The 72,089-nt window shown below is 37.0% G+C and overlaps 1 protein-coding gene, 1 long non-coding RNA gene and 2 other non-coding genes across 4 annotated transcripts; 3 read left to right on the top strand and 1 right to left on the bottom strand.

Moving 5' to 3' along the window:
- Positions 1–7,686: 7,686 nt before the first annotated feature.
- On the top strand, positions 7,687–7,794 carry LOC112716646 (small nucleolar RNA R71). The gene has a single exon (XR_003160430.1). It is a non-coding gene; the product is annotated as a small nucleolar RNA R71 (small nucleolar RNA).
- A 35,367-nt stretch (positions 7,795–43,161) lies between these two features.
- LOC112714968 (small nucleolar RNA R71) lies at positions 43,162–43,265 on the top strand. The gene has a single exon (XR_003159421.1). It is a non-coding gene; the product is annotated as a small nucleolar RNA R71 (small nucleolar RNA).
- A 5,607-nt stretch (positions 43,266–48,872) lies between these two features.
- LOC140174490 (uncharacterized) lies at positions 48,873–52,166 on the top strand. Its single transcript, XR_011864017.1, has 3 exons — positions 48,873–49,505; positions 49,901–51,652; positions 51,728–52,166. It is a non-coding gene; the product is annotated as an uncharacterized lncRNA (long non-coding RNA).
- Positions 52,167–59,172: 7,006 nt separating this feature from the next.
- LOC112695986 (uncharacterized) lies at positions 59,173–61,981 on the bottom strand. The gene is made up of 6 exons (XM_025748541.3): positions 61,075–61,981; positions 60,780–60,831; positions 60,292–60,375; positions 59,835–59,899; positions 59,572–59,727; positions 59,173–59,497 (listed from the first exon to the last, which is right to left on the bottom strand). The coding sequence occupies exons 1-6, from the start codon at positions 61,747–61,749 to the stop codon at positions 59,447–59,449; spliced, it is 1,083 nt and encodes a 360-aa protein (XP_025604326.1). The 5' UTR covers positions 61,750–61,981; the 3' UTR covers positions 59,173–59,446.
- Between the last annotated feature and the right edge of the window lie 10,108 nt (positions 61,982–72,089).

The raw sequence follows: 72,089 nt of genomic DNA, 5'->3' as shown, positions 1-72,089 counted from the left end.
CTTCTGAGTGCTCTTTTCGGGTGTGTCCTTTTTGTTCATGATAATGAGAGTGAAAGGGTAGGAAATGAAAGAGTGAATGAAATCGAACTGTGTGAGAGAGGATGGATGGAATAAATGTTGAGTGAAAGGAGAATATGAGATAGTTAATGCACAAGGTGGGTGATTAATGACCAGGGTGGTTTCCAAGAGTTTGAAAAGATGGTTTCCTTAAATCAAGGGATTAGTTGAAAAAGAAGGATTTGATTTGACCTATGCTTCTTCCATAAGATATGATAAGACAACCAAGAGATTTGGTGGGGCCCATAAAATTTTGAATTCTGCGTTGCCTCCCCCTTGACCACAGCTCTTCCATTATGCCATTATTTTTCATCTCGTCCAAACCTACGAGCAAAACTGAACAAAGTCACATATTCAGAGATTTTCAATGAAACTTAAATCAAACATTCCCAAACTTTTTTTTCAATGTACAGAATCTGTCTTCACAGAGAGGTTTTGTAAAAATATCAACAATTTGGTCTTCAGATTTTACAAATTGAATATCAATAGTACCCTTTTGCACATGTTCCCTAATAAAATGATATTTTATCTCAACGTGCTTAGTTCTTGAGTGCAGAACAGGATTTTTTGAAATGTTTATAGCACTCATATTATCACAAAATAAGGGTATACTATTGATTTTTAATTTGTAATCTTCCAATTGGGTTTTTAACCAAATTAATTGTGAGCAACATGCAGATGCGGAAACATATTCGGCTTTAGCAGTGGATAGAGCCACTGTGGCTTGTTTCTTGCTTGACCACATGTTGAGTGAGCTTCCAAGGAAGCAACACATGCCTGAGGTGCTCCTCCTATCTACTCGATATCCCGCATAATCTGCATCACAAAAACCTACTGCACAAAAGTCATCAGATTTAGGATACCATAATCCATAATTACAAGTTCCCTTAATGTATCTAATGATGCGTTTAACAGCCGTAAGGTGGGATTCTTTTGGATGTGATTGAAACCTTGAACATACACCCAAACTTTGGACTATATCCGGTCTAGAGGAGGTAAGGTACATGAGTGAACCTATCATTCCTCTATACCTTGTTTCATCCACATCTTGGCCATCATCATCCTTTTCAAGTTTAGTATTGGGATGCATAGGAATGCCCATTGATTTGGAATTTTCTAGGCCAAACTTTTTGATAAGTTCTTTTGCATACTTCCCTTGGTGAATAAAAGTACCACTAGGAGTTTGCTTAATTTGGAGGCCAAGAAAGAAAGTAAGCTCTCCCATTAAACTCATCTCAAACTCACTAGTCATGAGTTTTCCAAACTCTTCACACAAGGAAACATTGGCCAAACCAAATACAATGTCATCAACATAAACTTGAACAAGGAGCATATCATCATTAGATGCTTTAATAAATAAAGTAGTGTCGGTGGTTGGTGCACGAAATTGTGATCACTACAACTCAAATAATTTCCGGTGATGAACCCAAAAACTTGGTGTTCAATACCATGGCATAAACACAACTTCACACAACTAACCAGCAAGTGTACTGGGTCGTCCAAGTAATAAACCTTACGCGAGTAAGGGTCGATCCCACAGAGATTGTTGGTATGAAGCAAGCTATGGTCACCTTGTAAATCTTAGTCAGGCAAACTCAAATGGTTATGAATGATGAATAAAACATAAAGATAAAGATAAAGATACTTATGTAATTCATTGGTGGGAATTTCAGATAAGCGTATGAAGATGCTTGGTCCCTTCCATCTCTCTGCTTTCCTACTGTCTTCATTCAATCCTTCTTACTCCTTTCCATGGCAAGCTGTATGTAGGGTTTCACCGTTGTCAGTGGCTACCTCCCATCCTCTCAGTGAAAATGTTCAACGCACCCTGTCACGGCATGGCTAATCATCTGTCGATTCTCAATCAGGTTGGAATAGAATCCAGTGATTCTTTTGCGTCTGTCACTAACGCCCAACCTTCAGGAGTTTGAAGCTCGTCACAGTCATTCAATCATTGAATCCTACTCAGAATACCACAGACAAGGTTTAGACCTTCCGGATTCTCTTGAATGCCGCCATCAATTCTAGCTTATACCACGAAGATTCCGGTTAAAGAATCCAAGAGACATCCACCCAATCTAAGGTAGAACGGAGGTGGTTGTCAGGCACACGTTCATAGGTGAGAATGATGATGAGTGTCACGGATCATCACATTCATCAAGTTGAAGAACAAGTGATATCTTAGAACAAGAACAAGCTGAATTGAATAGAAGAACGATAGTAATTGCATTAATACTCGAGGTACAGCAGAGCTCCACACCTTAATCTATGGTGTGTAGAAACTCCACCGTTGAAAATACATAAGAACAAGGTCTAGGCATGGCCGAGAGGCCAGCCTCCAAACGTGATCAAAAGATCTAAAAATGATCCAAAGATGGTCAAAAGATCCAAAGATCCAAAGATCTAAAGATGAAAATACAATAGCAAAAGGTCCTACTTATAGAGAACTAGTAGCCTAGGGTTTACAAATATGAGTAAATGACATAAAAATCCACCTCCGGGCCCACTTGGTGTGTGCTTGGGCTGAGCATTGAAGCATTTTTCGTGTAGAGACTCTTCTTGGAGTTAAACGCCAACTTTTATGCCAGTTTGGGCGTTTAACTCCCATTCTTGTGCCAGTTCCGGCGTTTAACGCTGGGAATTCTAATGGTGACTTTGAACGCCGGTTTGGGCCATCAAATCTTAGGCAAAGTATGGACTATCATATATTTCTGGAAAGCCCAGGATGTCTACTTTCCAACGCCGTTGAGAGCGCGTCAATTGGGCTTCTGTAGCTCCAGAAAATCCACTTCGAGTGCAGGGAGGTCAGAATCCAACAGCATCTGCAGTCCTTTTTAGTCTCTGAATCAGATTTTTGCTCAGGTCCCTCAATTTTAGCCAGAAAATACCTGAAATCACAGAAAAACACACAAACTCATAGTAAAGTCCAGAAAAGTGAATTTTAACTAAAAACTAATAAAAATATACTAAAAACTAACTAGAACATACTAAAAACATACTAAAAACAATGCCAAAAAGCGTACAAATTATCCGCTCATCACAACACCAAACTTAAAGTGTTGCTTGTCCTCAAGCAACTGAAAATCAAATAAGATAAAAAGAAGAGAATATGCAATGAATTCCAAAAACATCTCTGAAGATCAGTATTAATTAGATGAGCGGGGCTTTTAGCTTTTTGCCTCTGAACAGTTTTGGCATCTCACTCTATCCTTTGAAATTGAGAATGATTGGCTTCTTTAGGAACTCAGAATCCAGATAGTGTTATTGATTCTCCTAGTTAAGTATGATGATTCTTGAATACAGCTACTTATTGAGTCTTGGCCGTGGCCCAAAGCACTCTGTCTTCCAGTATTACCACCGGAGACATACATGCCACAGACACATAATTGGGTGAACCTTTTCAGATTGTGACTCAGCTTTGCTAGAGTCCCCAATTAGAGGTGTCCAGGGTTCTTAAGTACACTCTTTTTGCCTTGGATCACAACTTTATTTCTTTCTTTTTCTTTCTCTTTTTTTTCATTTTTTTTCTTTCTTTTTTTTTTGTTTTTTCTCCTTCTCTTTTTTTTTTTGTATTCACTGCTTTTTCTTGCTTCAAGAATCATTTTTATGATTTTTCAGATCCTCAGTAACATGTCTCCTTTTTCATCATTCTTTCAAGAGCCAACATTCATGAACCACAAATTCAAAAGACATATGCACTGTTTAAGCATACATTCAGAAAATAAAAATATTGCTACCACATCAAAATAATTAAACTGTTATAAAATTCAAAATTCATGCAATTCTTCTCTTTTTCAATTAAGAACATTTTTCATTTAAGAGAGGTGATGGATTCATAGGACATTCATAACTTTAAAGCATAGACACTAAGACACTAATGATCACAAGACACAAACATAGATAAACATAAGCATGATTTTTTCGAAAAACAGAAAATAAAGAACAAGGAAATTAAAGAACGGGTCCACCTTAGTGATGGCGGCTTGTTCTTCCTCTTGAAGATCCTATGGAGTGCTTGAGCTCCTCAATGTCTCTTCCTTGTCTTTGTTGCTCCTCTCTCATGATTCTTTGATCTTCTCTAATTTCATGGAGGAGAATGGAATGTTCTTGGTGCTCCACCCTTAGTTGTCCCATGTTGGAACTCAATTCTCCTAGGGAGGTGTTTAGTTGCTCCCAATAGTTTTGTGGAGGAAAGTGCATCCCTTGAGGCATCTCAGTGATTTGATGATGAGAGAGATCTCTTGTTTGCTCCATCCTCTTCTTAGTAATGGGCTTGTCCTCATCAATGGGGATGTCTCCCTCTATGTCAACTCCAACTGAATAACAGAGGTGACAAATGAGATGAGGAAAGGCTAACCTTGCCAAGGTAGAGGACTTGTCCGCCACCTTATAAAGTTCTTGGGATATCACCTCATGAACTTCTAATTCTTCAACAATCATGATGCTATGAATCATGATAGCCCGGTCTATAGTAACTTCGGACCGGTTGCTAGTGAGAATGATTGAGCGTTGGATAAACTCCAACCATCCCCTAGCCACAGGCTTGATGTCATGCCTTCTCAGTTGAACCGACTTCCCTCTTGAATCTCTCTTCCATTGGGCGCCCTCTTCACAAATGACTGTGAGGACTTGGTCCAACCTTTGATCAAAGTTGACCCTTCTAGTGTAAGGGTGTTCATCTCCTTGCATCATGGGCAAGTTGAATGCCAACCTTACATTTTCCGGACTAAAATTCAAGTATTTCCCCCGAACCATAGTAAGCCAATTCTTTGGGTCTGGGTTCACACTTTGGTCATGGTTCTTAGTGATCCATGCATTAGCATAGAACTCTTGAACCATTAAGATTCCGACTTGTTGAATGGGGTTGGTAAGAACTTCCCAACCTCTTCTTCGGATCTCATGTCGGATCTCCGGATATTTACTCTTTTTGAGTTTAAAAGGGACCTCGGGGATCACCTTCTTCAAGGCCACAATTTCATAGAAGTGGTCTTGATGCACCCTTGAGATGAATCTCTCCATCTCCCATGACTCGGAGGTGGAAGCTTTTGCCTTCCCTTTCCTCTTTCTAGAGGTTTCTCCGGCCTTGGATGCCATAAATGGTTATGGAAAAACAAAAAGCAATGCTTTTACCACACCAAACTTAAAAGGTTGCTCGTCCTCGAGCAAAAGAAGAAAGAAGAGAGTATAAGAAGAAGAAATGAAGGAGATGGAGATGGCTTTGTGGTTTGGCTAAAAGGGGAGAAGTAGTGTTTAGGTTGTGTGAAAATGAAGGAGTGAAGATGGGTTTATATAGGAGTGGAGAGAGGGGTAGGTTTCGGTTATGTGAGGGTGGGTTTGGGAGGGAAAGTGGTTTGAATTTGAATGGTGAGGTAGGTGGGGTTTTATGAAGGATGGATGTGAGTGGTGAAGAGAAAGATGGGATTTGATAGGTGAGGGGTTTTTGGGGAAGAGAAGAGAGAGTGGTGGGGTAGGTGGGGATCCTGTGGGGTCCACAGATCCTGAGGTGTCAAGGAAAAGTCATCCCTGCACCAATTGGCGAGCAAAATTGTTCTTTGTGCCAATTCTGGCGTTAAACGCCGGGCTGGTGCCCATTTCTGGCGTTTAACGCCAAGTTCTTGCCCTTTACTGGCGTTTAACGCCAGTCTGGTGCCTCTTTCTGGCGTTAAACGTCCAGAATGGTGCCAGACTGGGTGTTAAACGCCCATCTGCTAGCCTTACTGGCGTTTAAATGCCAGCAAGATCTTCCTCCAGGGTGTGCTATTTTTCTTTCTGTTTTTCATTCTGTTTTTGCTTTTTCAATTGATTTTGTGACTTCTCATGATCATCAACCTACAGAAAATATAAAATAACAAAGGAAAATAGATAAAATATAACATTGGGTTGCCTCCCAACAAGCGCTTCTTTAATGTCAGTAGCTTGACAGAGGGCTCTCATGGAGCCTCACAGATGCTCAGAGCAATGTTGGAACCTCCCAACACCAAACTTAGAGTTTGAATGTGGGGGTTCAACACCAAACTTAGAGGTTGGTTGTGGCCTCCCAACACCAAACTTAGAGTTTGACTGTGGGGGCTCTGTTTGGCTTTGTTTTGAGAGGAGCTCTTCATGCTTCCTCTCCATTGTGACAGAGGGATATCCTTGAGCCTTAAACACAAAGGATTCTTCATTCACTTGAATGATCAATTCTCCTCTATCAACATCAATCACAGCCTTTGCTGTGGCTAGGAAGGGTCTGCCAAGGATGATGGATTCATCCATGCACTTCCCAGTCTCCAGGACTATGAAATCAGCAGGGATGTAATGGTCTTCAACTTTTACCAAAACATCATCTACAAGTCCATAAGCTTGTTTTCTTGAGTTGTCTGCCATCTCTAGTGAGATTTTTGCAGCTTGCACCTCAAAGATCCCTAGCTTCTCCATTACAGAGAGAGGCATGAGGTTTACACTTGACCCTAGGTCACACAAGGCCTTCTTGAAGGTCATGGTGCCTATGGTACAAGGTATTGAGAACTTCCCAGGATCTTGTCTCTTTTGAGGTAGTTCCTGCCTAGACAAGTCATCCAGTTCTTTGGTGAGCAAAGGGGGTTCATCCTCCCAAGTCTCATTACCAAATAACTTGTCATTTAGCTTCATAATTGCTCCAAGGTATTTAGCAACTTGCTCTTCAGTGACATACTCATCCTCTTCAGAGGAAGAATACTCATCAGAGCTCATGAATGGCAGGAGTAAATCCAATGGAATCTCTATGGTCTCAGTGGGAGCCTCAGATTCCCATGGTTCCTCATTAGGGAACTCATTGGAGGCCAGTGGACGTCCATTGAGGTCTTCCTCAGTGGCGTTCACTGCCTCTTCCTCCTCTCCAAATTCGGCCATGTTGATGGCCTTGCACTCTCCTTTTGGATTTTCTTCTGTATTGCTTGGAAGAGTACTAGGAGGAAGTTCAGTAATTTTCTTGCTCAGCTGACCCACTTGTGCCTCCAAATTTCTAATGGAGGACCTTGTTTCAGTCATGAAACTATGAGTGGTTTTGATTAGATCAGAGACCATGGTTGCTAAGTCAGAGGTGTTCTGCTTAGAACTCTCTGTCTGTTGCTGAGAAGATGATGGAAAAGGCTTGCCATTGCTAAACCTGTTTCTTCCACCATTATTGTTGTTGAAACCTTGTTGAGGTCTCTGTTGATCCTTCCATGAGAGATTTGAATGATTTCTCCATGAAGGATTATAGGTGTTTCCATAGGGTTCTCCCATGTAATTCACCTCTTCCATTGAAGGGTTCTCAGGATCATAAGCTTCTTCTTCAGATGAAGCTTCCTTAGTACTACCTGGTGCATTTTGCATTCCAGACAGACTTTGAGAAATCATATTGACTTGCTGAGTCAATATTTTGTTCTGAGCCAATATGGCATTCAGAGTGTCAATCTCAAGAACTTCTTTCTTCTGATTTATCCCATTGTTCACAGGATTTCTTTCAGAAGTGTACATGAATTGGTTATTTGCAACCATTTCAATTAGTTTTTGAGCTTCTGTAGGCGTCTTCTTCAGATGAAGAGATCCTCCAGCAGAGCTATCCAAAGACATCTTGGATAGTTCAGAGAGACCATCATAGAAAATACCTATGATGCTCCATTCAGAAAGCATATCAGAAGGACACTTTCTGATCAATTGTTTGTATCTTTCCCAAGCTTCATAGAGGGATTCTCCTTCCTTCTGTCTGAAGGTTTGGACTTCCACTCTAAGCTTACTCAATTTTTGAGGTGGAAAGAACTTTGCCAAGAAGGCATTGACTAGTTTTTCCCAAGAGTTCAGGCTTTCTTTAGGTTGTGAGTCCAACCATATTCTAGCTCTGTCTCTTACAGCAAAAGGGAATAGCATAAGTCTGTAGACCTCATGGTCAACCCCATTAGTCTTGACAGTGTCACAGATTTGCAAGAATTCAGCTAAAAACTGATGAGGATCTTCCAATGGAAGTCCATGGAACTTGCAATTCTGTTGCATTAGAGAAACTAATTGAGGCTTAAGCTCAAAGTTGTTTGCTCCAATGGCAGGGATAGAGATGCTTCTCCCACAGAAGTCGGGAGTAGGTGCAGTAAAGTCACCCAGCACCTTCCTTGCATTGTTGGCATTGTTGTTGTTTTCGGCTGCCATGGTTTCTTCTCCTTTGAAGATTTCTGTTAGGTCCTCTACAGAGAATTGTGCCTTAGCTTCTCTTAGCTTTCGCTTCAAGGTCCTTTCAGGTTCAGGGTCAGCCTCAACAAGAATGCTTTTGTCTTTGCTCCTGCTCATATGAAAGTGAAGAGAACAAGAAAATATGGAATCCTCTATGTCACAGTATAGAGATTCCTTGAGGTGTCAGAGGAAAAGAAAAATAGAAGGCAGAAGTAGAAGATTCGAACTTATCAAAGAAGATGGAGTTCGAATTGTGCATTAAGGAGTAGTGTTAGTTCATAAACAGAAGGATGTGAGAAGAAGGGAAGTAATTTTCGAAAATATTAAAAAGATTTTAAAAACATTTTGAAAAATTTTCGAAAATAAGAGTGGAAAAGAAATCAAGTGATTTTTGAAAAAGATTTTGAAATTAGAAATTAAAAAAAGATATGATTGAAAACTATTTTGAAAAAGATGTGATTGAGAAGATATGATTTGAAAAACATTTTAAAAAGATTTGATTTAAAAAAATTATAACTTGGCTAACAAGAAAAGATATGATTCAAACATTAAACCTTTCTCAACAGAAAAGGCAACATAATTGAAATGTTGAATCAAATCACTAATTGTTAGCAAGTATCTTTGAAAATGGAAAGAAATTGATTTTGAAAAAGATTTGATTGAAAAGATATGATTTGAAAAAGATTTGATTTTGAAAAGATTTTGAAAACTAAAAAAAAAATTTGAATTGAAAACAAAATCTTCCCTCTTGTGCCATCCTGGCGTTAAACGCCTAGAATGGTGCACATTCTGGCATTTAACGCCCAAACCACTACCCTTTTGGGCGTTAAACGCCCAGCCAGGCACCCTGGCTGGCGTTTAAACGCCAGTTTGCCTTCCTTACTGGGCGTTTTGAACGCCCAGCTTTTTCTGTGTAATTCCTCTGCTGAATGTTCTGAATCTTCAATCCTCTGTACTATTGACTTGAAAAGACACAAATTAAAAATATTTTTGGATTTTCAATAATGAGGAATAATCAAAATGCAACTAGAATCAAATAACAATGCATGCAAGACACCAAACTTAGAAGTTTGTATACTACTGACACTAATAAAATGAAAATGCATATGAGAAACACAAAACACTCAAGTCAAGAGAATTTAAAGATCAGAGTAATGAAATCATCAAGAACATCTTGAAGATCACTTAAGACACATGAAAAATGAATGCAAGAAGAACAGAAACATGCAATTGACACCAACTTAACATGAGACTCTAGACTCAACAAGAAACATAAAATATATTTGGTTTTTATGATTTTATAATTTTTTTTGAATTTTTTCAAAAATTAAGTGAAGAGGAAATAAAGATATCAAAATTCTTAATGAGAATTCCAGGAATCATGCAATGTTAGTCTAAAGCTTCAGTCTAAAGAAATTAGACATGGCTGAACAAGCTTCAGCAGGACATTGCATTCAAGAGCTAAATTGATGAAAATCAATCAGCTTTGGTGATGATAAGAACATCACCTTGAAACACTAGAATTCATTCTTAAGAACTCTGAAGAAAAATACCTAATCTAAGCAACAAGATGAACCGTCAGTTGTCCATATTCGAACAATCCCCGGCAACGGCGCCAAAAACTTGGTGCACGAAATTGTGATCACTACAACTCAAATAATCCCCAGTGATGAACCCAAAAACTTGGTGTTCAATACCATGGCATAAACACAACTTCGCACAACTAACCAGCAAGTGTACTGGGTCGTCCAAGTAATAAACCTTACGCGAGTAAGGGTCGATCCCACAGAGATTGTTGGTATGAAGCAAGCTATGGTCACCTTGTAAATCTTAGTCAGGCAAACTCAAATGGTTATGAATGATGAATAAAACATAAAGATAAAGATAAAGATACTTATGTAATTCATTGGTGGGAATTTCAGATAAGCGTATGAAGATGCTTGGTCCCTTCCGTCTCTCTGCTTTCCTACTGTCTTCATTCAATCCTTCTTACTCCTTTCCATGGCAAGCTGTATGTAGGGTTTCACCGTTGTCGGTGGCTACCTCCCATCCTCTCAGTGAAAATGTTCAACGCACCCTGTCACGGCACGGCTAATCATCTGTCGGTTCTCAATCAGGTTGGAATAGAATCTAGTGATTCTTTTGCATCTGTCACTAATGCCCAGCCTTCAGGAGTTTGAAGCTCGTCACAGTCATTCAATCATTGAATCCTACTCAGAATACCACAGACAAGGTTTAGACCTTCTGGATTCTCTTGAATGCCGCCATCAATTCTAGCTTATACCACGAAGATTCCGGTTAAAGAATCCAAGAGACATCCACCCAATCTAAGGTAGAACGGAGGTGGTTGTCAGGCACACGTTCATAGGTGAGAATGATGATGAGTGTCACGGATCATCACATTCATCAAGTTGAAGAACAAGTGATATCTTAGAACAAGAACAAGCTGAATTGAATAGAAGAACGATAGTAATTGCATTAATACTCGAGGTACAGCAGAGCTCCACACCTTAATCTATGGTGTGTAGAAACTCCACCGTTGAAAATACATAAGAACAAGGTCTAGGCACGGCCGAGAGGCCAGCCTCCAAACGTGATCAAAAGATCTAAAAATGATCCAAAGATGGTCAAAAGATCCAAAGATCCAAAGATCTAAAGATGAAAATACAATAGCAAAATGTCCTACTTATAGAGAACTAGTAGCCTAGGGTTTACAAATATGAGTAAATGACATAAAAATCCACCTCCGGGCCCACTTGGTGTGTGCTTGGGCTGAGCATTGAAGCATTTTTCGTGTAGAGACTCTTCTTGGAGTTAAACGCCAGCTTTTATGCCAGTTTGGGCGTTTAACTCCCATTCTTGTGCCAGTTCCGGCGTTTAACGCTGGGAATTCTGATGGTGACTTTGAACGCCGGTTTGGGCCATCAAATCTTGGGCAAAGTATGGACTATCATATATTGCTGGAAAGCCCAGGATGTCTACTTTCCAACGCTGTTGAGAGCGCGCAAATTGGGCTTCTGTAGCTCCAGAAAATTTACTTCGAGTGTAGGGAGGTCAGAATCCAACAGCATCTGCAGTTCTTTTTAGTCTCTGAATCAGATTTTTGCTCAGGTCCCTCAATTTCAGCCAGAAAATACCTGAAATCACAGAAAAACACACAAACTCATAGTAAAGTCCAGAAAAGTGAATTTTAACTAAAAACTAATAAAAATATACTAAAAACTAATTAGAACATACTAAAAACATACTAAAAACAATGCCAAAAAGCGTACAAATTATCCGCTCACCAGTGGTACCCCTTTGAAAATGGTTTTCCAACAAGAAGGCACTAAGCCTCTCATACCAAGCTCTTGGAGCTTGCCTAAGACCATAAAGTGCCTTAGTTAATTTAAAAACATGATTAGGAAACTCTTTATGTTCAAAACCAGGGGGTTGAGTCACATACACTTCTCTATCAATAAAGCCATTAAGGAAGGCACACTTAACATCCATTTGAAACATTTTGAAACCCTTATGGGCAGCATAGGCAAGAAGCAACCTAATTGCTTCCATTCTAGCTACCAGAGCAAAAAACTCATCAAAATCAATACCCTCTTCTTGATCGTAACCTTGAGCCACTAATCTAGCCTTGTTACGAACAACTTGTCCATCCTCACCAAGTTTATTTTTAAATACCCACTTAGTACCCGTTACCTTCTTACCATCCTGATGAGGTACTAATGTCCAAACCTTATTCTTGTCAAATTGAGCAAGCTCCTCTTGCATGGCCTTGACCCATGATGGATCTTCAAGAGCTTTTTGATATTGTTGGGCTCCATTTGTGACAAGAGAGCAAGATTGCTAGGTTCGGTTTGCCTTTTGGTGGAGGATCTTGTGGTTACACCTTGAGAGGGATCACCAATGATGAAGTCATGAGGATAACCCCTCATAGACTTCCATTCTCTAGGCTTTCGGACAGGTGTAGAGCTTTGATGAACTTCTGGTGGTCTCACTGTTTCAGTTTCTCGTGTCTGCTCAGGAGACAAAATGGAAGTTTCTCCTTCAATCTGACGAGATAAAACCGGGCTGACAGATTCTTCATTTTGCACAAATTTGGGATTTTCTTTACATGTTCCATCCTCTTCACAATCTGAATCATTGTCCTTTACAGTACTGGGAATTAAGTTAGAATCACAAAAGGTAACATGTATGGATTCCTCTATTGTCCTATGCTCCTTGAGATAAACTCTATAGGCCTTGCTTGTGGTGGAATATCCAACAAACATTCCTTCATAGGATTTTGGATCAAATTTTCCAAGGTTTTCCTTATTGTTGAGTACAAAGCATTTACATCCAAAAACATGAAAGTACTTAAGATTTGGAGGGGTTCCTTTCCATAGCTCATAAGGAGTTTTCTTTAACCCTTTTCTAATGATTGTTCTATTCAAAATATAACGTGCTGTGTTCACAGCTTCAACCCATAAAAATTTGGGAATTTCATTCTCATATAGCATGGCCCTAGTCATTTCTTGAAGGCTTCGGTTCCTTCTTTCAACCACCCCATTTTGTTGGGGGGTTCTAGGGCATGAGAAATTATGAGAAATCCCTAAGTCATCACAGAATTTTTCAAAGTCTTGATTTTCAAATTCTCTTCCGTGATCACTTCTCAAATGGACAATTTTCAAATCCTTTTCATTTTGAATTTTCTTACAAAGGGTAGAGAAGGCATAAAATGCATTATTCTTATGAGCAAGGAAAAGTACCCAACCAAATCTAGAGTAATCATCAACCACCACAAGACCATAATATTTACCTCCCAAACTTTGAGTTCTAGTAGGACCAAAAAGATCAATATGTAACATCTCCAATGGCCTTTTGGTTGAGATTCCATCTTTTAATTTAAAAGAGGATTTTACTTGTTTCCCCAATTGGCAAGCATCACAAGTAAGATCCTTATCAAACTTGATGTTTGGAATTCCTCTAACCAAATTCTTTTGACTAGCTTAGAAATTTGGTACATGCTAGCATGACCCAACTTTCTATGCCAAAGCCATTTTTCAGATTCAAGAGAGGTAAAGCATGTTACATTTTGTTCCTTTAAATCCTCAAGAGTTAATCCATACACATTATTGCATCTTTTAGCTTCAAAAAGAACATCCCCAGTTTTCTCACAAACAACTAAGCAAACAAGCTTCTTAAAAATAACTTCAAAACCCAAATCACACAATTGACTAACACTAAGTAAGTTATGTTTCAATCCATGTACAAGAAGAACATCATTTATACAAGATGAAAAGTTTTTACCAACTTTTCCAACAGCCACTATTTTTCCTTTTGCATCATCTCCAAAAGTGACAAGTCCTCCATCATATTCATCAAGCTTTATGAAGAAGGTTGTCTTTCCGGTCATATGCCTAGAGCATCCGCTATCCATGTACCACATATTTTCCTTTTTCTTGGATGCTAGGCAGACCTACAAAATAAACTCAAGTGACCTTAGGTATCCAAATTTTCTTGGATCCTTTCACGTTAAACCATCTCTTATGTCCCAAATCATTGTAATAAAAAACAACCTTGTAAACTTTATCACCTATCATTCTTTCTCCAAAGAAACATTGAACTGGAAAATGACCACTTCGGTTACATAGTCTACAAAATCTTGGAGTTACTGTTTTGTTAAAGTAAGTTGGGTCTTGATACTTTACATCATTTGAAGATGAAGCAATGTTTTCAAAATGTGATTTTTCAGATTTATAAAAACCCAACCCAGCTTTATCATAAAGAGGTTTTTGACTAGCCAAGATTTGATTCAAATTTTCAGAACTTTGGGTGAACTTAGCTAAGTCTTCCTTAAGTCTTTTAACCTCTTTGAGAAACTCTTCATTTTGCTTAAAACAATTCACATATGCAAGGACAGAATGGTCACTTTCACAGCTTCTAACTTGGGCTTTTAACTGCTTATTCTCTTCCACAAGATCACAAGCAGTTTCGGCCTCTCTTAGTTTTTCTTTGAGAAAGTCATTTTCAGCTTTAAGAATGAAATTTTGTTGTTCAAGATCTTGATTCTCAGTTAGAAAACATCTTATTTTTTCAGAAAGATGGTCTATCATAAGATGAAGGTCTTCAGTGTCAGGGTTTTGAAATGATACCTGATCTACCTCATTTGCCATGAGACAGGGCTGTGATTTAGTCTCAGACTCTTCATCATCATCATCTGAGTCATTTTCCAAATCTTCCCATGTGGCCATCAGTCCCTTCTTCTTCACTCTTTTCGGCTTCTCTTCCTTTTTCAACTTGGGACAATCAGATCTGAAATGACCCATTTCCTTGCAATTGTAACAAGTTACTTTGCTAAGGTCTTTCTTCATCTTCCTTGAGCTACTACCTTTGCCTTTGAGCTTCACCATTTTCCTGAATTTTTTTGCAAACAACACAAACTCATTTTCAGAAGAGTTATCACTGGATTCATCATCCAGAGGGTTAGTCACAGAAGAAAAAGCAATTCCTTTCTTTTTTAAATCTTTTTTCAAATAGGAGTTTTCAAAAGCAAGTAGATTTCCTCTCAAATCATCAAGTGTTATGGAATCTAAGCTACTACTCTCAGAAATAATTAAAGCTTTTGTTTCCCACTCTTTTGTAAGACATCTCAACACTCTTCTCACTAGCACAGATTCAGAATGTGTAATTCCCAGAGCATCTAAGCCAACAATGATGGAGTTGAACCGTTCAAACAGTTCATCAATGGACTCTCCTTCCTTCATTGCAAACATTTCATATTCCCTGTTTAACATGTCTGTCCGAGTTTTCTTTACAATGGTGGTTCCTTCATAAGTGATTTGCAACTTGTCCCAGATTTCTTTTGCCGTTGTGCATCATGATACTCGTCGGTACTCCTCAAAGCTGATAGCACAGTTGAGTAGATTTATTGCCTTGGCATTTAACTCCACCTTCTTCCTATCTTCCTCGGTCCATGTTGCTTCTGGTTTGAGAGAAACTACTCCTTCAGCACTTGTAGTGGTTGGATATTGAGGCCCTTGAAGGATGATCTTCCAAAGTCTGTAGTCAACTGCTTGTACAAATATCTTCATCCTTTCCTTCCAATAGGTATAATTTTTCCCATTGAAAAGAGGAGGTCTGTTGCTTGACTGCCCTTCTGCGAGATTGTAGGACACCACATTTGCGCCACTGTTTTCTACCATAAGGATCTTTACTCCAAGCTGCAAAGCTTGATCTCTTTGAGACCAAGCTCTGATACCAATTGATGGTTTCAGTGGCTAAGAGAAGGGGGGTTGAATCTTAGCCCCCTTTTTTGTTGCTAACACTTGCTGACTTTCAGAGAAGACTTTTCTATTTTTGCTCGTCACTGGACACGAGCAACTTTGTTTTGTCTCGTCCCTTGCCACGAGACTTTTCTTTTTGTCTCGTTACTTGGCACGAGATAATTCTGGTTTTTTTTGCTCCTGTGTAGTAAAAACAGAAATGGAGTAGAAAGAAGGAGAAGATTGCACCCAGATATATCCTGGTTCGGCTACTAAGTGCAGTGCAGCCTACATCCAGTCTCCATCACAAACATGATGGAATTTCACTATAATCAATCTGATTACAACTTGTAAAGTGCTAACCCAACTTACAAGGGGATTCCCACAGAATCATGATACACAACATAGATGAACAAAGGAACTCTCAGACATCTATGGCTTTTTCTTTTAATTTTGCACTCTCTGCCTTTTTCTGCTCTATGGCTTTTTCTTACAAACCTCACTGTTTGCCTTTTTCCATGAGACTCAAGACATGGCAAAATTAAACAGAAAAATCACAAAACAGAATACATTGAAGGAGAAGAGAAAAACTGTTAGCTCAGGTAGCTCTGAGAACTCTGTGCCTTGCACTCTTAAATTTTCTCCCTGCTTCAAACAGTGGTTGTTCCCCCTTTTTTAAAGAAGAGGAAAGCCTCCACACTTGAAGCCAAAACCGAACCAACTTCTTCCTCCTTCAATGAATAGAACCGGTTCGGCCACTTAGAGAGAGAAGAGATAACCATGTAAAACCCAACATGCAATTACCTCTAGTCCTTTCTTGATCATCACCCTTCATCAATCCGAGCTCTCCATCCTTGGCTTCCTTTCCAAGATGGATTTCTGGCCCTTGATGCTTCATGATGATGATGACTCATCTGCTTCAATCTCTGCCTCAACCATCACTTCGCCACTCTAGCTACTCCCTGTGGTGGTTAAGCAGAATCAAAGACAAGCCATGCTTCAAGAATCTCCCTTGCTGGCCGAATCTTCATCTTCCATTTTTGAGCATGAAAGGCTCAAGATAATCTCACCAAATCTAACCACATTTGGTGAATATCTCAGCCACAGCTCATTTTTATTTTAGTATGTTTTCTTGCCATCATTGTGATGGTCTTTAGGCTTGCTTTCTCTCCATTTTGGTAGCTCACTTTTGCTTCCATGGCTGTCAATGTTTTCTGAGTAATAACCGAAGAGAGAAAGAGTTGTGAGAGAAAGAAGAAAGAGAATATGGACATTAACTAAGGTAGTTTGATAAAGCAAAATAAATGTTTACTTCCCTTTACTGAGTAACGTGTAGCTCAATGATGTCCATCAAATCAAAGTCACTCATATTCTCTCTCATAGTTCCCATGCAATATATGGCAATTAAATGAATTTTGGAATCCATCTAATGTTTGAATCCTTGGATCCGTTGAAAGCAATTTTGCTTTCTTTCTTCTTTGGTTTCGGATCATGCATGAGGAACTTTCATAAAGTTTGGGCTTGATTGTAACAATATTTGATCTTGACCCAATAATAACATTTGCTTTCTTGATAAAATTTTGGAACATGCACAAGCATAATAGAAAGCATGTAACACACTTGGGCTTAGAGCAATCAAAATCATTTGGGCCCAAGTAATATTAAATCAGCCATATTCATCATATATTATCAAATCTAAAGGCTGAGAGTAATTTGGGCTTGCACCAGAAATTGTTTTCGGCCCAATATTAACCCTGCACAACAAAAATTATTTTAATTAACACATTAATCAAGATTAGCTCAATAATTTTGCTGTTAATAATGTTTGATCATCATCAATTTAGTTTAGAGTTTCCAAACTCATCAACATTGACTCGAAGTTTGATTGGCATTGGTGGTTGAGGAAGTAAATCGAAGATCTCAAGTTTCGAAGACTGTTTTTTGGAAATTATACTATAAAGCAAAAGAAACAGGAACGGTTATATATGTTTTCACATATGTGGGGGTTACACTTTGATTTGATTGTCTAGGAGATAGATATAAATAGAAGAAAGCTCGAAGATACAAGGTTTGGAATTTTACTTCAAAAAATTACTCACGCACACTCACATTCCAGAGACTTTTTGAGTTTGCCTTAAGTTAATTTTCTGTAGGGTTCCTTCCACTTTTTTTATTTATTTTTCATTTACATTTTCTGCAAACTTTACTTTTCTTGCAAATTTATCTTTCAAGCAACAATTAATTTCTTTGTTCAAATTTACATTTCTGTTTTGTTATTTTCTAATTTAAAGTCCTTTGATCTAATCGAAGACATTTTATTGCTTTATTTAAATTCAATGCAAACTATTTCAAATTCAGTCAAATTTATTTTCAAAGTTTTTATTTTATTTTCAGATTTTCTTAAATCTTGTCTAATTAAAAGGTCTTTGATGTAATTTTAAAAAAATAGTACTTGCAAAGAGGAATAAGGCCCAGTTTGAGTATTTAATTTAATTAAGTTTCTCTTGAAAAAATAGTTTAAACAATAAATGATTATATTAAAAATAGTTTATAAATAATTTATTTGTGTTTAGATTTTTAGTTATAAAAATACTTATTTTATAAAAATATGGTAAAAAATAGTAGTATTAAGAGAGAAAATAAGTTGAGTGTGGCAGAGATGAAGATATTGAGATGGATGAGTGGTCATACGCGATTGGATAAAATAAGGAATGAAGATATAAGGGAGAGAGTTGGAGTAGCACCAATTGTGGAAAAGATGGTTGAATCGCGTCTCAGGTGGTTTGGACATGTGAGGAGAAGACCGATAGAACATCCAGTCAGGAGGGTGGATGAGATAGAAGATGGACAAAGGGCGAAAAGTAGAGGAAGACCTAAGAAGATCATCCATGAGGTGGTCAAACGAGATCTACATGTAAACGGTCTCTCTGTAGACATGATACATAACATAGCACAATGACGTCGTTTGATTCATGTAGCCGACCCCACATAGTGGGACAAGGCTTTTTTGTTGTTGTTGTTGTTGTATTTTCTTATAAAGCCATAATTTGGTTTCGAAAATTATACTAGATACTAATACTACTACTTTTCATAAGTTAAAAATTAAAAAAATTATTTTTAAAGCTTTTCAAACAAACTCTAAATTTCGTTTCCAAATTATTAGATATCAAATCACCACCGTTTTTTGATTTATTAAAAATCGACAAAATAGCATGCCTCCATGGTATATATTCACAGGCATGGATAATAAGTGTCGCTTTTTACTATGCAACGTATTTTGAACTTTTAATTGAGTGGGACTAAGGTTCTTTTAATCGAGTGGGACTAAGGTTCTTGGCGAATGTGTTGCGTACTGAAAGGAGCATGGGTGAGTAATGTATGTTAGAATTGGTCAGACGTAACTTTTGGAATTATCTTCATAAGTAAATTTTAACCATTTAAACGTTTTTTGGTCCAAAGAATTTCTGGTCGGTCTTTATTATTTTTTGGGGACGAGTTGGACAGATTTTGAGGAAAATAATAAGCATAAGAATAAAGTGACAATTACGTTTTTGAAGATTTTAATTTTTAATTAATTAGTCTACGAAAAAAATATTAATTTAGTTTTTTATAATAATAAAATTCAAAATTTTTAAATGAAAATAAAAAAATATATTATTTAAACTATAATTAAGTAATATTTACTCTAATTAAGCATAATAAACAAAAAAAATATTACCCTATCCCAACATTACTTATAAACAATTAACCCACAAAAAAAATAAACATAATATGCCACAAATAACATAAATTGTTACCCTACCTTTTCTGTTTCTTAGATTGTATAGATTTTTTAGTTGAAATCAATGAAAAAAACGTAGAAATTTTAGGTGAAAAATCTAGAAATTTTAGCTATTCGAACAAAAATTACTTTAAACTGTGCAAATTTTTCAAGGGACTAACAAAAAAATGCACTAAATTTTTAGGTGAAAATATAAAAATTTTAGCTATACAAACACTCAAAGTTACTATTAACGTGGGCTTGATTTTTGTATAATAAAATTATAAAATCTGAAACTAAATTAAAAATATAACTCTAGAATTGATTCTAATTAATTCTAAGCAAATTTATTCGTATTTTGATTAGTGTCCGAATTAAAAGGAAACGAGGATTTAAATCTATTTCTAATTTGACTATGCAACATTGTTCGTTATCATGGCCATAAATTGAGCAACAAGTGAAGAACCAAAAAAAAAAAAAAATGAGCAACAAATTCACTAGTCCACTATCAGTTGATGGTGTAAGATTATTCTTTATATGAAACATAACCTTTAAGTCAACAAAATTACTGAACTAGTTTAATTTTGGATTTAAGATTATCTGAATAAAATTACTATTCGTAGTCATAAAGAAATTAGTGCTAATTAATTCATGAGAACCACCATTCAGATCGATATTTAATTAATTTTTTAAAATATTTTTTAATAAATTTTAATTATTAAATTATTGCTTAAATTTTTATTTTTCTAAAATAATTACTCTTTATTTCTGTTAGAATCTTAAGATCAATTAGTATTATTTAGTATATTTGAATATTTATTATAGAAGACTACGTCTTTATTATTATGATTCTCTTAGTATCTATAAATACCCTTTTATATTGTATCATTCTATATAATTAAAATAAATAACTTGAATATACTCAATAATACACAAATTCTTTCTCCAGTTTAGTCTATTATTTCTAACGTGATATTAGAGCCATGGTATCCTCCTTGACGAGGATATGTTGTTTTCTTTGTGTGAAATCACCGTAGTTTTTTTGTATTTTTTTTTCTATGCCATCCTTCTTTCTCTTTTGTCACTCCTTTGATGATTTTTTACTTCACCGACTAGCCTATTTTCTCTTGTATTTTTTCGAGTCGAATGATCAAACACTATTGTCATCCTATTCTTATGAAGAAATCATATAGTTTTCGCTCTCTTTTGACAATTTTGTTTGCATTCTCTCGTGGCAGTTCATCTGCGTTCTCTCGTGGCAGTTCAGTCTACGTTTCGTCTATGTTTTCTTGTGCCAATTTTCGTCTATGTTCCTCATCAATTTTGGCGCCGTTGACGGGGAGTTGCAATAGTGTGCTAATTTATTGGTTGAAATTTATTTATTTGCATTTTATTTTATTTTATTCTATCACTATGAACTGTATGTTTCTTCCATTGAATGATGCGTTCACTGCTTGATCCGAGCTTAGCCGCATTTGATCCTGAAATCGAAAGAACTCTTTCACATATTAGGCGAGCTCGGCATAGGCTAGCCTCTGAGGGTGGTGAAGTGGTTACTACCAATTTTCCAGTCCTATCTAAAGGCAAATCTGAAACACCATTTGAGGAGGAAACCAGCTCCTCTACTACTGATTCGGTTGATTCACGTGCAGGTAATATGGCGGAGCCCAGGAGGATCACTCACCAGGAAGCAGGAGCTCCTAACTTTACACTGCAACCATATCAAGTGCGTCACCCAAATCTGGCTGCAGATTTTGAACTGAAGACTGCACTAATCAATTTGATACCTAAGTTTCATGGCTTATCTGTTCAGGAGCCTATAAAGCACCGTAGGAATTTTCAGACAGCATGTTCTACTGCTAGGCATCATGGTGCAGATGAGACTTCTATTCTGCTAACTGCCTTCCCGTTTTCTCTTGAGGGAAAGGCGAGGGAGTGGTACTACACTCAACCTGAAGCAGTTGTTACTAACTGGGATAGGCTCAGGAGAGAATTCTTAGAAAAATACTTTCCAACTGAGGTTACTGATAGACTGATGAGAGGATATTTTATACGCTTTTTGGGGGTAATTTCATGTAGATTTTAGTGTGTTTTAGTTAGTTTTTAGTATATTTTTATTAGTTTTTGGGAAAATTTATATTTCTGGACTTTACTACGAGTTTGTGTGTTTTTCTGTGATTTCAGGTATTTTCTGGCTGAAATTAAGGGAGCTGAGCAAAAATCTGATTTAGGCTGAAAAAGGACTACTGATGCTGTTGGATTCTGACCTCCCTGCACTCGGAATGGATTTTTTGGAGCTACAGGAGTTCAAATGGCGCGCTCTCAATTTGGTTGGAAATAGACATCCAGAGCTTTCCAGAAATATATAATAGTCCATACTTTGCGCGAAGATAGACGACGTAAACTGGCGTTCAACGCCAGTTCCATGTTGCATTTTGGCGTTCAGCGCCAGAAACAGGTTGCAAGTTGGAGTTGAATGCCAGAAACAGGTTACAACCTGGCGTTTAACTCCAGAAACAGCCCAAGCACGTGAGAAGCTTAAGTCTCATCCCCAGCACACACCAAGTGGGCCCCAGAAGTGGATTTCTGCACCATCTATCTTAGTTTACTCATTTTCTGTAAACCTAGGTTACCACTTTAGTATTTAAACAGCTTTTAGAAACTTATTTTGTATCTCATGACATTTTAGATCTTAACTTTATACTTTGTGACGGCATGAGTCTCTAAACTCTATTGTTGGGGTGAGGAGCTCTGCAGCGTCTCGATGAATTAATGCAATTATTTCTGTTTTCTATTCAAACATGCTTGTTCCTATCTAAGATGTTCATTCGCGCTTCAATATGAAGAAGGTGATGATCCGTGACACTCATCACCATTCTCAACCCATGAACGTGTGCCTTACAACCACCTCTATTCTACATTAGACTGAATGAGTATCTCTTAGATTCCTTAATCAGAATCTTCGTGGTATAAGCTAGAATCCATTGGCAGCATCCTTGAGAATCCGGAAAGTCTAAACCTTATCTGTGGTATTCTGAGTAGGATTCAAGGATTGGATGACTGTGACGAGCTTCAAACTCGCAAGTGTTGGGCGTAGTGACAGACGCAAAAGGATCAATGGATCCTATTCCGACATGATCGAGAACCGACAGTTGATTAGCCGTGCTGTGACAGAGCATTTGGACCATTTTCACTGAGAGGATGGGAAGTAGCCATTGACAATGGTGACACCCTACATACAGCTTGCCATGGAAGGAGCCTTGCATGTTTGAAATTGAGGAAGCATTATGTTATAGGAATTCAGAAGACAAAGCATCTCCAAAACTCCAACATATTCTCCATTACTGCATAATAAGTATTTATTTCATGCTCTTTTACTTTTTACAATTAAAACTAAAAATTATTATTGATATTATATCCTGACTAAGAGTTACAAGATAACTATAACTTGCTTCAAGCCAACAATCTCCGTGGGATCGACCCTTACTCACGTAAGGTATTACTTGGACGACCCAGTGCACTTGCTGGTTAGTGGTACGAGTTATGAAGAATTGTGATTTCCAATTTCATGCACCATAGACTGAAGAAAGAAATTTCCTGCATTATTCAAGGCAAATCAGAGACTCTTTACGAGTATTGGGAGCGCTTCAATAATCTCCTAGATGTATGCTCCCACCACATGATTGACAAGTTAGTGTTGATCAGCTACTTCACACAGGGCATGAAGCCTCAGGACAAGACTACATTAGATGGTGCGAGCAATGATTCTCTGAAAAAGTACAAGACCACAGATGAAGCATGGCAACTGATCGCCGACCTGGCTGAATCCTCTCGAAACGCTAGGCACAGAAACAACCATCCCAAAGCTATTGCAGAGGTTTCCTCTAGCAGTGAGAATACTGCTCTTACACAATCACTATGTGAGATGACCAACGCGACCCACGCGTACACGTGGCATGCGATGCGCAATTGAAATAGTCCACTGCCAGATTTCAATTCTATCCCTCCCCCAATCCTAATTCTCTCTCCTTCCAAATTTCTTCTTCTTCCCCCTTTCTTCCTACTTTTCTCACTCACACTCTCCTTTACCTCTCTATTTTCATCTTCTTCTTTAAGATTCTTTTTCTTTTTCTCTGTTACTAATTATCTATTTTTGCATTCTTCTGATTGGTGTTAGACATTTATTTGGGTGATTACTTTCTTCTATATTTGCTTGTGGATATCTTGTGCAGTGATTTGACAATAGACATTATTAATTTTGGGTTGCCTACATGCTTTGATCAACTACTTTACCCCACATGTTTTACATGCATACCAAGTGTTTGTGAAAAAGCCCTTATGGCATTGCGAAATCTCAATTATTTTATTCTTCTATTTTAATACCTATCTTTCACAAACACCTTGCAATCCTTTACATATTGAGCTTAATTGTCAACAATAACGTGATTATTATTTTGTTACATGTGACATTCATTCTTGCTGTTGATTCTTGATCTATGCTTCTCATGCCTTTGCTTGCATGCTTTTAAACCTCTTGCATCTATTTGCTCTAATATGCCTTCATTGACTTCAATTGATGTCCTATTTGCATGTAGTCGCGACCATGTATTTAAGACATTATCTTTTAACTTGGAATTATTTATCACTTGGACTTTCCTCCTCACGGTTCTAGCTATTTGAATTACATGTCCCTTTCCTTTCTCCCTTTTCAGGATGGCCACCAAGAGGGAAAAGGAAAAGTTTCTAACTAGAGCAATAAACAAGTCTGCCGCACAATCTTTGGAGAAAAAGCATTAGTTGGAGCCACCCGTCTACTTGCACATCTCTACATGCACCGAGGACGGTGCAATCTTTAAGTGTGGGGAGGTCGATACTGATCTCCGTGGGTTAGTCACTTTCTTCTCAACACCAATTTTTATTTTTCTTTGTTAGTTCATTGTTGCATTTGCATGTTTGATTGCATGTTTGTTTGATTTTATGCATATTTTACCATTACTTGGTTGAAATGATGAATTCTTATCCAAGAAACTTCTTATAGCATTTCACTATTTTGAATAAAATTTTTGTTAAACTTGTTTGAAGAAATATTATATTGGAACATGGTTTAGAGTTCGAACACACAAAACTAGTAAGATTTTGAGCTTATTTGATTGGTTACATTTTATCAACCAATATTTTGTTTTGGTGTGTGTTGTTCTCTCTAAAATTGTGATCTATATCTTTCTTGATTCTATATTTCCATGGTTTAATGTATGCATATACTTATATGATTGAGGCCTTGTTTCACTTAGCTTACATACCCATATGGCCTTACCCTTTCATTATCCTTTGCAAACCAAAGTTGAGCCTATTTTACCCCTTTGTTCTTTACTTTAGCACATCACTAACTCTAAGCAGAAAAATAATAATGTCCTTAATTTGAATCCTTGGTTAGCTTAGACTAGTGAGAGTGGTCATAATTTAAGTATGGGGAAGTTGGGTTTAGAAACATTTGGTTTGAGAATTGGGTGTTGTGTAGTCTTGAGAAAATATGAACAAGAATGTTAAGCGCATGTTTATGCATGCAATACTTTAATCATATGCATTGAAAAAAACAAAAGAAAAGAAAAGAGAAATAGAAAAAAAGAGCAAATAAATAAAAAGGGGACAAAATGCCCCAAGTTAAGTAATAATATCAATGCATATCAGTTGTACTTAAATCTGGGATGCATGAATGTGTGGTAAACATAGTTAATAGGCAGTTAGATCTTGCATTGTAATTACATGGATTGTCTTAAGTTAGGTGGGAAGTTTATGTTAATTGAGGATTCATATTTTAGTCCACTTGACCAAATACAATCCTACATTGACCCTAACCCCATTACAACCCTTAAAAGACCTCTTGATATGTGTATCTGTGCATTAATTATTTGTTGATTGGTAGAAGAAGAGCAAGCCTTAGAAAGCAAGATTAGTAGAGAACCGAGAGACTCGACCCTTAAACACTTGAGTGATTAGAGTGTATACACTTCCAGTGAGGGTTCGATGCTCGATTCCTTGTTCCCGGCTTTCATGAGCTATTTTCTTCTGCAAGACTATTTGTACTTCATTTTAATGATTTGAATTAGTGAAATTCAGTTCATATTTGCTCTTGAAGGGTTTATTTACTTTTCACTAAGTAGGTAAAAATATTTTGCATGTAGTTGCATTCATGTAGCTAGGTTGCATTTCATACTTTTTACCATTCCTCTTCACTCTTATAGTTTCTCTTGAGCTTAGCATGAGGACATGCTAATGTTTAAGTGTGGGGAGATTTAATGCACTACTATTTCGTGGCACATCATGTGCTTAATTGAGTAGATTTTATCCACTAATCTCATACTTATTCATTGAAATTGCATGTTTTACATTTTTCTTCCTGATTTTGTGCTATGATTGAAAACATGTTTCTTTGGTCTCAATTTAGCTATTTTTAATACTCTCTTATTACCATTCAATGCCTTGATATGTGTGTTAAGTGATTTTAGGGTTTACAGGGTAGGAATGACTTAGAGGATGGAAAGGAAGCATGCAAAAGTGGAAGGAATACAGGAAATTGAAGGAATTGCAAAGCTGTCAAGCCTGACTTCTTTGCATTCAATTGATCATAACTTGAGCTACAGAGGTTCAAATGAGGTGGTTTCAGTTGTGTTGGAAAGCTAACATACCAGGGCTTCGAAATGATATATAATTCGCCATAGTGGCCGTACAGGCAAATGACGCGCACGCGTACATCACACGCACGCATCGTTCTGCAAAAAATCCAGCGACCTGTACGTACCAGCGATTTCTGGGCTGTTTTTGATCCAGTTTCAGCCCAGAAAATATAGATTAGAGGCTGCACAATGGAGGAATCAAGAACACACTTATCATTATTCACAACTTTAGCTTTTAGATGTAGTTTTCTAGAGAGAGAGGTTCTCTCCTCTTTCTAGGTTTTAGGATTTAGGATTTCTCTTAGTTTTAGGTTTATTTCTCCTCCAATCCAGGTTCAATGTTCCTTTAATTTAGTTTCTCTTCTACTTTTATTTATTCTATTACTTTAATTTATGAATTCTCATGTTAGATTTGATTTCACTTATTAATGCAATTTGAGGTATTTCATGTTTATTGTTTGTTTCTCCATTTGTTGTTATTGAATCTCTTGGCTTTGGTTGAGTAATTGGTGACACTTGAGTTATCAAACTCCTTTGTTGATGGATAATTGTTATGTTTATGCTAGTTGATTTGAATTCCACTAACTCTAGTATTTCTATAGGAGTTGACTAGGACTTGGGAAATCAAATTGATTTATCCACTTGACAAAACCTTCATAGTTAGAGGTTGACCAAGTGGGAGCAATGAACAATTCTCATCACAATTGATAAGGACAGCTAGGATAGGACTTCCAGTTCTCATACCTTGCCAAGAGCAAATTAACTGTCTCTCGTGGCAGTTCTGTCTACGTTTTCTCGTGGCAGTTCTGTCTGCACTTCCTTCAGACAAGCGGCAATTCCGTCTGCGCTTCCTTCAGACAAGCGGTAGTTCCGTCTGCACTTTCTTTAGACAAGCGGCAGTTCTATCTGCGCTTACTTCCGTCTGCACCTGTTTTATCAGTTTATGCAATTTTTTTCTCTTTATTTCGTTGTTTTAAATATGTTTCAAACTTAAGTTGTCACTTGAGTTTGAGGGGGATGTTAGAATATAATTAGAATCAATTAGGATCAATTAGTATTATTTAGTATATCTGAATATTTATTATAGGAGATTACGTCTTTATTATTACGATTCTCTTAGTACCTATAAATACCCTTTTATATTGTATCATTTTAGACAACTTGATTAGACAACTTGAATATACCAAAAAATACACAAATCCTTTTCTCTACTGCTCTTTCTTACCTTTCTAACAATTTCATATAGTTCATTCATATAAAAATTCATGGTAAATTCTACTAAATAAAAATAAAAATTAATTTGTCAATTTTTTCAAAAACATTTATGTGATAATTAATTTTTTTAGCAAAATAAATATTAATAACTGACTTAATAATTGAAATTTGTTGAAAATTAAATATTTTGAATTCAAGCATTTAAAAAACTAATTTAATTACTTAATTTATTGTTTCGTGGATATAGGTAAATAATTAGTTATGTAACCTATAGATTTGTTTAGCTCATTGTAACATATGTATTAGAAATTTAGAATAGTACTTAAATATTTAAATAATTATCAACTTTATTTTTGCATGCATGTTGGAAAAAAATTTCAAATTACCTCATTATTTAATTGTATTTCCATTTACAGACCCAATTCAGATATCAGTTCCTTGTAATCCTCATCATATTGTTTTCTGTCACATCACTCACCAGTTTTTCCTACATATCGACGATCTGCCATCCAAACTCCAAAGCATCTTCGGACAAAATTTTGCCAACAATTAGTCATTCCCACCAATTATCCAACCAACGAAAAAAGTTGGAGTGAACCCATTACACAATTCGGGCCCATCATCCAGAAATAAATTTAAACACATATGTTAACAGAAAAAACACACACTGACACACCTCTTAATCAGCTTTACTTAGCCGCAGTCACCCGGAATAAGTACTGAATCAACGATGACACCACCTACTACTACTGCCTCCTTCGGGATTTATGAAACCCTGCTTTTGTAGCATCACTGATGCTACACATACAATTTTTTTTTTTACTTATAAATTTTACAAGTTGAACTAAATTCAACAGAAATTACGTTCACCCACAGAAGCGTGTTAACACGCGCATCACGTTTCCAAAACGTTCATTTACTATTATGAACAACTCTTCTTCTTCTTCCTCGATGAAAACCACAATTGACATTTTTTCTTTGCGCTTCTCCTCCTCCTTCTCTTCTTCCTTCTTCTCATCCTTCTTTGTATTTTTCCTCATTTTCCTTCACGTGTTTCATCTTCATAGTCGTGTTTCTCCTCTTTCTTCTTTTGATTTTGCAATATTATGCATTTTTTTCTTTGTTTGATTTTTTCTGCCCAAATAGAATTATGAGAATATGAAATAAGAAGATGAAGAAGAAGAAGCAGATGAGGAGAAGGAAGAGGAAGCATTTTGAATTATGTAGAACTTATCAGAATAAAAATACACCCAAATATTTTCGTTTTACACCCAAATATCTCTGTGTTACACCTAAATATCTTCGTTTTATACCCAAATTTGCTGCAAATATAAAAATGAGTTATGCTACGTGTATACTAAAATCAGCCACTAAAGTCAGCCACCAGTATAAAATGCATACTGGAATACAAATATACATTGAAAATAAATTAAAACACACATGTATTTATATACACATACATTGGTGGCTGATTTTAGTGGCTAGTTTTAGTGTACAAATAGCAATTTTGTACAGAAAAATATTTTCTCTAATGCTGCATTTTTTCTTCTTTATCTTTTCCTTATTTCTTTCTTTCTTTTAGTTAAATAAATGTAAGTTCATCATCTTTCAAGTAATTTTGCAGCATTATGTGTTTCTTCTTCTTCTTTATTTGATTTTTTTATTTTTTATTCTTTTTAAGGGAGTAAAACAAAAAGAAACTTGAGAAGGTAAAACAAAAAGAAAAAGATGAATAAGAAAAAGAAGAAGAAGATGGTGCTGATGATGAAAAAAAGAAGAAGAAGCAGCAGAAGATGAGAAGGAGGAAGAGGAAGAGTTTTGAATTATGCAGAATTTATCAGAATAAAAATACACCCAAATATCTTCGTTTTACACCCAAATATCTTCGTGTTACACCCAAGTATTTTTGTTTTACACCCAAATTTTCTGCAAATTAAATACAAAAATGAGTTATGTTACGTGTACACTAAAATTAGCCACCAAAGTCAGCCACTAGTATAAAATATATACTGGAATACAAATATACATTGAAAATAAATTAAACCACACATGTATTTATATACAAATATATTGGTGGCTGATTTTAGTGTACAAATAGCATTTTTATGTAGAAAAATATTTCCTCTAATGCTGTATTTTTTCTTTTCTTTTTTCCTTATTTCTTTCTTTCTTTTAGTTAAATGAATATAAGTTCACCATCTTCCAAGTAAGTTCGCCATCGCTGCCATGAATTCGGCATGGTTGTCCGCTGGTTGCTCGTTCATACTCTCACGTGAACGTGCTCGACCTCGTCCGCTAGTGGCCATTAGGATTTCTGTCTACACCAAACAATCAATATCAAGGTGATTAGTCTCAATATCAAAAGTCTAGTGCTTCAATTTATCCCAAATATACACTCACAAACAAGCATGCTATGCATATATCAAACAGATAACCTAATAGCATCAAAGAAAAGACACACAGAGTATGCAATGAAGCACGATCGGTCCATCTCTCAGGCTCATGAGGACAAACCAGGCTCTGCCGCTCTGATACCACTAAATGTAACACCCTAATTAGCCTAAGCCTTACCTCGCGTCGTAAAGCCAAGGTTAATCAGAGGTTATGACAGTTCTAAGCTCTTATGTATATTATATAGAAGGAATTAATTATATCTAGAAGCCTGATGAAGGATATAACTCAAAAACAGGGTTTGAAAATGCGCAAAACGTACTAGCAAAGATTCTAACTTAAAGCACAAGAAACATGCATCGAGTAACAAAATATCATAGTATAATAGTATAATATCATAAGACACTAGCCACGACTCGCGAAGTTTAAGCTGGCTAGCCATATACAGACCATGTAAGAAACCAAACAGTAAAAACAGCTTATACAAGTTTTGTTCTCTCAATACAAGCCTCTAGGCCAAAGTAAAATACAAAAATGAGAGACATATATATATATATATATATATATATATATATATATATATAAAATAAATCAAAAGACTCCAAAAGATAATCCAGATCCTCCGCTCTTGTCACTAATCAGACAACTCACCGAGGTGGGTTGCGACCTGCATCTGAAAAACACAACAGAATATGGTATGAGAACCGGAGGTTCTCAGTATGGTAACAGTTCCCAGTGATGTAGGATATAAGACTCTGAGACGCCAAAGGCAATCCTAGACCCCATATCCATCACAAGAATTCAAACTTAAAGCATTCTAAAACAAAACAGCATAGTATGTAATTCCTTAATACAACTTAAGCTGTAATGCCATAACAGGGTAGTCTACCTTAGGAAATTTCTACTCTAATCAACACCGCTGTCCCACAGCCTTCACCAACCGATCCACCATGCGATCCCATCGCCACCGCCTTCCGACCCTCCTCAACCCCAATAGAAAACACAAGTATATACAATACAAGTAAGACACAAGTATAGGCATGTATAGCATTTAATTTAGATAGCAATTAGACATGTTATACAGAAAGGAAAACAATATCAAGTCGGCAAAGCATACAAACAGATAGAAAATGCACATGATGAATGCCTACCTTACTGGCTATGATATCACATTGTCGGTTCAACTGCCAACCCGACATATCTCCATGGAGATGTTGCCCTTCAGATTCATAGTGTGGGAACTCTCGAGATATAGTGTTCGGATCACTGTCCAGGGTTTTGCACCTGCACGCTCTGATGATACGAAGGGATGCGAGTGGGATCTATTGCCTCCGACCTCACATCTAAGCACAAGTGGGACGAACCACCGCCTTTACGCCGCCACCGGTACCTCGACAGGCGGGATCCAATCTCGGCCCCTGCCGGGCGCATAGCATCTCATAATCTTAATGAAAAAGTGGTACACTGGTTTTCAAAACATTTTTAGTACAAGATGGTTCCATCACTTCATTCAGAGTCCTCGACTCTTTTCAACCACTGTTCTTTTGCATTTCAATTCCTTGCTTCCACATCTCATTCATTAACCATTCATCACACATCATCAAACATCCCCGCTTCAATAGAAACCTAGTACTCCGTTTGCTAACTTTTTCCAAAGAATACTATCTAAAACCCTTAAATCGTTTCCCATGTTTGAACACCCAAAAATATGCCCAAAAGTCTTAAAAAAAGGTGTTATAGAAGCTTACAACCTCATCGGGAAGGTGAAATAGTTGAAAACAAAGCAAAATTTGAGAAACAGGACGTGTGCATCCGCATAGGGGTGTGTGTGCGCACACCTAGAAAATTTTTAAAAGTGTGCGTACGCACAGGTGTCAAAACATAAAAGGGTTTCTTCACTCACACAACCTATGCGAGCGCCCCCAACAGACTTCCTCCCCAATATGTGCATGCGCACAGGTCTGTGCGTATGCACAAGTTGCAATTTTTCCTTTGGTGTGTGTGCGCACAAACTGTGCCAGCGCTGCGAGCAGAGTGCCTTCCTCTGCGTGTGCAGATGCACTGGTCACCATTTTCGCAGAGTGTGCGTGCGCACAAGGCTGGGTGTGCGGACATACCAGAAAAATCAAAATTCCGTGACTTGCAAAATTTCCAATTTTCAACACAAATTTTTGAATGATCATAACTTCCTCTACAAAATTCCAAATTTCACAAACTTTATACCGATTTAAAGGGTTTTCAAAAATCTTTGATTCTAAGCAATTTTCAATAAATTTTGAAAATCGAGGCAAAAGTTATGATAAGATAAAGTTTACCAAAATTCCACTTTTACCCAAAATCAAATCTTTACTATTGCTTTGCAAAACACACCCAAAACCAAAGCAACCCAGTTCAAACTCCACGTTTCATCATAATCAACCCTCTTTATCATATGACACCAAATTTACCACATTTTTCTTCATCCACCACATCAACATCAATATATCTCATATGTCAACTTCATTAACAATTTCCAACAACATTACCAAATCAATCAACACCAATATCACATTAGCAACATACTTCACTCTTCAACTTCACAAATCAATAATCCTCATCAATTCAACTTTAATAATTAATATCAAACTAAAAAATTATCATTTTATCAAGCATCATCATACAATTACATCCAACCACTCATTAACCATTCAAATCTAATCCTATCCTATGGGTCACTAGCCTAAGTGCCATGAATATTATATACTACATAGAGAAAACCAAAACCATACCTTGGCCGATTCCTAATATGAACCAAAGGAGCTTTCAACCACAATTCAACCACCAATGTAGCTCCAACAAGCACCAACAAGCCCCAAACTCACAATAATCAAGCTATATACATATAAATCACCAAAAATCAACCTAGGGCTCAACATAAATCAAAAGTTCACAAGAGATCAAAGACTCTTACCTTTCCCAACAGATTTGGATGGCAAAACTCAAAGCTAAGCAAGGATTAGATGGAACCTAAACATCAAGAATCACAAAAACTCACTTAACCAAAAACCCTATGTACCTGAAATTTTGGAGGGTTGAATTGGGAGGATTTCGAGCTTATCTCTAGATATTCTTGGATGGGTTTTGTAGAACTCTTCACAAGGAACGTGTAGCCACTGACGGTACGCAAATCGGAGCTCTCTAGCTCAAGATATGAGCTTGGGAAGATTGAGGTGGTTAGGATTTTCTTCTTCCTCTCTCCCCTTCCTCAATTTCTGAAGTGTGTGTGTTTATGAGGCTAGGGTTTATAAAATTAACCTTTATATATGTTGGACTTGGGTCCGGTTCAACCCGTTAGCATTTTTAGTTCGTTTGGTCCAACTTCGGGCCAAACCTTTAAAATTAACGCCTAATTTTCTATTTCTAATATTTTCTAAGGTTTTTAACTGTTTTCACTTTCTCTTGTGCAGCACCCACTGAGTCCAAAAATGATGTTTAAAACCTCAAATTCTCACTACAACTTTTCGGAATCAAATTTGGGTAATTTAACCACTTAATTAACCGGTTCGATTAATTGCGGTTCTTACATTCACCATCTTTCAAGTAATTTTGCAGCATTATGTGTTTCTTCTTCTTCTTTGTTTGATTTTTTTTGTTTTTATTCTTGTTAAGAGAGCAAAACAAGAAAAAACTTGAGAAAGTAAAACAAAAAGAAAAAGATGAATAAAAGAAAAAAGAAGAAGATGGTGATGATGATGAAAAAAGAAAAGAAGAAGCAGTAGAAGATGAGAAAGAGGAAAATGAAGAGGAAGAGTTTGGAATTATGCAGAACTTATCAGAATAAAAATACATCCAAAATTCTTAAAAATACACCCAAATATCTTCGTGTTACATCCAAATTTGCTGCAAATGTAGAAAAATATTTTCTCTAATGCTACATTTTTTTCTTCTGAATTGAACCACACCTCAGCTACTTGATTGGATTCAAAATAATAAAAGGAGGAGAAGACTTGTATGAAAAAAATGCTTGTATGTGGAGAACAAACTACTCATCAATACCACAGAAGGACTGCAAAATATACCCAAAATACATCATATTAAAACAAGCATAAACTATAGAATGCAAATAGAACTATAAAATCATCATAAAAAATAACAAAAATCAGATTCATGAATCATCATTAAACAGAAAATAAAACAATTCAACTAAAAGAATAAGACAATTCACCCTCAGTGAGATAAAAAGTTATAAACTGTACATACACCCAAACTTTCCTAAAATACACCAAATATTCCTGATTTACACCCGAATGTCTGATATAAAATGTAAAAAATTCATCAGAACTAGTACATCAGATTCAATTCAAACAAGGAACAATGAACAACAAATTTCATAGGCAAGGTCCACACATTATTTAGCTACACAATCATAAGCGACTAATTGGATTCAAATTTAGATTCAATTATTAATTGGAATTAATCACACCTTAGGAACTTCATTAGATTCAAATTCAAAATCAATTTTGCTCTAGTTCATTTGACCATCTGAAGTTGAATCATCCATTATCTTCAAAACGATTTCAGAGCTTGATTTCAAAAATAATGAAAAACGAGAAAAACGAAGAAAGAGAACAGAGAAAGAAACTTACGTAAACAGCGAAAGAAAAGACAGCGAGAAACGCACGAAAGAGATCGAAAAGAGAAGGCAAGAAAATGCAGAAGAAATTTGAAAAAGAAACGAAATTCTTTCAAAAAAGAAAGTTATATATTCACATGTTGATTGATTGAAAAATCTATTAAGAAGGTGCAAAAAACATACGTGTCATAAAAAGCGCATTTTAGGATTAAGGAATATTAAAGATTTATAAAATTGTACAATGAAAAAACTTGTATGTAAAAATTAATTCTTGCAGGAAACCACACGCGTCTAACACAGCGTGTAAGACAGGTCAAATACATGTGTATGGATGTTTAGTTTAGTCCATACCTTAGAATTTTTCTATATCAATTTGATTATAATATCTGAATGTACTCGTAAATATCCTTGATTATATATTGAAATGGGGATATTAAAAGCGTTGACATTTTTTCTTAAAATATCTTTCATTTTATATCAATCATAACAAGATATTATTTCTAATATTTGGATCAAAGAATTTTTTTAATTATAAAACATTTTCCATTTTCACTAATTGAATCTTTATTATTTTTATACATATTTAATAAACAAAAGGATAAACTATTAATATACTAGCATATATAAATGTTTTATTTATAAAATTAAGTTTATGATTATTTACATCAAAGTGAAAGGGTTATAATGTGAACATGTCATCATTGTTAAATGATGCATTGCTAATTAATTTTGGAGTTATATTTATTCGAAAGAATTTTTTTTTCATCTTCAATAAACTTGGAAATGAAATTTTATTAGAGTCAAATACATGTATTGTCTAAAGACATTATTTGTGGTTAGTAAACTTATCGAAAATTTATTTATGTTAATGTATTGTAAAATTTATCGAAAGACAAACTATATTATGTTTTGATAATATAATTTGAGTATTGGATAAAATTAATATGAGCATTGCAATTTGATTAAATAACAGGTATTTTTATTTATAAAAATATTAATCGTACACTAAAATCAGTCATTAAAATTAGTTACTAATATATATATATATATTATATAATTTTATTTAATTTTAATGTATTTTTATATTACAACATATATTTTATACTAATAGCTAATTTAAATAACTAATTTTAATATACATCTAGCATACTTTTTTTAGTTATTAGTAAACTTCGTCTATTATCATGTCTAATGACTTAAACTTTTTTTTTTTTGAATTTAGTAAACAAGTATATGATAATAATGACGGGCATGAAAATTATGTGCTTTAAGGTATGAAAATGCTCTAATAATTCTACAGTAATATTTTTTTAAAAAAATAATAGATACTTTAAAGATATCAAATATATGGAATTAGAGTACTTTGGTTTTAAGAAGAAAGTTCAAAAACAAAAAGTGTTCATAGAATATGTTAGAATAAAATTTATTAGGGTATATACCATGTCCGGCCTTTGACCTTTTTTTTATGGGATAATTGGTATGCGAAATTGTGATTCACACTTTTCACTATTTCGTATAGCTAACCAACAAGTACACTGGGTCGTTCAAGTAATAAAACCTTACGCGAGTAAGGGTCGATCCCACAGAGATTATCGGCTTGAAGCAAGCTATGGTCATCCTGTAAATCTCAGTCGGATGGATTCAAATGGTTATGAGCTTTTAATAATTAGAAGGCAAATAAAACATAAAAAAGATAGAGATACTTATGTAATTCATTAGTGGGAATTTCAGATAAGCGTTTGGAAATGCTTTGTTGCTTCTGAACCTCTGCTTTTCTATTGTCTTCGTCGAATCATGCGCACTCCCTTCCATGGCAAGCTGTAAGTTGGTGGATCACCGTTGTCAATGGCTACCATCCGCCCTCTCAGTAAAAATGGTCCGGCTACGGTTCTCACTGCAAGGCTAATCATCTGTCGATTCTCACTTGTGTCGGAATAAGATCCATTGATCTTTTTGCGCACTGTCACTGCGCCCAACAGTCACGAGTTTGAAGCTCGTCACAGTCATCCCCTCCCAGATCCTACTCGGAATACCACAGACAAGGTTTAGACTTTTCGGATCTCAGGAATGCTGCCAATCGTTTCTAGCCTATACCACGAAAGTTCTAATCTCACTGATTTGACTGCTCTGATGTCAGGAGATGCTAGTCAAACGCATGGAACAGAGACCCAAGAGAATATACTCCAGCTGGCGTCCAATGACTACGTTGAACATCATGTAGACCGCTTGTGGTTGTCAGGCACGCAGATCTTGGCTAAGCGAGTACTGAAGATAGTGGGTGATTATCACGGGTCACCCTTCAGTCCGACTTAACTGAATTAAGTACAAGAGTATATCTTGGAGAAGAAGTAGGCTTGAATTGAAAAAAAAACAATAGAACTTGCATTAATTCATGAGGAACAGCAGAGCCCCTCACCTTAATCTATGAGGTGTGGAAACTCCACCGTTGAAAATACATAAGAACAAAAGGTCTAGGCATGGCCGAATGGCCAGCCTCCAAAAAGGGTTTGTAGAACTCCCTAAAGGTCAAATAATTCGATCATACAATAGTAAAAAGTACTATTTATACTAAACTAGTAAACTAGGTTTATAGAAAATGAGTGGATAGTGCAGAAATCCACTTCTGGGGCCCACTTGTTGTGTGTTTGGACTGAGCCTTGAAGCTTTCATGTGCATAGGCCATCCTTGGAGTTTAACTCCAGCTTTGGTGTCAGTTCCGGCGTTTTACGCCAGAAAAGGGTCTCTGGTGGGCATTTGGACGCCAGTTTAGGCCATCAAATCTCGAGCAAAGTATGGACTATTATACATTGTTAGAAAATTGGGCTTCTGTAGCTCCAGAAAATCTACTTCGAGTGCAGGGAGGTTAGAATCCAACAACATCTGTAGTCCTTTATTAGCCTTTGAATCAAATTTTTGCTCAGATCCCTCAATTTCAGCTAGAAAATAGCTGAAATCATGAAAAACACAAAAACTCATAGTAAAGTCCAGAAATGTGATTTTTTGCATAAAAACTAATAAAAATATATTAAAAAGTAACTAAAACATACTAAAAACTACCTAAAAACAATGCCAAAAAGCGTATAAATTATCCGCTCATCACAACACCAAACTTGCACTGTTGCTTGTTCCCAAGCAACTGAAATCAAAACAGGATAAAAAGAAGAGAATATACAATAAATCTCAAAATATCACTGAAGCTTAGTTCTAATTAGATGAGCGGGGCCAGTAGCTATTTGTTTCTGAATAGTTTTGGCATCTCACTTTATCCATTGAAGTTCAGAATGATTGGCATCCATAGGAACTCAGAATTCAGATAGTGTTATTGATTCTCCTAGTTTAGTATGTTGATTCTTGAACACAGCTACTTATGAGTCTTGGCCGTGACCCTAAGCATTTTGTTTTCCTGTATTACCACTGGATACATGAATGCCACAGACACATAACTGGTGAATCTTTTCAGATTGTGACTCAGCTTTGCTAGAGTCCCCAGTTAGAGGTGTCCGGAGTTCTTAAGCACACTCTTTTGCTTTGGATCACGACTTTAACCACTCAGTCTCAAGCTTTTCACTTGGACCTTCATGACACAAGCACATGGTTAGGGACAGCTTGAATTAGCCGCTTAGGCCAGAATTTTAGTCCTTTGGGCCCTGCTATCCATTAATGCTCAAAGCCTTGGATCCTTTTTACCTTTTGCCTTTTGGTTTAAAGGGCTATTGGCTTTTTCTGCTTGCTTTTTCTTTTTCTTTTATTTTTCGCTCTTTTTTTTTGCAAGCTTTGTGTTTTTCACTGCTTTTTCTTGCTTCAAGAATCAATTTTATAATTTTTCAGATTATCAATAACATTTCTCTTTTTTCATTATTCTTTCAAGAGCAAACAATTTTAACATTCATAAACTTCACTATAAAAAATATGCACTATTCAAGCATTCATTCAGAAAACAAAAAGTATTGCCACCACATCAAAATAATTAAACTAATTTCAAGATAGAATTCGAAATTCATGTACTTCTTGTTCTTTTGCAATTAGAAACATTTTTCATTTAAGAAAGGTGAAGGATTTATGGGACATTCATAACTTCAAGGCATTGACACTAGACACTAATGATCATGTAATAAAGACACAAACATAGACAAAACATAAAGCATAAGGAACGAAAAACAGAAAAACAAATAACAAGGAAATTAAAGAATGGGTCCACCTTAGTGATGGCGGCTAGTTCTTCCTCTTGAAGATCCTATGGAGTGCTTAAGCTCCTCAATGTCTCTTCCTTGCCTTTGTTGCTCCTCCTCATGGCTCTTTGGTCCTAAATCTTCAACCACTTCTTCTTTTTCTTCAATGATCATAGGCTCCTCCAATTGTTCCAACACAAAATTCGACTCCTCCTTCTCCACCGGATTTTCCAATTTCTCCTTCATACTTTGCTCTTCTTTTGACTTTTCACATGTGGTCTCGGAAGTACCTTGGGTATTCAAACATTGGTGGGCTAAAGTGTGCACCACCTTGGTCAAATTGGTCACAAACTCAAGTGTATCCCGCTTCATGGCTTCTTGTCCTTGGAGTAACAAAGTGAGAGGATCGTCTATTGGGGCTTGAGGTGAATAGGAATGTTCATTATTTTGGAGAGAGGGTTCATGGTATGAAGGTGGTTCTTCTTGGTAAGGGTATGTAGATGGTGAGTATTGAGGTGGTTCTTGGTAATAATCATGATAGGGTTGTGGTGGTTCTATAGGTTCTTGCTCATAAAGGTCATAAGAATATGGTATGGGTGATTGGTCATATGGTGGATATGGATTATAGGAAGGTGCTTGGTATGGAGAGGCTCGTGAGTATGGTTGAGGTTCATGTTGAGGATAAGATTCATAGGCATATGGTGGTGGTTGATTGTCACAAAAAGAGTCACCATAGCCATTGAGTTGACATGCATTAGGATGTGGATTATACCTATAAGTGTCCGGAGGTTGTTGCCAATAGGAGTGATCAATTCCTTGAGGCTCCTCCCATCTTTATTGGTTCCATCCTTGGTACATGTTACCATTGAAGTCCACATTTCCTACAACACAATTAGGACCAAACTCATAGCCAAAGTGAGAATTCATAATGGAAAAAACAAAATAAAACTAACAAAAACTAGAAAACAAGCAAAAGGCAAGTCTATTCACACTATTCACATATGCACAATAACCAATAACATAACACCATTGCAACTCCCCGGCAACGGTGCCATTTTGATGATTGGATTTTTGACGGCTTAGAAATTCACTAATGAAATCTCTTTGTAAAGTATAGTTTCTAAACCAAGCAATAATCCTTTCATACAAAAGATTGTTTGTCACAAGTAACAAACCCCTAAATTTATAAACCGAAGTATTGAACCTCGGGTCATTCTCCCTAGGAATTGTAATGAAGTGTTTTGTTATTGGTTGTGAGTTATTTTTGGGGTTTTAATAAGAAACATGAAAGATAAATGGCAAGAAAGTAAACTAAGGCCTAAAAAGGTCTTGGCAAGGGTTGGTGGTCAAGGATCTCTATCCTAATCACTAACCACAATATGAGAATTGGCAAGGATTAATCTCATTAAATCATCCTCTAACTAGTAGTAAAAGAAAGTCAAATGAGCTATATCAATCCTAGTCCATAAGTCCTAACTCTCCACTAATTCAATTAGTGAGAACTAGAGTCAATGGATCCCAATCATCAATTACTTGGACATTAGCAACTCAAGAGTTCCTAAGTTACCTTTCCAAACCAAGAACATAAAACTCTACTCTAAAATCCAACCAAGCATTTTATCAAACACTTGGAAGGAACAAAAGAAAAGCATAGTAAATCAACAACAAGAATTAATTCTAACAACAATCAAATGTAAAGAATTAACAACAACAATTAAAGGAAACAAGATCTACATGAATTACCTCTTATTGAATTGAAAGAAAATGGAAGGAACAATAGTAGATCTACAACAAAACACAAGAACAACATGAAGGAAAATACAACAAAAGAATGGAAGAAGAATGAATGTAACAACAAGGAATTGAGAAGATATAAGTAGAAGAAGATGAATTAAAATCTAGATCTAAGAAGAGAGATTAACCTAAACCTAATCCTAATTCTAGAGAGAAGTGAGAGCTTCTCTCTCTAGAAATTACTTCTAACTACTAAACTAAGCTAAAATAAACTAATGGTAACTAACATGTGTTTCCCTCTTCACTCCTTGGGTTAAATAGCATCAGAAATGAGTTGGATTGGGTCCACAAGGCTTTAGAATTCGCTGGCCACGTTTTGCTTTAAGTGAACCAGGTGGCAACAACGGTGCATGCGCGTACTATGCGTGTACATGTCACCATGCGCAGTTCAACCATAGCAAATCTTATATCATTTCGAAGTCCCGAATGTTAGCTTTCCAACCCAACTGAAACCATATCATTTGGACCTCTGTAGCTCAAGTTATGGTCATTTAAGTGCGAAGAGGTCGGCTTGACAGCTTTCCAGTTCTTTCATTTCTTCATGAGTTCTCCAACTTTTCATGCTTTCTTTCTTCATTCCCTTAATCCAATCTTTGCCTCCTAAACCTTAAATCACTTAACAAACTTATCAAGGCATCTAATGGAATCAAGGTGAATTAAATTTATTTATTTTAAGACCTAAAAAGCATGTTTTCACTCTTAAGCACAATTAAAGGAGAATATACAAAACCATGCTAATTCATTGGGTAAATATGAGAAAAGGTCTACAAAATACTCTAAATTCAATACAAGATAAACTGTCAAATTGGGGCTTATCAGGGTGTTATAAAAATGTGTGAAGGGGAGTGAGAATGAGTTGGGGTAGGTAGGAATCCTGTGGGGTCCACAGATTCTGAGGTGTCAAGGATTTCTTATCCTTGCACCTTTCTGGCATTTAAATGCCCTCTGTGTGGCATTTCTGGCGTTAAATGCCAGGTTGATGCCCGTTTCTGGCGTTAAACACCAGTCTGGCTGCCAGTTCTGGCGTTTAACACCCAGAATGCTGCCAGACTAGGCGTTGAACGCCCATTCTGCTACCCTTACTGGCGTTTAACGCCAGCCAGATGCTAGACACCCTTTTCTGGCATTAAACGCCAGTCTGTGTGCCATTTCTGGCATTTTAACTCCGATAATGGTGCTAGACTGGGCGTTAAACACCCACTTTGCTAGCCTTACTGGCTTTTAAACGCTAGTAAGCTTGCCCTCCAGGATGTGCTATTTGTTTGCTATTTTTGATTCTTGTTTTAATTCTGCAGCTATTTTGTGACTCCACATGATCATCAATCTAAAGAAGACATAGACTAACAATGGAAAATAAAATGAAAGAGTAATTAATATAGATAAATAAAATTGGGTTGCCTCCCGACAAGCGCTTCTTTAATGTCAATAGCTTGACAGGAAGCTCTTACAGAGCTTCACAGGTGCTCAGAGCATGATTGTAGCCTCCCAACACCAAACTTAGAAGTTGAGTGTGGGGGCTCTGTCTGACTCTGTATTGAGAGAAGCTTTTCATGCTTCTTCTCCATGTTTACAGAAGAAGATCCTTGAGTCTTAAATACAAGGTAGTCCTTATTCAATTGAAGGACTAACTCCCCTCTATCCACATCAATCACAGCCCTTGTTGTGGCTAGGAAGGGTCTTCCAAGGACGATGAATTCATCCTCATCCTTCCCAGTGTCTAGGATTATGAAGTCAGCAGGGACGTAAAGGCCTTTAACTTTCACTAAGACATCCTCTACAAGTTCATAAGCCTGTTTCATTGATTTGCCTGCCATCTCTAGTGAGATTCTTATAGTTTGTACCTCAAAGATCCCTAGTTTCTCCATTACAGAGAGTGGCATGAGGTTGATACCTGATCCCAGGTCACACAGAGCCTTTTCAAAATTCATGGTGCATATGGTGCAAGGTATTAAGAACTTTTTGGGATCTGGTTTCTTTTGAGGTAATGTCTGTTGAATCCATGTATTCAGTTCATTGATGAGCAATTGGAGGTTCATCCTCCCAAGTCTCATTACCAAATAACTTGGCATTCAGCTTCATGATTGCTCCTAGATACTGAGCAACTTGCTCTTCAACAACATTTTCGTCCTCTTCAGAGGAAGAATACTCATCAGAGCTCATGAATGGCAAAAGTAAGTTCAGTAGAATCTCTATGGTCTCTGTATGAGTCTCAGATTCCCTTGGTTCCTCAATAGGGAACCCCTTATTGGTAAGTGGGCGTCCCTTGAGGTCTTCCTCACTGGGAATCACTGCCTTTTCACTCTCTCCAGGTTCGGCCATGTTGGATATAGTTATCGCCTTGCACTCTCTTTTGGGATTCTCTTCTGTGTTGCTTGGGAGAGTATTAGGAGGAGTTTTAGTAACTCTTTTACTCAACTGACCCACTTGTGCCTCCTAATTTCTGATGGAGGACCTTGTTTCATTCATGAAACTAAGAGTGGCCTTAGATAGATCAGAGACTATATTTGCTAAGCCAGATAGGCTCTGCTCAAAATTCTCTGTCTGTTGCTGAGAAGATGATGGAAAAGGTTTGCTATTGCCAAACCTGTTTCTCCCACCATTTTTGTTATTGAAGCCTTGTTGAGGCTTCTGTTGATCCTTCCATGAGAAATTTGGATGATTCCTCCATGAAGGATTATAGGTGTTTCCATAGGATTCTCCCATGTAATTCACCTCTTCCATTGTAGGATTCTCAGGGTCATAAGCTTCTCCTTCAGACGAGGATTCTTTAGCACTGCCGGATGCAGCTTGCAATCCAGTCAGATTCTGAGAAATCTTATTGACTTGCTGAGTCAATATTTTGTTCTGAGCCAATATGGCATTCAGAGTATCAATCTCAAGAACTTATTTCTTCTGAGTCACTCCATTATTCATAGGATTTCTTTCAGAAGTGTACGTGAACTGGTTATTTGCAACAATCTCAATGAGTTCCTGGGCTTCTACAGGTATTTTCAGATGAAGGAATCCACCAGCAGAATGATCCAATGTCATCTTTGACATTTCAGACAGACCATCATAGAATATACATATGATGCTCAATTCTGGAAACATGTCAGAAGGACATCTTTTGGTTAATCGCTTGTATCTTTCCCAAGCTTCATAAAGGGATTCACCTTCCTTCTGTCTGAAGGTTTAGACGTCCACTCTAAGCTTACTTATCTTTTGAGGTTGAAAGAATTTGGTCAAGAAGGCATTGACCAACTTTTTCCAAGAGTTCAGGCTTTCTTTAGGTTGTGAGTCCAACCTTGTCCTAGCTCTATCTCTTACAACAAAAGGGAAAAGCATAAGTCTGTAGACCTCGGGATCAACCTCATTGGTCTTAACAGTATCACAGATCTGCAAGAATTTAGCTAAGAACTGATGAGGATCTTCTGATGGAAGTCCATGAAACTTGCAATTCTGCTACATTAGAGAAACTAATTGAGGCTTAAGCTCAAAGTTGTTTGCTCCAATGGCAGGAATTGAGATGCTTCTTCCATAGAAGTTGGAAGTTGGTGCAGCATAGTCACCAAGCATCTTTCTTACATCTCTGGCATTGTTGTTGGGTTCGGCTGCCATGTCTACTTCTTTTTCGAATTTTTCTGTAAGGTCCTCTCTGGATGTGCTTTAGCTTCTCTTAGCTTCTTCTTCAGAGTCCTTTCAAGTTCAGGATCAACTTCAACAAGAATGTTTTTATTCCTGTTTCTGCTCATAAAGAGAACAAAAAGGGGTAGTGGAATCTTCTATGTCACAGTATAGAGATTCCTTGAGGTGTTAGAGGAAAAGAGGAATAGAAGGATGAGGTAGAGAGAGAATGAGAAGAATTCGAACACAGAGAGAGGGAGAGGGTTCGAATTATAAGTAGAAGAGAAGTGTTAGCAATTAAATAGAAAGAGATGAGAGAAAGAGCATTCGAAAATTGAATTTAAAACAAGTAGTTAATTAAAAAGATTTTTTTGAAAAAGGGGTTAGTGATTTTCGAAAATTGGAAGTGCAAAAGTGGTTAGGTGGTTTTGAAAAAGATAAGAAATAGTAATTAGTTGAAAAATATTTGAAAATAATTTTGAAAAGATAAGAAGTTAGAAAAAAAGATTTTGAAATCAAATTAAAAGATATATGATTGAAAAAGATTTGATTCTCTTTTTTTTAAAAAAAGATATGATTGAAAAAAATTTGATTTTGAAATCAAAATTTGAAAAAGATATGATTGAAAAAAAAAGATTTGATTGAAAAACATATGATTTTAAAAGGATATGATTGAAAAGATATGATTGAAAAAGATTTAATTTTTAAAATTGATGACTTGACTAACAAGAAGTTAAAAGATATGATTCTAAAATTCAAACGTTGAACCTTTCTTAACAAGAAAGTAACAAGCTTGCAATTTTTTGAATCAAAACATTAATTGTTAGCAAGGATTTTTTAAAATATGAGATAAGATTAAGAAAAAAGATTTTAAAAAAAAAATTAGTTTGAAAATTTTCAAAAACATCAAAAGAAAAATGAAAAATGAAAGTTTAAAATATGTTTGATGCAAAACATTATGAGTTAAAACATGAAAATTTGAAAAAATTTGAATTTGAAACGAAATTACCTCCCTTGTGTCATCCTGGCATTAAACGCCCAGGATGCTATCCATTCTGGCATTTAACGCCCAGAATACTACCTCTTTCGGTGTTTAACACCTAGCCAGGTACCCTGGCTAGCGTTAAACGCTAGAAATCCTTCTTTACTGCGTGTTTTTCTACACACCCAGAATGCTGCCGTTTCTGGCATTAAACACCCAGAATGGTAGCTGTTCTGAGGTTTACCTAAAGCTGTAGGTCGATCTCGGATGAGATCTTCTGTGCTGGTCGGAACGGTTGTATCTGATTTGTTGGACTTGATGGTGGTGCTGATTCCTTCGTTCCCGGAGGGTGGGGGATACCTGCAAGGGACTCCGATGCTTAAGTTAGCAAGGGTATTAAGCAGGTATTGAGTAAAATCAGAGTATGAGTTATACCTGGGTGCTCTAGTGTATTTATAATGGTGTAAGGTGACCTTTGCAGATAAGATAAGTTAGTTATCTTATCTTATCTTTATCTTATCTTCAAGTGCGGTCATCTTATCTTCAGGGGAACCGCCCTTCCCTTGATAGGCTTGGGTTGCCTTAGGATTTGGGTCGTGTTCCTCTATTTTGGGCCCTTTTACTGGGCTTCCCTAGTAGCTTGGCCGAGCTCTTTGAGAAGAGATCAGGTCGTCCTAATCTGAAGAGGTCGGTTACTTCGTCTGTAGAACATCCCGAGTCGGACTGCTCGACCCAGGGTATGAACAATAGCCATTCTAGTGTTTAACGCCCAAAGTGCCTCTTTACTGGCGTTTTGACGCCAGTGAGCTCTTTTTCTCTATGATTCTTTTGCCTTATATTCTGAACCTTCATTTCTCTGTATTATTTACTTGAAAATATATTTTTTTATTTTTTTACTTTTTAATGAAGAGAGAGAAAAACAACAAAATGAAATAAAACATAAAAATGCAAGATCAAAACAAGTAATGCATGCAAGGACACTTTGAATGTCAAGATGAACACCAAGAACACTTTAAAGATCATGATGAACATCAAGGACATATTTTTGAAAACTTTTAAGAAAAGAAAGACATGCAAGACACCAAACTTAGAAATTTTGAATGTTCAAAAACTATGATTTTGAAAATGCATATGAAAAACAATATAAAACACAAAACAGGAAAATCATAAGATCAGACAAAGGAAATCATCAAGAACAACTTGAAGATCACAGAAGAACACAATGCATATATTTTTTTTTGAAAACTTAAGAAAATAAAAAAACATGCAATTGACACCAAACTTAGGATTTGACACTAGACTCAAACAGAAAACACAAAATATTTTTGGTTTCTTATTATTTTAATTTTTTTCAAAAATAAAAATAAAATTACCCAATCTAAGCAACAAGATGAACCGTCAATTATCCAAACTCAAACAATCTCCGGCAACGGTGCCAAAAATTTGGTATGCGAAATTGTGATTCACACTTTTCACAACTCCGCATAGCTGACCAGCAAGTGCACTAGGTCGTCCAAGTAATAAAACCTTACGCAAGTAAGGTCGATCCCACAGAGATTGTCGGCTTGAAGCAAGCTATGGTCATCCTGTAAATCTCAGTCGGACGGATTCAAATGGTTATGAGTTTTTAATAATTAGAAGGCAAATAAAACATAAAATAAGATAGAGATACTTATGTGATTCATTGGTGGGAATTTCAGATAAGCGTTTGGAGATATTTTGTTGCTTCTGAACCTCTGCTTTCCTATTGTCTTCGTCGAATCATGCGCACTCCCTTCTATGGCAAGCTGTAAGTTGGTGGATCACCGTTGTCAATGGCTACCATCCGTCCTCTCAGTGAAAATGGTCCGGCGACGGTTCTCACTGCAGGGCTAATCATCTGTCGATTCTCACTTGTGTTGGAATAAGATCCATTGATCCTTTTGCGCACTGTCACTGCGCCCAACAGTCACGAGTTTGAAACTCGTCACAGTCATCCCCTCCCAGATCCTACTCGGAATACCACAGACAAGGTTTAGACTTTCCGGATCTCAAGAATGCTGCCAATCATTTCTAGCCTATACCACGAAGGTTCTAATCTCACTGATTTGAATGCTCTGTTATCAGGAGATGCTAGTCAAATGCATGGATCAGAGACCCAAGAGAATATACTCCAGCTGGTGTTCATTGACTACGTTGAACATTATGTAGACCGCTTATGGTTGTCAGGCACGCGGATCTTGGCTAAGCAAGTACTAAAGATAGTGGGTGATTATCATGGGTCACCCCTTCAGTCTGACTTAACTGAATTAAGTACGAGAGTATATATTGGAGAAGAAGTAGGCATGAATTGAAAGAAAAACAATAGTACTTGTATTAATTCATGAGGAACAGCAGAGCCCCTCACCTTAATCTATGAGGTATAGAAACTCCACCATTGAAAATACATAAGAACAAAAGGTCTAGGCATGGCCAAATGACCAGCCTCCAAAAAGGGTTCAAAGAACTCCCTAAAGGTCAAAGACTTCGAATACAATAGTAAAAAGTACTATTTATACTAAACTAGTAAACTAGGTTTACAGAAAATGAGTAGATAGTGCAGAAATTCACTTCTGGGGCCCACTTAGTGTGTGTTTGGGCTGAGCCTTGAAGCTTTCATGTGCATAGGCCATCCTTGGAGTTTAACTCCAGCTTTGGTGCCAGTTCTGGCGTTTTACGCTAGAAAAGGGTCTCTGGTGGGCGTTTGGACGCCAGTTTGGGCCATCAAATCTTGGGCAAAGTATAGACTATTAAACATTTCTGGAAAGCCCAAGATGTCTAATTTTCAACGCAATTGAGAGCGCGCCTATTGGGCTTCTGTAGCTTCAGAAAATCCACTTCGAGTGCAGGGAGGTCAGAATCCAACAGCATCTGCAGTCCTTTCTCAACCTTTGAATAAGATTTTTGCTCAGATCCCTCAATTTCAGTCAGAAAATACCTAAAATCACAAAAAAATACATAAAACTCATAGTAAAGTCCAGAAATGTGATTTTTGCATAAAAACTAATAAAAATATCTTAAAAAGTAACTAAAACATACTAAAAACTACCTAAAAACAATGCTAAAAAGCGTATAAATTATCCGCTCATCAATAACATGCACCTCGATCACCCTGAAACCTTATCCAAGCCCCACATATTATTAATACTATACAGATCAAGGGCTACTACCGAATGGCAAATCATTGTCCAAAACCCTGTAATGGATTTTCAATAATTCAAATCTTCTCCCCAATCAGCATTTGCAAAGGCAAGAAGCTGAAAGTGAGTGAATTTTGTAAACAGAATTTCATGATTGACTGTACTTTTAATGTAATAAAGTATGCACTTGACACTTTTCCAGCGTAGAACAGTTGGGTTATGCATAAATCGGAACACACAATTCACTGTAAATAATATATTTGGGTGAGTCATTGTAAGGTACTGCAAGGAACTAACAATAACTCTATACCCTCTACGATTTTAAAAAGGCTCAGAATCATTAATAGCTAATTTAGCATTTGAAAACATTGGGTTGGCAGTGGATATGCTTGATCCATGTTGGATTTTTTTAATAACTCATTAGCGTACTTTGGTTGAGTTAATAGGATATGTCCCTGAAGTAGATAATTCTCTTCGAGGTCAAGAAAGAAGCTAAATCTCCCCAAGTCCTTCAAAGGAAAAATTGTATTGGGTTTAGTGATCAATAATTACAATTCTTGAGCATTGTTTTCTGTAATAATGATATCATCTACATACACAAGAAGATAAATAACATAGGATGATGTAATTTTCATGAACAATGACACATCTAATTTAGGGTTTACAAAACCAAACAGTTTTAGTGTGTTAGATAAAGTATTAAACTAAGCTCTTGGAGCTTGTTTTAAACCGTAAATAGCTTTATTTAAGTCACACACTAATATTGAATTAGAGACAACATAAACCTCAAGCTTAACATGTATACTTTTTCATCTAATATACCATTCAAAAATGTATTATCAAAGTCAAACTGCCTAATATTCCATCATAGAGAGACAACAAGAGTTAATATAATTCTAACAGTAGTTAATTGGCTGCACAACAGAACTATTAGACTTGATCATAATCTATTCCTTCGTTTGGTGAAACCTTTTGGCCACCAACCTAGCTTTATATCTAAGGATGTTACCTTAAGGATCACTTTTTATGGCAACCACCCACTTACTACCCAAAATTGAAGCATTTGGTGGAGGTTCTTTAAGTGGCCAGGTTCCAGATTTTAGTAAAGCCTTATTATACTCCTGATTCATAACAACTTTCCAATGAGGAGATTATAGAGTCTATTTTATATTTTTTGGTATATTATTTATAAGATCAAACTCAACAAGTTTAGAGACAATTAAAGTAATAGAGGAGTTTTGTTTAGCTTTAGATCTTGTGGTCATGTGTATGAGTATTACTTGATGGTATAGCAGATAGTGGAATTCAATTCTCTTAATTGGTATTTAAATCCTCTCCTATCCCTCCCGTCATCCCTATGTAGCCGAATCTTCTTATTGTTTGCTCTTTCAATGGAGATCTCACTCACCGATTTATCAAGCAAGAAAGCTTTCTCCCCAATTCCTGATAAACTAAACGAGAATAATTACTCCACATGGCGTTATCAAGCTTGTCTTACCATTCAAAGCACTGGAATGGAAGATCATCTTTATGCAGAAAAGGTACCTGAACAATTCATCACTGATCCAACCAAGAAGATACAATCTGAATCTGACTTCTACAATACCTGAAAGCTTCAGGATCTTACTCTCTCTATATGGATTGTAGCATCTATGACTCCAATCTTTCAAAACAAGATCCTTGGATCAGGTTGGTTCTATAAAATTTGGGGCAAAATTAATTCTTACTTTATAGTTGCATCAAATTCAAGAGTGCAAACATTGAAATCACAGTTGAAACCCACCAAGAAAATAGCTTTTGTTTCTAATTACTTAGCTCAAATAAGACTGATTGTTGATTCTTTCTTTACTATCGATTATATTGTTCTTGAAGATGATCATATCTAAGCCATTCTTGATGGCTTTATAAGGAATACAATGTTTACGTAGGCACTGTTATGTCTAAATTGGGTTCCTATCGTGTTATAGAAGTGGAAAACTACCTTCTAGCATATGAAAATATGCTGGAAAGATTCAAGAAATATGACTCAGGTATGCATATAGCTAATTTTGCTCAATCATCAATGTCATTTCATGATACTAAAGGTGGTTATGGACGTCGAGGTACAGGGGGTCAAAACTCAAGAGGAAGAGGAATATTTGGTTGCACAAATAATAGACCTCAATGCCAACTTTGTGGCTGATTTGGCCATGTCATTTGGAGCTATTACCATCGCTTTGACTCTTCCTTTACCCCACTAACAAATAACTATAATTTCCAACCTCTAATTTCATATGGCAAGTCTCAACCTCCACCACTCTCCTTCCATCATCCAAGAGCATATCTTTCTACCCCCTCCTCCATAAGTGAAGCTGCGTGGCTTCCAAATTCTGGTGACAGCCACAACATAACTCATGCTTCTTTCAATTTGTTAACTTCATGCTCACGTCAAGCAAGTTTAGATCAATTATTTGTGGAAAGTGGCACAGGTATCAGTATCACTGGTAAAGATTCTTCTATTATAACTGTTCCTTCTAGAAAGATTGTATTTTATTTTAATAATTTGTTACTAGTTCTTGAAATTACACATAATCTCATGAGTGTTTTAAAATTTGCTACCGATAATAGAGTTTTCTTTGAATTTGGTCTGATTTTGTTGTCATTCGTGATCAAGCTACTCGGGAGCATTTTCTCCATGGCATAGTTAAAAGTGGAATCTATACTTTTGATCATCTCTATGTGCCAAAATCGATTTCTACAACACATTCTGATCTATGTGCTATATCAAGTACAAATAAGCATCACATTAGTTTTGTCCATAGATTTCCTAATCATTTTGTCTTTAAATCAAATAATTCTGACCTTCAAAATAGTTATAGCTTATAGTTATGATAAGACACCTACTATTGACTTGTGGAATAAACGATTAGGCCACTATGCAATAAACACTATTGAGACAATGCTTAAACAATGTTATATTTCTATCTCTTCTAATATCAATCCTGATCTTGTTTGTGAAATTTGTTCTATTGCAAAAATTCATAGCTTGCATTTTTCTATACTGACATTGTTTATACATTACCTTTAGAATTAGTTTTTGCAGGTATTTGGGTCCATCGCTAATAACCTTAAGAAAAGGATATAAAATACTATATATGCTTTATGGATGCATATTCTAAGTTTAACTTTATTTTAATGATTGTTAATAAATCTCAGGCACTTACAACCTTTCAAAATTATAAATTTCTCATGAAATAACAAGCTAGATATAAATTGAGAGCTATACAAACTGAGATGGGTGCTGAATTTCTGCTCAAAACCTTTTCTTTTGTCCATCTAACATGTCAGGTGAAGTCTGATCTTTCATATCACAATGCTAGGTGTCAAAACAAAATTGTTGCACGGATTAAACCCCCCTTGCAACTCAAATGTCGTCGCTAGTAGTTCAAATGTGTTCCGCTCCTCATTAAAAGGCTAGGATTTTCATTATCCATCCATGTGAGAAGACTCCATAACAGTGATAAACCCCATTTTTAGGATTTATCTTGTGTTTAATTTAGAGGGTTTTGTCAACTTGTCTCCCATTTATTCACTAAAATAGCATAATTTTGTAAATTCTCCTTTAATTGTGCTTAAGAGTGAAAACATGCTTTTTGGGTCTTAAAATAGCTAAATTTAATTCACCTTAATTCCATTAGATGCCTTGATATGTTTGTTAAGTGATTTCAGGCTTAGGAGGCAAAGATTGGAATTGAGGGAATGAAGAAAAAGCATGTAGAAATGAAGAAATGAAGGAATCACAAAGCTGTCAAGCACGACCTCTTCGCACTTAATCGATCATAACTTGAGCTATAGAGGTATGTATGAGGTGGTTCTAGTTGCGTTGGAAAGCTAACATCCGGGGTTTCAAAATGATATAAGATTTTCCATAGTTGCAACGCGTTTAGGGATGCGCACGCATGATGTACGCGTACGCGTCGATGCTGCGGGTGACTCACTTAAAGGCAACTCGTGGCCAGCAATTTCTGAAGCATTTTGCGTCCAATCCAACTCATTCTGATGCTATTTAACCAAAGGATTGAAGGGGAATGGAGAAGTTAGTTACCAATTATTTTAGTTTTAGTTTAGAGTTAGTTTCTAGAAAGAGAAGATCTCTCTTCTTTCTAGAATTAGGATTAACATTAGGCTTAATTCTTCTCTAGATCTAGGTTTAATTCATGTTTTGATTTACTTTTCCTTTATCAATTCTTGCTCCTCTACTTCTCCTCTCTCTAGTTTTGTACTTTAATTCTTGTAGTTCTTTACTTTTATGTTGAGGCACTCTTGTTTCTTCTATTTCTCTTCTAATGCAATTTATGATTCATGTTCCTTTATTGTTGATTTGATTTGTTGATTGTTAATTTCTTGCTATTAGTAATTGTAGATTCACTTTTCTTGCAATTTTATCTTACTTTCCTTTGATGCCTTCCAAGTGTTTGATTAAATGCTTGAAATGATGCTAGAGTAGAATTTTCCCCTCTTGGCCTAGGTAGAGTAATTGGAGACACTTGAGTTATCTTATTCTTTTGTTGACTAACAATTAGAGATTGCTAATTGACTTGAATGCCACTAAAGTTAGTCTTTCCTTAGGAGTTGGCTAAGACTTGTGGAATCAAGTTAATTCATCCACTTGACTTTCCTCCATGGTTAGAGGTTAACCAAGTGGGCGCAATGAACAACTCTCGTCACAATTGATAAGGATAACTAGGATAGGATTTCTAGTTCGCACACATTGCCAAGAGCGTTTTGTTAGTTTATTTCTTTTGCAACTTACAATTGTTGTCTATTATCTCAAAAACCCCAAACATACTTCATAACCAATAACAAGAACACTTTATTGCAATTCCTAGGGAGAACGACCCAAGGTTTGAATACTTCGGTTTATATTTTTAGGGGTTTGTTACTTGTAACAACCAAATTTTTGTATGAAAGGACTATTGTTGGTTTAGAAATTATACTTGTAACGAAATTTCATTTGTGAAATTCTAGACCACACAAAAGTCTTGATCATCAACCAGCAGGCATGGGTACTACAAATAGTGGTTCTTCATGCAGTCACGAAAAAAGATATGATGGGTGCAAGGAGAATTGGAGCGCAAGGATGAGTTCTGGTAGAAGCAACCTCGTAGAAGCATCGAAGAGGAGAAAGAAGAAATTCGTTTCACCTATGTGCAACTGTGACCCCTATATCATCTTATTCGAATTCGGCACTTTGCAGAATTCAAGGGGACTTTTTGTTGTTCTTATTTCAAGAGAAGTTTTGTGTTTTAGTTCATGTTTTTTGAAATATTTGGTGTTAATGGGAGTTTAATAGTAAGTATCTTTGTTGTAGACCAAAACACCACATTTCAAATACTTTACTTGACTAGCTAGATGAGTATGTTGCATCTTTTGGTATTAATGAAGTGGCCACAAAACATGAAGTTGCAGACCCAATGAAAAATAGAGCTGGAGCTGAAGATGGTTGAATATAAGAATCTTGACAAATATAGTCGTGGTCTTAACATGTGCAAAGTGTTTGGCTTACTTTTCATGGGCATTGGAATAGCAATGATGCATGCGAAACAAGTACATTATCAACTAACATAAGAGAAACCAAAACAGGGGAACTAACCTTTCACATGTGCCACGTGTAAGAATTGGATTTTTCACGAATAAAATTATTTAAATTCCCAAATTAGATTCCGGAAAGTTAGGATGAGAATTTGGGGATTTAAATATAATTTTCAAACTCAGTAGGTCTTTTTGAGTCAGAAAATGTGTTTTCTGTGAAAAACTGTGAAAAATCGCGAACCGACAGTTGAACCAGTTAAACCGATTCAAGTCTGCCTGGTACTACGCGAAAAAAGTGAAAACAGTCAAAACCTTAGAAAAATATTAGAAATGAAAAACGGGGCGTTAGTGTTAAAGGTTTGCCCAAAGTTGGGCCAAACTGGCGAAAAATGCTAACGGGTTGAACCGGGCCCAAGTTGGACCCAAGTCCAACATATATAAGGGTTCATTAATGAACCCTTCACCTAATTAACACACACACTCAGCAGAAAAGAAGAAGAGGGAAAGGAGAAGAGAGAAACAATATTCACTCTTCACTTCAACTTGCGATATCTCGAGCTACGGTGCTCTGATTTGTGTGCCGTTTGTGGCTACGCGTTCCTTGTGAAGATCTCTACAAAACCCATGTAAGAAACTGGTAAGAAAAATTCGAAATCTTCCCAGATCCTCTTCTCTAAATTTTGGGTTTCTAGGGTTTCAGATTAAGTGAGTTTTTGTGATTTTGGATGTTTAGGTTTCCTCTAATCCTTGCTTAACATTAGATTTTGGCTATCAAATTTGTTGGAAAAGGTAAGAGACATTAAACCCTTGTAACATTATGTTTAAATGGAATCCTAGATTGATTTGTGATGGTTTATGCATATATAGTTTGATTATTGTGAGTTTGGAGCTTGTTGGTGATTGTTGGAAGTTTGGATTATGGATTGGAAAGCTCATTGGTGCTCAATTTTGAGTTTTGGACATATTGGGAATCAGCCAAGGTATGGTTTCGGTTTCTTCTATGTAGTATATAAGGCTAGTGACCCATAGAATAGGTTTGGATTTGAATGTTTGTTGAGTTGTTGAATGATGGTATGTGATGATTTATGGTGATTTGATGATTGTTGAGTTTGATTATAATTGATTAATAAGGATATGATGAAGATGAACAAGTTGTGAAGTTAAGAAGTAAATTGTGTTGATATATATGGTATTGATGTTGATGAATTGGTAATATAGTTGGAAAATTGATAAGGAGGTTTGACGTATGTGACATATTGATGTTGAGGTTGTGGATGAGAAAGGGTGAACGAAAATGTGGTAATCTTGGTGTAATATGATATAGATGGTTGATTTTGATGAAAAATGGGAGTTGGAATGGGTTGGGTTGGTTTTGGTTGTGTTTTACAAAGGAATTGTGGAAATTGTGATTTTGGATAAAAGTTGGTTTTTGGTGAACTTTGTCTGATCATAACTTTTGCCTCGGTTTTCAAAATTTATTGAAATTTTTTTAGAATTAAAGGTTTATCGAAAACCCTTTAAATCAATATAAAGTTTGCAAAATTTAGAATTATATAGAGGAAGTTATGATCATTCAAAGTTGGTGTTGAAAATCTAAAATTCTGCAAAGTTGTAGAATTTCAGGATTTCTGAGATATACGCACACACAGCCTTGTGCGTACGCACAAACCTGCGTAAATCTTATTCTGTGCAGACGCACAGACCTGTGCGTATGCACAGGTAGGAAAAGGCTCTCTGCTTGCAGCGTTAGCACAGCTTGTGCGCGCGCGCACATTAATGAAGAATTGCGACTTGTGCGTACGCACAGCCCTGTGCGTACGCACAGCCCTGTGCGCACGAACAAGTCGGGAAGGGTCGCCTGTTGGGGGTGCTCACACAACTTGTGTGTGTGAACAGGCATGTGAATTTTCATACCTGTGCGTACACACACTTTTGGGCGTGCGCACGCACATGCCCTGTTTCACAAATTTAAACTTTGTTTTCAACTATTTCACCTTCCCAACAAGGTCATAATCTTCTCTAACACCATTTTAAGGCTTTTGGGCTTAATTTTGAGTATGGGAATATGGGAGATAGGCTAAGGGTTTTAGTTGATGATTATTATAAAAAATTAGAAAAACGGAGGCTTAGGTTTCTGGTGTGCTGAGAATGGGTTAGATGGAGCGTAAAGAAGGATTGGTATATGAGATGAGAACTGAGGAATTATGAGTTCGGAATGAAAATTATGAATTGAGGATGGTTGTGATGAGTTGATGACTCAAATGGAATGATAAGCTTGATGGGTATAGAAAGTGGGCCAGACACTATATCCTTGGAATGATAGTGTGCCAGGCACTATAGCCTTGGAATGATTTGTGATGAGTTATATGTTGTTGTTATTCTCCTTCTCTGCTGCAAGAGTGTGCCAGGCACTATATCCTCGGAACGATAATGTGCCAGGCACTATATCCTTGGAACAAGAGCGTGCCAGGCACTATATCCTTGGAAGTGGCAGAAAAGGCGACATCCGAAAGGATGTGTCGGGTTGGCATTCATAAATCGACAAGTGGTATCACAAGCCAATAGGATAGACATTCATCATGTGCATTCTTTATCTGTCTGTATGCTTTGCCGACTTGTAATCATATGCCTAAATGAATAACATGCCTATTTGCTTACTTGAACTACTTGCTGTATATGCTTCTAATTGTGATTTACTTGCATTGTATATAACTGTGTTTGTTTGGTGCTAAGGAGGATAGGTGGGCGGTGGCAATGGGTTCGCACGGAGGGTAGGGTGGCGAAGGCTATGGGACAGCGGTATTTAGTTAGAATAGAAATCCCCTAAGACAGAATGCCCTATTTATTTATGTTAAGAGTTATATATGTGTTTTATTGTTTAGTATGCCTTAAGTTTGAATCTTGTGATGGATTTGGAGCCTAGGATTGTCTTTGGCATCCCGGGGTCTTATATCCTACATCACTGGGCACTGTTACCATACTGAGAGAACCTTCAGTTCTTATACCATATTTCTGTTGTTGTTTTCAGATGCAGGTTGCAACCCACCACGGTGAGTTGTATTATTGGTGACAAGAGCGGAGGATCCAGATACCTTCTTGGAGTCTTTTGGTTTATTATGTATATGTCTCTCACTTTTTGTATTTTGTTTTGCCTAGAGGCTTGTATTGGAGAGAACAAAACGTGTATAAGCCGTTTTTAAACTTCAGTTGCCTTTTGTCTGTATATTTGGCTAGCCGGCTTAAACTCCGCGAGCCGTGGCTATGTCCGTATGATATTATACTACTATATTTTGTTATTGTACATCTGTTTCTTGTGCTTTAAGTTAGACATTTTGATAGTACATTTTGCACGTTTCAAATCTTGTTTTTAAGCTATATCCTTCATCAGGCTTGTAGATTTATATAAATTCCTTCTATATATTATATGTATAAGCTTAGAACTATCGTAACGTTTGATTAACCTTTGTTTTACGACACGAGGTAAAGCTTAGGCTAATTAGGATGTTACACCACGAAGCTGCAGTCAAAACCCTCAAAACATCTGTGAATGACTTGTAATTAGGCCAACACTTGCAACGTTGTCATTGACTTTTAGAGGGAAACAATGGTGGAAGATGTGTTACAGAGTTTTTGTGAATGAGTGAGAAGAGGAATGAGATTAATGGAAATGAAATGTTTCTCAAGGGATACTAAATAAGGCTATGCGACGACGTTTGAGTTACAAGAAGGGGGCTTTTGGTTTCTACAACAATTTCGTATTGATACCTGGCATTGTGACAAGACACGTCAAATTTTACCTGACAAATCTGATGGACAACCGTTTGCCATCAGGTAGCAGGTGTTGATATGTACATTTTCATTGATGGTGGGGGCTTGGATAAAGTTTTAAGGTGATCAAGATGCGCGTTGTTCCACGGAAAAAAGATCATAGGCCGGATAGGACATTTACCCAATTTATTATTATCTAATCCATTGACTAAAAGAATACAACTAAAGATATTTAAAGAACATGTATATATAATTAGTTTTGGTTCTTTTGAATGATGTTAACATTTTGAGCTTATTATGTTAGTTTGTGTGTTTCAAAGATTGATTGTTCGTTGTTTAGTATGAAATCTTATGTATTATTTATGTATCTTGTGCAACATATCTTGTGTAGCAAAATGCTAATATTTGACTCTATGGCTTTATACTTAATATAGAGTGTTAAAAAGCTTCTGCTTTTCAATCCTAGAATTGATTTCAATCAAACTGAGAGATGAAAGGAATCCTATATTATTAGTTAGCTCTAACGCACTTCTTTAATTCGTACCTACTTTGAATTGGCTCTATCCCCATGTGTCAAGGGATCAAATGGAGTTTTAAAGAACATCTTTGAGTGTTTGGATTAGGAATTTAGGATTATTTGGACACTTGCACTCTGCTTGATCATTATGGGGTGTTCTAGTAACATAGTGTATTCCCTACACTGCTCTTAGTTCTTGAGTAAGTGCATTGATTTAGCCTAAGCTTAACCCTACTCTCAAGGTAGGGAACCTATGGAGGTATTTTTTGTTACGCTGACGATTAACCTATATACCGTCTCAAAACAAAATAAGTTATTTTTTTAGTAAACATCCAATTTAGTTCCCAAAAATGTTTAGATTAGATACCTTAGTCTCCAAATTTTTATTCTTTAAAAGTCTTTGAGAATTGCTCTCATTAAACACATTAGTCCTTGAGTCATTTTGAGTCAATTTTTCAATATGCATATTAGACAAATAAGTCCCTAACAAATTTCATTATTAAATGATTAGATCCTCAAAAAATACTCTCTAAAACAAATTAGTTGATATTCAAAATGAGACAAGAATCAATCTGTTCGACAAAAGTAATTTATGAAGACTTTTAGAGAATAAAAATTTTTAGAAAATAAAAATTTGTTGAAAACTAAAGTGTCCGATCTAAAATTCCTTTGGATCATTTATCTATTATAATGCCTCTATAGTCCTCCACCACCTAGGTGTGTGTTTGGATTGGTGTTTATCAAACTTAGAATTTGCATGAAAGTGATTTTCTAGGTAAAAGTGAGTTTGTGTCAACATAATTTATGTTTGACAACTCTATACGAAAATTGATTTTAATAAAATAAATATTATTTAGATAATATTAGTTAAAATCACTTTTAGATATATAAATATTTTTTTCTATTATTCATAGTAATATTTTTTAATATGCTATAACTTACTATTATTATTATTATTATTATTATTATTATTAATTTTTTTATTTAATTTACTTTACTTAATGAAATCAATAAATTATATTATAAAAAATAATAAATATAATACACAAGAACTATAATTATAAAAATATACAATGTCGAATTAAATCTATAAATAAAACAATAACATGTATAAAAAGTATATTTAGTAGAAGAACATTAAAAGTTTAGAGTTAATGATTGAATGCCAGTGAGTGAATATAAAAGCCAAGATTTTTTGCTTCTTGTAACAGTGAGTTTGAGAACAAAATCTCAAAAATTGAAACCTTCCTTGTCATTGGCACTTTATTCCCTGTCACTTCACCGGAATGCGCTCAAAAGGTAGGGATGCAGGAACCAGGAACTGCGCTTTTAAGGCCGTTTTTCTCCTATGTTTCAGTCGTTGACTGTTCTTATTCTTCCTTGTCATGCTTAAAAAGGGGTCTCTTTAGATGAAAGTTGCGCACAAGGTGGAGGACAGTCCAGAAAAGTTCTGCCAACCACCTAAACGCCCCACAGGCGACGAGGATGGAAAGGAATGAATTTGGAAAACAATAAACAACTAATTCATTCTGTTCTATTCACTTGAAAGTTTAAACAAAGACTGAAACTGAATATCTACAAAAAGGCTTTCTAGACATCCCACACTTCCCCTCTTCTGTGATGACAAACAGAGGCACGTATAGCCTGTCAAACTATAAATATATGCTTCAACTTCTCAAAATATAAAAGTTGCATAGGTACCTAATACTTGTTTATATTTCTAAATACTTTTGCAAGCCTTTCTGTTAGCAGCATCAGCCACAAGGTGCGACATCTATGATTCTCGAACTCGATCTCGCCAAGATCCTTTTCTCTTGGCCAGCACCTGAATCCAAATACAAGGATTACTTAAATGACTCATCATGCTTATCCACATAAGTCTGCAGAGAAACCACTTACCGTTTCACTTAAAAGGCTTGTAACAACAGCTTTTTTATCAACTTCTTTCTCATTCTCCCTTTCAGGCTCACTGTCAGTACTGGTAGGAGGTGGAAGTGCTGAAGTACCAAACATGGCTTCGTCATGAGCAGCTTGAATTTGTTCCTCCCTTCTTGCCTTGATAAGAACATGGATTCTATGTTCAGTTTTCCATACATAGATGATGCATGTATGTTAACAAGGAACAAAACTGACTATTCATGAATATAAGAAGAGGAATATACCTCTATTTTAGAATACCGGAAACTCTGGCCAATTTGCTTGACCAAGGAGGCATCATCTTCAGCCACTGCAGATAGGTGGGCAAATACAATCAGTTCAATTAAGTTTCAGGCTTCAAGCCAAACCCCAAACCATTACTCATTATCATTTATAAGCAAAAATATCATTGGCATTCAATAATTAAAAGAATCACCATGACTAAGCAATGAACAATTAAAATCAGTAAGTATTGATGGTATTAACAAGCACACAACAACGGTACTCAACATTGGATCAATTAAAAATGAAGTTTACATTATCATGATTCAGGACCCTGTGCTGCATTATCAGGAAAACATAGGAAGACTCAAAAAGCTGTCCATTGGAAGGATATTTGAACATTTTAAAACAGATTATATTTGCAGTGAAGAAGTCTGGGTAAATTTATTTAGAATAATGAAATTGGCAAACAAGTCCAACCTTCAATTTCCTCATCTTCAAGAGGGGCATCCTTGTCAAACTCAAATCGCTCCCAGCCCTTACCTTTTTCTGAGTCTTGGGCCGCTGCATTAAAAAATATCCCACGAAATCAAGTTGGTACAACGTGTATAAACCAGCACACTTGCTCAATAATAAGTAACTATTACTGTATTCTCTTCAAGTCTGAATGTAAAATATTTTTCATAACCCCAGCCTAAAATTCTGATACCACATGGTCACACACTACAGCAACCAGAGATATTCATGCAAAGTCAAGTTCACCTTGTATTTTCGCACAGTAAGCTGTTGGAAATTGTTCTTACACTTGATTACCACAATAGTAAACATAAGCAATATATAGAATAATAGAATCAATGACAATGACAGTGTGAACATTTCATGGTTCATAAAGCAAATTAGAATATGCAGAACAAAGCTGTGCATCAAAAAGCACCACCTGAAAGTCTGAATAAGGACTATAGACTTACCAGTTTGGGAGAGCTGAAGCTTCATCTTAGCTTTGACTCTTTCAGCAGATGACTGTTTGAGTAATTGCAAAGTGAGAAAACTAATTAAGATTTTTACTTTTAAGAAACTAACTAAATACTAAGCAGTTCTACAAAGTACAAACAATAAGCTCCATTACTACTCACATCACTTAGACAACAAGCTTGGCATGGCACAAATAATTAAAATTGAAATAAACCAAAGTATCAAGCACAAACACTTCTTTTTCTTTTTCCTTTTTTTTTTGTTCTTTTAGGGGAAGAAGATTGAAGATACCATAGTGTCATAACCAGAAATAAGCTTGGCATAATCAACCCCAGCATTGTTCCCCTTTCTTCTATCATCTCGATCCCTATTCTTCTCTGACCTGCGGGGAGAAACACTTCTACTCCTGCTCCTGCGTCTCCCTCTACGCCGCCTCTCCCCATCGGAATCGCTTCTACTTCTCGACCTGCTCCTTCTTCTTCGTCTCCTATCCCTATCTCTATCTCTGTCTCTATGAGAGTGTCTCTCTCTGCTTCTGCTTCTGCTCCTACTTCTCCTTCTCGATTCCTTTCCCCTCTCCCTACATCTGTCTCTACTTCTAGTTCTGCTTCTGCTTCGTCTTCTGGTGGTTGGATCGGGTTCCCTATCTCTGTTCTTCTCCGGAACCCTAGAAGAATCGGGGGCGGGCTTTTTCTTGAGCTTGTCTTGAATGGAGAGGAGCGGCGCTTGCTTGTCAGACTCCGACGACAGTGGCGGCGGTGGAGGAGAGTTAGAATTGGAAGGGGCGGAAGCTTTGACGAATTTGGAAAGAAAGGAGGAAGAAGAAGAAGCAAGGGCTGAGCCTCGCTTTGGAGCGTCGTCGTTTGAAGGGGCGCTTGAAAAGCCAAGCCCTTGCTTGAATCTGGCAGCTCCTTCGCCCTTTCTGGTAAGCTCGTCGTAGTATGCTGCCGCTTTTTCTTCCTCCATTTCTTTTCTTCTGCTCCCCCTTTTTTTTTTGGTTAATATTGCCTCTTACTCACCCATCTCAGGTTACGTCATTACGACGATGATCATCTTTACCAATTACCAGGTATGTTTTATTTATTTATTTATTTATTTATTTATTTATTTCTGAGATGGTCTTTGGCAGAAATTATTTTAGGGTAATTCACCTTCATAAACCAAAGCCATTCCAATATTATTTGGATTTTCCAAACTCAAAAATATTACTAGATTGTCTCGTTGCATATTTCTATATAAATCGAATTTATCGAATTTGAATTAGAGTTGTTAATAAAAATCGAATCTACTGGATTTGAATTATTTAAAGTTGTGATTCAAAAGTAAATCGAATTTATAGGTTTCAATTTATATAAATTATACTAAATTGAATCAATAAGATTCGATTTAGCAAATCGAATCCATTAAAATCGATTTACAATGGTATTGGGTAATGGTAAATCAAAACCATTAGATTTCGGTTTACTAGTATGTATAAATACGAGTAATAGTCCTAACGTATATCAATACGAGCTAAACGTGAATTTTTTACCACTCGTAATGGCTAGTGATGAGAGTTTTTTAGTTCTAGTATACTATAAAGGGCCCATTAAGAAAAAAAGGTGATCGGGAATTAAATTTACCGACAAAGATCCGCTGAGTGTTTTCCTCAAACCTTCGACGAGTTTCACTGAGTTTCAGAATACTATACTCCAGAAACTAAAGCTGCATGGCGTGAAACAGGTGGAGAAGTTATTCTACAAAATTTCGATTTTCGTGTTGGGCGATGATGTGAAGTATGATTCATTCGTCATAGGCAGTGACGAAGATTTGCAAGTTCTGTTCCGTTGTCGTTGTCAGTTTTCTGAGGTGAAGACCCCTGAGTTATTGGCAAAACTTGTGGATGTGGTCTGTAGTTCTAGAGGATCGAACCAAAATCCTCAATTCTCAGCAATACCAACCTGCTCTAGTTCCAAGCCTGTTGGTGCCTCGTCAGCTGTGCCGATGATTGTACCTGAGGTAGTTTTAGTTGCATCTCCATCCTTTGCAGCTAATCTGAATTGAAACTGTGACGGAGGAATATGTGACACTGGACCCTTGGGTGAGGTTGCGATTGCGATGCCCGGTACTCCTATTATGGTCCCGATTTTCGGAGAGGGTGGAATACCGGATGGCGTTGAGGATACATTGCATGATGATGATGATGATGTGGGTGGAGGAGCATCTAGTTCAGGAACTCATCAGTACCCCCCACATTTTTCAACTTTGAACTTGGATACCATGATAGTGTCGCGGGGTACCATAGCAATTTCAGGATAAAGAGGAGATCGTGTTAAGCGTGAAGACTTATAGCATCTGTTGTGAGGTTGAGTACAAAGTGTTGGGGAACGAGTGCACATGGCTCATTCGGGTTAGCCTCCGCCAGTGCAGAGGTATTTGAGAAGTAAAATGGTACAATGGTCCTCATACTTGCTTGGCCACATCGATATCTAGTGATCACAAGATGCTTGATAATCATCTCATATCGGCCTTCATATTACACATGATCAGATCTGATGCTGTTGTCTCGATCAAGGTACTACAGAATACAACAGAGGCACGTTTCGGGTTTAGACCGACTTACAGGAGGGTTTGGATGGATAAACAGAAGGTCGTAGCACAGATTAATAGAGATTGGGAAGAGTCATAAAATCATTTGCTGCGACACGTACTGGATGTGCAGATCATGAGGCCAAATAGTGTCGCGGGGTTGAGGACGCGCACTGTGAGGGTTGGTGGGTAAGTGGATGACTCATCAGCTTATTTCCATAGGCTTTTCTGGACATTCCCACTATGAATCGAGGCCTTCCATCATTGCAAGTAGTTGGTTAGTGTCGACGGGACGCACTTGTACGGCAAATACGGTGGTACGCTACTTGTCGCGATTGCTTAGGACGGCAACTCCAATATCATTCCTATTGCATTTGCACTTGTAGAGGGTGAGAATGCAGAGTCTTGGTCAATATTTTTATCTCACCTTCGACAGCATGTAACGCCTCAACGGGGTATTCTAGTCATACCAAATAGGCACAACGGGATAAAGGCTGCATTGGAGGCTGCTGATGGTGGCTGGCTTCCGCCTAATGCATACCGGGCTTTTTATATCTGTCACGTGGTGGCAAATTTCACCATGAGTTTCAAGGGCAAGGATGCACAGAGGTTTTTGTGAATGCTGCTTATCCTAAGACTGAGGTCGAGTTTCACCATTGGTTTGTCTCCCCATCACCACCCTGATGCGTGAGCATCTTGTCTATCTTTTCCTAGTGAATTTGCACTTAAATTGTAGAGTTTAATTAAGAATTAATTATATTTTAGCCAATATGAATGCTATTTTGAGTCTTGGGCAATTTTATCTATTTCAGATAGCATTCGGCGGAATTTGACGGAGTTTCTGCAGCACAAGAATCAAAGGAGATGGCTGCGAGGAGCGACGCGCACGCGTGCCTGACACATGCGCGTGATCTAGAAGTATCCATGGTGACGCGTGCGCGTGACTGACGCGCACGTGTGAATTGAAGATTTGCTCAGTGATGCGTCCGCGTGACCGACGCGTCCGCGTGACCGACACGTCCGCGTGACTTGCGAAGAAGACCAGTGATGCGTACGTGTGATTGACGCGTACGCGTGACGTGCGCGATCTACAGAATTTACAAAAAGCACTGGCGTGGATTTTGGGCCGCGTTTTGACCCAGTTTCCAGCCCAGAAAACACAGATTAGAAGCTGCATAATGGACAAATCAAGTGGTCCCCACCCATCAGCGAAAGACTTGTAAATTAATTCGAATTTAAATTCAAATATGATTTTTAGGAAAAGATATTATTTTTAGATAATTAGATTTTAAAGTTATTAGGATTAGTTATAAATAGGAATTTAGATGCCATCAGATAAGAACTCTGTATATTTTGACAATCCTTATTTTCTCTCTGAACCATGAGCAACTAACCCTCCATTGTTAAGGTTAGGAGCTCTGTCTATTTGTATGGATTTATTCGTTTGATCTTTATAATTTAATCCATGTTTAGATTTATACTTCAATCATTGTTTTCATTCTTTATTTTATGAACATTGAGTGGAACGGAAGTATGACCCATGTTCTAATTGAGTTCTTGTAAAATTTGGAAAAGCTCTTTACTTGAACAACAGCTTGAAAACATATTATACTGAATTTCTAATTGTTTGTATTTAACGGGATACGTGACATATAATCCCCTTATTTTTGGATAATTAGGATTCTTTTGGCATATAAACTAGAAATTGATCATCACCCTCTAATTGGAATTAATTGACCAAGGAATTGGCAGTTAATGAATTTTAGAGGAGACTAGGAAGGTCTAAGGAATTAGGGTCTAGTCAAATATAGTTTGCCATGAAATTAAATCTTGCATGATTAAAGTAGTTAGTAAGAAAAATAAATAAAAAAAAAATAGATAACTCTCAAACCTTGACTGCTTTCTCAAATATTTTATTCCCAACTCATTGCTGCTTGCTTTCTGAAATTCTTAAAGTACTGTTTAATGCTCTTTGAATATCTCAAAACCATTTTCTACTTGCCTAACTAATCCTATATATCAAACGCTAATGTTGCTTGATCCATCAATCCTCGTGGGATCGACCCTTACTCACGTAAGCTATTACTTGGTACGACCCGGTGTACTTGCCGGTTAGTTTGTGGGTTGTAAAATACTGCACCAAGTTTTTGGTGCCGTTGCCGGGGATTGACTGTGATTAACAACTATCAGTTATTTGATTGTTTAGGTTAGGCGTTTTATTTTTAATTTTATTAAAATTTATTTTACAAATTTTTTTTAATAAATAGATAGCATGAATATTTTTCTTAATTTCTGAAATTAAGTTTGGTGTTGACTATTTATTATCTTTTTTCTATTTATTTATTTATTTTATTTAGTATTTTTACATAGGATACCTCACTTGGAATTCTCTGTACTCTGACGTAGAGATTCCCATTCTTTCTTGTTTGCTGTTTGTTTATGCGCAGGAACAGAGACAAAGAACATCTCTTAGACTTTGATCCTGAACCTGAAAGGACTTTCAGGCGGCGTTTACAACAAGCAAAACTTTACAAGGCTGCAGAATCCACTATGGATCCAATTAATACTGATAATACCAATGCGACAAACCCGAATGAAAAGAGAATTGCGGTGCCTCCTATTGCTGCGAACAACTTTGAGTTGAAGCCTCAACTGGTCACTCTGGTGCAACAAAACTGCCAGTATGATGGTCTTCCCCATGAAGACCCAAATCAATTTATCTCTAGTTTTCTGCAAATTTGTGATACTGTGAAGACAAATGGAGTAAACCCGGATGTGTATAAATTCATGCTATTCCCGTTTGCTCTAAGGGATGGAGCAAAGCTATGGCTAGATTCTCAACCCAAGGAGAGCTTGGATACTTGAAACAAGGTGGTTACTAAATTTCTCACTAAATTTTTCCCACCAAAGAAGCTGACTAAGCTTAGGGTGGAGGTTCAGACCTTCAGGCAGAATGATGGTGAGACTCTGTATGAAGCTTGGGAGAGATACAAGCTACTGATTAGACAATGCCCTCCAAACATGTTCTCCAAATGGACAAAACTAGATATCTTCTATGAAGGCATGGGTGAAATGTCCAAGATGTGCTTAGACAATTCTGCAGGAGGTTCATTGCACAAAAAAAGACACCGGAGGAGACTATTGAGCTTATTAATTGGTTGCTAGCAACCAATATTTATACTCATCTAACAGGAATTCCGTGAACTCTGAGGGTCCTCAGAAGAAGGGTATCATGGAAGTGGAAGCTCTTAATGCTATTCTTGCTCAGAACAAGCTTATGTCTCAGCAAATAAATCTACTTACTCAACACATGGGTGGCATGCAAGTCTCAGCTATCAACACCCAAAATCCACCTCAAGAGATCTCCTATGACATGGGAGGAAATTTAGTGCAAAATGATAATTTTGGGTATGCTCAATCCTCTTCTGAACAGGTCAATTACATGGGGAGTGGTTCTAAAAATCCCAATAATGACCCCTATTCTCAGACTTACAATCAAGGATGGAGAAATCACCTAAATTTTGGGTGGAGAGACCAACCTCAGAGACCTCAGAATTTCAACAATAATTCTCAGGGCGGCTTCCAACAAAATAGTTACAATAACCACCAACCTCAGCCTCAGCAGGCTAACTCCAAATCCAAGGAAGATTCTAATTGGGAGATGATAAGGAGTTTTATGTAGGAAACCAGAGCCTCCATTAGAAACTTAGAAGTTAAAATGGGCCAGCTGAGTAAGCAAATACCGGAGAGGTGTACAAGTACATTTCCAAGTGATACAGTGGTGAACCCAAGAGAAGACTGCAAGGTTATCCAATTGAGAAGTGGTAAAACAGCTGGTTCTGAGACAAGGGCCAATGAAGAGCTAGTTGAAAAGAAAGCTCCAGAGGAGAAAAAGGATGAAGTGGAGCACGCCCCTCCAAAGCGTGCAGACAACCCATTCCCTGACTCTCTAGACACGTATCTTACATTGCCAAAGGCTCCTGAATACAAGCCAAAAATGTCATATCCTCAGAGACTTCAGAAGGCTTCCAAAGAAAAGCAGTTCTCTAAATTTTTAGATGTCTTCAAGAAGCTACAGATTAACATTTTCTTTGTAGAGGCTCTAGAGCAAATGCCTCTCTATGCTAAATTTATGAAAGAATTGTTGACCCACAAGAGGAACTGGAAGGAACAAGAAACCGTGGTATTAACCAAGGAGTGCAGTGCTATTATTCAACACAACATTCCTGAGAAGATGCCAGATCTAGGGAGCTTTGTGATTCCTTGCACCACTGGAGACGTCACCATTTAGAGAGCTTTATGTGACCTTGGAGCTAGCATCAATCTAATGCCACTTTTAGTAATGAAAAAGCTTCAAATTGAGGAGGTAAAACCCACTCGTATTTCCCTTCAACTTGCTGATCTTTCTATTAAATTGGGTGTTGTTGAGGATTTACTTGTTAAAGTAGGACCATTCATCTTTCTTGTTGATTTTGTTATATTAGACATGGAAGAGGAGGTAGAATCCTCTATTATACTTGGTAGACCCTTTTTAGCTATAGGTAGAGCTCTGATTGATGTACAAAATAGTGAATTAATCCTGAGGGTCAATGAAGAATAGGTGGTCCTTCATATTTTTGAAGCTCTCAAACACCCTAATGATTCTGAAGGGTGTATGAAAATGGATGTTATTGAACCACTTGTTCAAGAGGTACTAAAAGCTGAGGTGCATGATGACATTTCTGGATCCTATCTCTGAGTATGAATTAGTTGAAATTGATAATTTACCACCCCAGAAAGCTATGGTTCACACGCCTAAAGCAGAGGAGGAAGCCCCCAAGCTTGAGCTCAAATCCTTACCTCCTTCTCTGAAGTATGTGTTCTTGGGTGAGAATGACTCATATCCAGTGATTATAGCTCTTCTCTGAAGCCTGAAGAGAAAGAGGCACTTATTTCAGTGCTCAAGAGCCATAAAACAACTCTTGGGTGGACCATTCGTGACTTAAAGGGGATTAGTCCAACCAAGTGTATGCACAAGATCCTCCTTGAAGATGATGCTAAACCAGTCGTGCAACCATAAAGGAGACTCAATCCAACCATGAAAGAGGTGGTCCAAAAGGAGGTAATGAAACTATGGGAAGTAGGAATTATTTATCCTATTTTTGACAGTCCTTGGGTAAGTCCTGTGCAGGTAGTTCCAAAGAAAGGAGGGATGACAATGATCAAGAATGAAAAGAATGAGCTTATTCCCACAAGAACTGTCACAGGATGGAGAATGTGTATAGATTACAGGAGACTCAACAATGCTACAAGAAAGGATTATTTCCCCTACCTTTCATTGATCAGATGCTTGCGAGGTTAGCTAGTCATGCATTTTATTATTTTGTAGATGGATATTCTGGATATAATCAAATTGTAGTGGATCCTCAAGATCAAGAGAAGACAGCATTCACATGCCCCTTTAGAGTATTTGCCTACAGAAGAATGCCTTTTGGACTTTGCAATGCTCCAGCAAAATTTTCAGAGGTGTATGCTTTCAATTTTTTCTGATATGGTTGAAAAGTTTATTGAGGTATTTATGGATGACTTTTTTGTTTTTGGTAATTCTTTTGAATCCTGCCTTAATCATTTATCTCTTGTATTGAAACAGTGTCAAGAATCAAACCTTATTTTAAATTGGGAAAAATGTCATTTTATGGTTACAGAAGGTATTGTTCTTGGACACCGGATTTCAAGTAAGGGAATTGAGGTTGATAGAGCAAAGGTGGGGGTAATTGAAAAATTACCACCACCAACTAATGTTAAGGCAGTCAAGAGTTTCTTGGGTCATGCGAGATTTTATAGAAGATTTATAAAGGATTTTTCTAAAATTGCTAAACCTCTAAGCAACCTCTTGGTTGCTGATGTTCCTTTTGTCTTTGATTCTGATTGTTTGCATGCTTTTGAAACCTTGAAAGCAAACCTTACCTCTGCCCCCATTATAGCTCCCCTTGACTTGGGATCTACCATTTGAATTAATGTGTGATGCTAGTGATTTTGCTATAGGAGCTGTTTTAGGACAGAGGCATGGTAAGCTTGTACATGTCATTTACTATACTAATCGTGTGTTAAATGATGCCCAAAAGAATTACACAACTACAGAAAAGGAATTATTAGCTGTTGTGTATGCTGTTGATAAGTTTAGGTCCTATTTACTTGGTTCTAAGGTTATTATTTATACTGATCATGCTGCTTTAAAGTACCTTCTAACCAAAACAGGATTCTAAACCAAGATTAATCAGATGGGTATTGCTCCTTCAGGAGTTTGATATTGAGATAAAAGACAACAAAGGGTCAGAGAATCAAGTAGCTGACCATCTTTCCAGAATTGAGCCTGAAGCAGGAGTACAACCACCCACAACTGTGATTGAGATGTTTCCGGATGAACAATTGTTCCTCATTCAACAGGCTCTATGGTTTGCAGAAATTGCAAATTATAAGGCCATGAATTTTATCCCAAGGGAGTAGAGTAGGCAACAAGTGAAGAAGCTATTGACTGATGCAAAGTACTACATTTGGGAAGAACCATACCTTTTTAAAAGGTGCTCAGATGGAATAATCTGGAGATGTGTCCCGGATGCGGAAAAGTAGCAGATTCTTTGGCACTGTCACGAGTCTGATTATGGAGGCCATTTTCGTGGTGAAAGAACAGCTACAAAAGTCCTTCAGAGCGGGTTTTACTGGCCGACTCTCTTCAGGGACTTAAGAGCATTTGTGAAGCACTGTGGTAGATGTGAAAAAGCTGCAAATCTCCCTGCCAACCATGAAATGCCACAGCAGGAAATTCTTGAGGTTGAGTTTTTTGATGTATGGGGTATTGATTTCATGGGACCTTTCCCACCCTCACATTCAAAGAACTATATTCTAGTGGCAGTTGACAATGTGTCCAAATGGGTGGAAGCTGTGGCTTTGCCCACCAATGATGCCAAAGTGGTAATGAGCTTTCTTCAGAGATATATCTTTAGCCGGTTTGGTGTCCCAAGGACACTCATTAGTGATGGAAGAAGTCATTTCTGCAATAGACAATTGGACTCTCTTCTACAGAGATATGGAGTCTGTCATAAAGTGGCAACCCCTTTTCACCCTCGGACAAGTGGACAGGTTGAAGTTTCCAACAGGGAACTTAAGAGGATTCTAGAGAAGACCGTCAGTATTTCAAGAAAGGACTGGTCTAGGAAGCTTGATGATGCTCTCTGGGCATACCGGATAGCGTACAAGACTCCCATTGGCATGTCTCCTTATCAGTTGGTCTATGGCAAAGCCTGTCACTTGCTAGTTGAGCTGGAGCATAAAGCTTACTGGGCAATCAGATATCTGAACCTTGATTCAGAAGCTACAGGAATTAAGCGAATGCTTCAATTGAATGAGCTTGATGAATTCAGATATTTAGCCTATGAGAATGCCAAGCTCTATAAGGAGAGAACCAAGCTACTGCATGACAAAAAGATTTCCATCAGAGTCTTTGAGCCAGGACAAAGAGTGCTTCTATATAATTCAAGGCTCAAATTCTTTCTCGGGAAGCTGAAATCCCGATGGTCAGGACCATTTGTGGTTACCAGAGCTTCACCATATGGTCATGTGGAAATACAGGAAGAGAATTCTGACAGGAAATTCACAGTGAATGGGCAGAGGTTGAAGTACTTTTTTGGAGGCGAGATTGATCGCCAGAGGTCCACTCATCTGCTGAATTAGCAGAACTGACCGTCAAGTTAGTGATGATAAAGAAGCGCTTGTCGGGAGGCAACCCGATAATTTTGTATCCTTAGTTATTTTTCGTAGTAGTAGTTTTCTTACTTGTTTGATTTTTATTGAGTTCTTACTAATTTTCTGATCATGCAGCTATTTTATCACAGGAACTGAACACCTCAAGCTCTATATTAAAAAAAAAGCGCATACGACGCGCAAGCGTCACTGACACGAACGCGTCGATCATGTGTGAGTGAAAAATAAAATTTGACAGAGAGTTGAGCGGGAATGGCGCCGGAACCAAGCCTTTAGCATAAACAACCCACGCGTACGCGTACCTCACGCATGTGCGTCATTTGCAATTATCCCCATCCACGCGTGCGCTTCAATGACGCGTACGCGTGACCTGCAAAATCGACGTAAAAGAGTGTTTGGGCAGAGAGTTGTGCTGGCTTGGGGCAAGAAGTGTGCTGAAAGCACAAATTTGGCCACGTGTACGCGTGATCAACGCGACCACGTCAATTGCACATATGGCCACCCACGCAATCGCGTGCATGACGCGCCCGCGTCGTATGAAAATTTGGTTCTTAAGCCATGCAAACAGAAAGTCATGCGGGCGCACAGCTGGTTTCGCGCAAAATGCACAAAACCCAGGGCACACGATCGCGTGCATGACGCTAACGCGTCATTACGAAAAATGCGCGACCCACGCGTACGCGTGCCGTACGCGTACGCATCGCTTGTGCCGCCTAGTTTTCTTTCTCTCTCTCTCTCTCCCAATCCTAATTCTCTCTTATTCTTTTATCCTTTTATTTTTCTCTCCTCATAATATTTGTCTCTTCTACTTTCAGTTCTTCTTTACTTGAGGACAAGCAAACCTTTAAGTTTGGTGTTGATGATGCTGCGCTTATTGGTTTTCTGGCACAAAAGGCAGGCGAATCATCTTCATTGAAGAGCACAACCGGAAGAATAAAGCGACCGCTAGGATAACTAAGGTGGTTGAGTTCCTTTCATTTTTTTCCTCCCCTCTTTTT

This window comes from Arachis hypogaea, chromosome 1 (genome assembly GCF_003086295.3).
Source record: "Arachis hypogaea cultivar Tifrunner chromosome 1, arahy.Tifrunner.gnm2.J5K5, whole genome shotgun sequence".
NCBI lineage: Eukaryota > Viridiplantae > Streptophyta > Magnoliopsida > Fabales > Fabaceae > Arachis > Arachis hypogaea.
The sequence above is the reverse complement of the archived record's forward strand: the minus strand, read 5'-3'. Positions and strand labels throughout refer to the sequence as shown.

What these genes read in the sequence shown, in the direction of transcription:
- LOC112695986 (XM_025748541.3), bottom strand. Translation starts at nt 61,749, where the DNA reads ATGGAGGAAGAAAAAGCGGCAGCATACTACGACGAGCTTACCAGAAAG. An exon ending in TTTCTGGTTATGACACTATG is followed by an intron (nt 60,832 to 61,074) that starts GTATCTTCAATC and finishes TTACTCAAACAG; the next exon opens with TCATCTGCTGAAAGAGTCAA. An exon ending in CAAGCCTTTTAAGTGAAACG is followed by an intron (nt 59,498 to 59,571) that starts GTAAGTGGTTTC and finishes ATTTGGATTCAG; the next exon opens with GTGCTGGCCAAGAGAAAAGG.